This window comes from Crassostrea angulata, chromosome 9 (genome assembly GCF_025612915.1).
Source record: "Crassostrea angulata isolate pt1a10 chromosome 9, ASM2561291v2, whole genome shotgun sequence".
Lineage (NCBI taxonomy): Eukaryota > Metazoa > Mollusca > Bivalvia > Ostreida > Ostreidae > Magallana > Magallana angulata.
Window position 1 is genome coordinate 23853078 of NC_069119.1, and position 72089 is coordinate 23925166.

Here is a 72089-nt window from a genome sequence, read left to right on the forward strand (position 1 = left end):
ACTGTAAGTTTTCTCTAAAATTACACATGCCTATTTCACATCCCACATAATTCCTTATGTAAGATTAAGTTAATGTTTAATTTTATCTTAAAATGATCCTAGATTACGGTAGGATGCCAGATACATTAAAATAAAAATTTTCCACTTTAAAAAGAAATAGTTATTCCATCCCGTTATATTTTAATTTGGTGGCTATTTTTTTTTTTTTAGTTTCCTATTTCCAAACAGTAAAGAGTTTCTTGAGATATAATTGAATGTAAGTGGAATTCAATTGTGCATATAAGAGGGCTTTAATCAATAAACAAACAAATTCGAGTGATTCTTGTTTTGCAAAATGCCAAAGGTCAGTTGTGAAGAAAATAAATTTATCTAATTTCAAGAAGATTGCATGCATGGACCAATAACTGAATACAAAAACTTCATATTACGGTATGTCTACAAAAAAAATTGCAAAATGTACATGTACCGAAGAGGAAGACTTCTAGTTTTAATGCTTATATTTAGACAGAGGTGTAAACTTATCCACTGTAGCGAGTAAGTTTTTAAATTTTGATAAATATTTAAAATGATTATCCAAAATAATTGTTCATTTTTTCAATAAAAGAAAAATTAGCTTTAAAAAGGCTGAATTCTCAACAAATTACCCATTTCATCTACCTTTAAAATTTTAAACAAAACATTTAGCTACAAACTATATTATTCTGTAAAGAAAAACATTCAAAATGTTTGAGGTGTAAAATTTGAATACTTTCCTGTATCTTTATATAAAGTTCTTCATTTCCAGGAGATTATTAAAGTCTAAAAATGGCCATAAACATCCAGCCCCCTCAAATAAACAATAAGTTTGTAATTAAAAAAAGTTGAGTTTAAAGTACTAGACCTTACAAGATGTAAAGCTTGAAAAAAAAAATCTGCATTCAATATCCTTATGACTTATTATACATGCAGCTCTTATTTTTAAAGAAATAAATTTGCATATTCAAGTTTTGAACCCTAAAAAATCCTAATTTTCCCCTAGCTTGTTCTTTGTTTAAGAGAGAAAATTGTTATATTTGCAATCGTCAAACTTAAAAAACTTTTCTCAAATGCACTACTAAGTGGTAAAATTAATGCATTATTTTTTTTTTTAATAGAAAGAGGCATAATGTGTTTATTCACACAACTATTATGAAAAAAATATAAAATTTCTGTCATTATTAAATTCCTCAATTATCATCATTGCCAATCTTTTTTAAAACAGAACCTTGAAGCATATTCTTAAAATGTGAGTTTCATATTTTTTTTTACAAAAAAAAGAGGTTTGTGCATTATAATTTCAGAGCACTTAAAAGAATTCTTATACAAGTGTAAAAAAAATAAATATCTAATTTCAATTGCATGCATGGATTAAAAAAAATCATGCCTTATTTCATTCACTTTGGTTAACTTTGGTCAATTACTAGTACAATAACTGTAGTAAATGCAGCAATACAATTTCATCACTGACTGATTGTACTTTTGCTTAACCACTCATGGATGACAGTAACAACAAAAAAGAAAGACTGCATATAATTACAAATTAACACAATATGTGTCAATTAGAAGTCGTAATATATATTGAGAATTGATCAATCCTAGTCTTGTCTCTGCTTGGCACAGCACTTGATAATAGAGTATCACAGAAGCTTCTGGGTAACCCGGACTACTGTAGTGGTGCCACAGATCCGTCGTTTATTGATAATTGTGCGAAGCCAATCAATGTCTTGTCACAGGGTGCCTCATTTGATCCACAGCCAGAGTTCTACCAACAGAAAAGGGAAACGATGATATTCCATAACTACTTCCAGCTGCCTATTTTTCTAATGAAGTGCCAGGGATAGGGAATTTTGCCTTGTTATAAACCTAATTTGTTATATCCGTTACCTTGACAATATGTTTAAAACTCACAGGGAATGAAAATAACTTCACTGTGAGCATCAATTCATTATAAGTGTGTACGTTATAGCATGTTTTACTGTAATATCAATTTCACTATGATTCTGATTATTTTCAAATATGTCATATAATCCTATAAAAATATCCCAAAAATACTGTATTAAAAACAACTTTTATTCCTTTACATGAGCTAGAAAACTTTGCAAGGTTCAAAAGATCTTAACTTAAAGACTTCTCATCAGGACCTGATTAACAATGTTTCACGTATTATAAAACGAGGCTTAATTGGAAAGTTAGGAATTAGGAATCAACAGTACTCAGATAATACATTCCCTGATACAGTAGGTCATTCATTTTTAACTCAATGATCACACCCTGACTTACTAAAGCAAAGGTTACATTCTTCAGGTCAGGGTTGTCCTGAATTTTCTGTAAATTGGCAGCAACTGAAATTATAAGAAAATAGTATATTATAGTTATCAAGTCACAAACTGATTCTACATAATGCACACACTAAATAACAACTGAAATTATAAGAAAATAGAATATGAAGTTACAGATTGTTTCTACACAATGTACACACAATAATATCCTTCCTGCAAGCAGGATGTAAAAACGAAATCTGAATATACATGGCCACTGAAAGTAAGCCATCAATAGACAATTGATTTACATCAATACACAATACTCTTACTGGGAATTTTCAGACAACTGCTAAACTTTTAACTTTTGACCAAGAAAGTTTGTTCAAGGTCACTGCACAACCCTATTAAAGGCAGTCTTTTGTGAGTCCGCGAAAGATTGGACCAAGTAGAGAGAATTTTTGATAAAGAAAAGAAAACTAAGACCTTCACTTTTGATTCAATGCCACTCTTAAAAATCTTATTTTTTTTTTTTTTGCAAAAGATTTCTGCATGTGACCTACTAACCGACAATCATGTCCTTTCCATTTACGAGACCAGCTTCCACCATTTCTCTGGACACACTATCAGCTGTATCTACACAAAAGATAGTCAAACCCATGTTATCGTACATATGTAATAATGCCCCAAGACAAGATCATATGAATTAAATGTACTTGACCTTAATGTTCAAAAGCCGATAATGAACCATAGAGAAAGGACTATATATGGTTTGAGCCTAAAATGGCCCCCTAAAATGAACATTGTCATTTTACTGTAATTCTTTGTTTTATTTGTACAAATATACATTTGAAGTTTTTTCATAATTTTCATTTTGAGATTTTAGTGCCCACAATTTAAAAATATGACATCATAAAGTTGACCTTTTCCCGCCATTTTCGCATTTTTAGCATAAAATGGCTTGTTTTGAAGCAGTTTTTCTTTAAGGAAACATTGAGCGACTACTTGAACAAACAAAATATTTTCACCGAAGATGTATCTCTCCAATACTTATAAGTAACAAAAAGTTTGTTCTTGTTCAAAGAGTCGCTCTATATTTCCCATTCAAAAAAAGATAAGAAAAATGTCAATTTTTGGTTGATTTTGATTGAATTATAAAAATAGCGTCATTTCTGACATCATATACTGCCAGTGAGTGCATATAAATCAAATAAATAGGTGAAAAACATATTTCATATCAACTCTTTTATTAAATAACACAACAAATTAATGTATGTACCTGAATCATTTTAAAAATAGCAAATTTTCGGGACCAAATTTGACTAATATCATATATAGTTCTTTATAATAATTATACAATTTTTTATACTTTCAAATAGAGCTGGGTGGTTAACATATTAACAATCAGATCTTACATTCCTCTAGTTTTTAGACTTAATTTGTTAAGCTTTAAACATGTTAAACTATTCTTTAGGAAAGGAATAATCCACATATTAAATTTAAGCTTTAAAACTTTGATATTTTGTTTTATCTCTTATATAGAGCTCTACCTCTTAAGGAGATTAACACTGTATACAGGGATATTTTCGCCCCAAGTAATTTTTTCGCCTTTATACACTTGCAATATGTTTTCCCCTGTTTTAAATTCGCCCAGATACAGTTGTGGATATGTAATGGTTAAAATTATACGTGGTATTTGCGCGAATCGCGTACCGTATATTTTACCTGTGTTTATTCTATTTATAGAGTTTCTGTTCAGCGCAAATTCTTTTTTTAGAGATTATGTTTCTTTAAACTTATTAAAAATATCTTTTGAACATTTATCTAGTTGTTTTCGATTCTATTATGATACTCAGCAAAGTGAGACTAATTTGTGAAATTATTTATTTACTTATTATAATATTTGAGATTTAAACTAGTCTAACAAGTTTATACGGAGTCTCACTTCGCTGACGCCCTTGAGAGTGTTCAGGTGTGAAACGGGTGAAACGTGTGAGTGATACTAGTACCTTACATTATTTACGGTAAGAGAGTTATTTTCATGTTTGGAATAACTATTCATTTGTATTATATTCCAAACACAGTAATTTAAATATCATTTATGTGAGAATAATAAAATTGTTTTATATGCAGACTGTTTAGAGAAATGTATAGCGATTTGAGATAACTTCTAATAAGTCTGTAGTATTTTTAGATTTAAGCATAAATATATATGGTGGTTTTTTTTATTATATACAGTCATACCTGTTGCAAGTGAGTGCGCTAGTCTACTAATTGACTGTGTGTGGCACCGCCGCCATATATTGGAGGTTCGTTGATGTCATATTTTGAAGTAAATGCAAATTGTGTATTATTAATTTTTTAGTGTTTCTGTGTGTGTCTATTTGTAATATGAGTTATTTTGTTTATATAGGAGCTCATTGCCAATAAATTAAATATTTAATTGAAATAAAGAACTTGAACAGAATAAGCGATTTTATTCTATTACAAAATGGCGTCGTGGACAGGATTTCAAACATTTTAATTGGCAATGAGTTACGGTTAGGGTCCATACACTGTGAAGACGCTCAACGTTGTGATCTGATGTGGCTGTGGCAATTTTGGCTGAAGACCCTGTTATTGTGTTGACAATACTTCGATGATCATCATAGACTAACGGTCAACTGATATCAAGAACTACGTACAAACACCGTTCTCAACGCAACGATACATTGTCAAGGACCTTGGACATTCCATCCTCATTACAGTGCGCGTGTTCCAATCAACAATCAACGCCCATTGAGGTGATAAGCAACAATTGCACCTATTATTAACTGTAAACTCACTTATAACATTGTTTTTTGTGCATTGATTTGTATTTGAAAATGCCTACTAAAAACGAAATCAAAGAATTATTTGACCGTGAAAGAGAAAGGTCTGACCAGTTAGAAAGTGAGGTATTATTACTACATCGAAGGTTAAAGAAAGCAGAGCATGAATTAAGTTTGAAAGATGAAGAAATGAAACAAAAGAGTGATTCAAATCCAAATAAAACTGTGTTTGTTGCGAGAGAGAAGAAGATTGCAAGGTTGTGTGGGAGACCTGTGAAAGAGAGTGACCCTGATGTAGCAGAATGGCTTGATGATGCTAGGCAACATTTGAAAGTTATCAATGACAATGATGCTAGGATAGATTTTTTAATGGATAACTTAGGTGGTCAAGCTAAAGATGAAATAAGGTTGAGACCAAGACTAGAGAGAGATACAGCAGAGAAAATCTTAGAAATCAAAAAGAATTTGCGCTGAACAGAAACTCTATAAATAGAATAAACACAGGTAAAATATACGGTACGCGATTCGCGCAAATACCACGTATAATTTTAACCATTACATTTAAACAGAGAGAATTTGGGACATTAATGGAATTTGTCAAGTCTTATATTCACCTGCTGACAATGAGAGCAAAAGGGGCAGAAACAAAACGAGGGACAAATATTTCCCTGTAAACAGTATACCCGTAATCTAAAAATGGCCATGGCCATCCAGTCCTGTAAAGTACAGTAAACACAATTCTGTCGGTATTCATGTTCTTACCTTATCCAATTGTAAATTCAAATTTTCTGTTGGTATTCATGTTCTTACCTTGTCCAATTGTAAATTCAAATTTTATATCATTAAGTTCTCTCTTTTCATTCCTGAAATGAAATTTAAGGCTAAATCAAATTGCTTGTTTTCAAAAATGCAAAAAATTACAAAAATATCACTTCCCCTCCACCAACTACAACTAATATAGATATAGAAGATTTTATAATTCTTTGAGTCAGAAGAGATGTAAATCACCTGAGTCTCAGCACTAAATTCAGTGGCACTGCACCTTGTGGGGCCTCAACCTTAAAAAGAAACAGAAATTCAGAAGATAATGTACAGGTAAATCCTAAATAAATCAATGGGCCTACTGCTTATCTTTTCCAGAATCAAATTTATGCTTAAAATTTATCATATTACCGGTAAATTGACTATTTTCAAAAGTAGCATTTACCAAATGCTAAAAGGGCCCATGGCAAAATTAAAGGACTCAATATACAAGACTGTGCAAGATTCTGTGAATTATTTGAAAAGAGCCACTTTAACAAGACTTTGTATATGTATTTTGGTAAGATGTAAGTACTTATTTCTTGCATCAAAACAATAAAAAAAGACGCTGGTTTCGAGAGAAATATGCATAGATTGAGTAGACTTAGCTCAAAAGCCAGACAAATACTGTTGATTTCGAAGAGCCATGATTGAGGGGGCCAACAATGAACTAGACAGGCCTACATCACATTGCTGTTTGACACAACTACCCAAAGTCCAAGCTCTTGTTAAAATGGTTCTGACACAACTACCCAAAGTCCAAGCTCTTGTTAAAATGGTTCTGACACAACTACCCAAAGTCCAAGCTCTTGTTAAAATGGTTCTGACACAACTACCCAAAGTCCAAGCTCTTGTTAAAATGGTTCTGACACAACTACCCAAAGTCCAAGCTCTTGTTAAAATGGTTCTAAGTGGGTGCTCAATTTCAATGGATTTTGCAGGTACCCATCATTCCCAAATTTAAATCTTTAATGTAAATCTAAACTTTGATCTAATTCGTTACTTATAATTACTGAAAGTTATGTCAACACAAACCTGTAAAATACTGTCAATGAATGAGAATATGACCGACTAACTAACCATACGTCAGGGTTTTTTTTTCACATACCACAAAATTTGTTAAAATGGGGTAGATATGTAACCATTTTTAAATGCATGTCATTTTTTGCATTTTAAAAAATTTCTGATGACATAAAAATCCTTAATAATTTCTGCGTATTGTATTTTCTGCAAAGAAAAATTGATCATGGAAAAAAACAAAAAACTTACCTGGTAGATGATTGCGAAAATAACCAAATTTATCCTGCAACTACTCCTTGCATTGACCAAATAAAAGTAACCCAATAAACCAAAGCTATATTCGGTCAATGCCAAAATTTACCACATGCATTTTTCTGAAGCTTAAATACACTGTGACATCATCATATTTGCTTCGTTTACGCAATGGCGTCATGATTTCAATAGCAGATATGGAGCAAAAGTTTTCGAAAAAAGCTTGTATGAGGCCTAAAATATTGTGATTTGCTTGATATTACGTTCCAGGATAAACAAAATACAAGGTTACTGTCTTAAAATATAAGCAATATTTGGGATCGGGTCGAAAACATGAAAAGGGCCCGGCAAGCCTTGCCCTCTGTCACATTTTCTTACCCTCGCCCAAATATAGCTTATATTTCAATACAGTAACCATGTATTTTAAACATATATACACAGTATCATTCCACAGCAAGCAGACAAACACAGATTGACCAAGCTTACCTGTGGGGCGGGGGCCGGGGCCGGGGCTGGGGCCTGTTCAGGAGCAGCAGGAGCAGTTTCTTTTGCAGGGCTGGGTTCTGTTACAGTGGTTTCATTGACCAGTGTCGCAGTGGATGCAGCAGAGGAAGCCTCAGATGCCACCGACTCCACAGACGGCGTCGGGGTGGCGTCCGGTTTCTCTTTCACTGTCGCATTGTTGCCAGTGACCGATGATGATGAAGTAACCGTGTCCTCATTCTGTCAGAAAACATGATTAATTCATCAAAAGAAATTCAGCATACTCAAAATAAAATAAATTTCATCATCTGACCACTAACAGTTATCGGGATCCATTAATCATCTGGTCACTTACTACTATTCACCAAGATCCATTTCATTGTCTAACCACTTACCCCATGTTCATCTGGATCTATTTCATCATTCATCATCTGATCACTTACCCCATGTTCATCTGGATCCATTTCATCATTCATCATCAGTCCACTTACCCCAAGTTCATCAGGATCCATTTCATCATTCATCATCTGATCACTTACCCCATGTTCATCTGGATCTATTTCATCATTCATCATCTGATCACTTACCCCATGTTCATCTGGATCCATTTCATCATTCATCATCAGTCGACTTACCCCATGTTCATCTGGATCCATTTCATCATTCATCATCAGTCCACTTACCCCAAGTTCATCAGGATCCATTTCATCATCTGATCACTTACCCCATGTTCATCAGGATCCATTTCATCATTTGATCACTTACCCCATGTTCATCTGGATCCATTTCATCATTCATCATCTGATCACTTACCTCATGTTCATCTGGATCTATTTCATCATTCATCATCTGATCACTTACCCCATGTTCATCTGGATCCATCTCATCATCTGACCACTCCCATTCTCCTTCCTCATTCTTATGAAGTTTTCCACTAGAGCCCGGGACCCTCTTCACTTTCTGGGGTTTCACAGACACGCCCTCTGATATTAAGGACTTCACCAGGTATTGCTTGTCCTATGAAAAAATCCAAGGAGGAAATTTTGATGACTCACAGGCTTATTATTAATAATGAAATGAAGAGATTACATGTGTATAACACATTCCAAGAGGCTTTTTTCTGGTTCCAAAAGCTAATTTTTTCACTAATCATGAAATTTGATGCAGCTGATAAAGAAATGGTGAAAATTGCCTCCCTTTATTCGAATTCCTGAGGAAGCTTATAGACTGAATATTTGCCAAACATGCTTGCTAAAAAGATCATAGTTTGACAAAGATTGTCAGGTCTGCATTCATGCAAATATCATGAAATGGAATATTTACCAAAATGCATAATAGCCTTTTTATTCCATAATTATATCTGTTCATTAATTTTGAGTTATCTATTTCATTCAAATACATGTACCATAAATGGAATCTTCAAATTAAATCATGGTCATACATATATAACACAACAAAATTAAAGCAATTACTTGTACTCAATGTACTTTGAATATGTGGAATTAAATCAATAATTAACATACTGAATATATTGAGTTTGATTGTTATGAGGAATGGAATACATTCTAAACGAGTAGAACTGTGTACAGTATATTGTATATAGGTATATCTACTTGACAATGCCATTCCTATGAAAATTATAGGTTTAATTTTCTTTCAATCTGTTCTTTTTTCTAAAATATGTTCCTACATATCAAAATCAACTTAAGGTGAATTTTTTTTACCTTTGCTTTCTTGAAGAACTCATGTTTTAAAAGTTGTTTTGCAGTTGGTCTGAAAAGAAAAGAAAAGAAGAAAAACATTATTTAGAACAACATGTATACAAATATTCTTTTTCTTAAAATCCCGGTGCATTAGCAAGAACGAAAACTAAAATCCAGATCAAAAATGTTAAGGTAAATGACATATAGTCTCATAATTGAGAATTACTTGACTACATCAGCATGAAAAAAAAAATTTCCTTACTCTTCAAGACAGAAGGGTCCCTTTACTGGACCTTAATCAAGAAGATTAATTAACAGCCCTGTACTCAGAATTCTTCAATCTGCTGACTGGTACTCACCTCTTGTCTGGTTCCTTTCGCAGACATTCATTGATCATCTTACGGAATATTTTGGAGTACCCCTTGTATTGTTCCTTATCCTCCGCATTGGTGTCCAGATTTGGTGGTTCGTTCTGCAGTGTCAACATCAAGACTTTCATTGGAGGATATTTATGATAAGGGGCGGTACCAGTCGCCAGCTCAATTGCCGTAATTCCGAAACTCCAGATGTCTGCCTTAAAGTCGTAGCCTGTCACCTAACAGGGAAGGAAAATTATCAAATTACAAAAACACTGTTTATCCTGTGTGTCCTACAATATTCACATGGATCAATTTTCATTGATTTTGCAAAATTGAACATTGTTGACAATGTGACCATGCATTTTTATAAAATCTGTTGTTTCATTTTTTACTTGACAAACCGTTACAATTTCATGGATCACCTCAAAAACAAAATCTTAAAGAAATCAATATAATCTAATATATTTCAAAACCATAAAGAAGAAATGTTTAATAACCTGCTCCATGACCTCTGGGGCCATCCAACAGGGTGTCCCAACAAAGGTGTGCCTCACGGTGTCTCTGGTGATGTCCTTGCCGGTCGCTAACCACGCACTCACCCCGAAATCTGCAGACAGAGGGAAAAATTGTCATTTCGAAATTAATATAGCCATTACATTTCAGAAGTATAGTTATCTTCAAGATAAGGGGATCAATGTGAGATAAAAACTAATTACTTTAGGTTAGGGAAAGGGGTTTGTGGGAAGGGGGGGGGGGTGTTAAGAGTCGCGAAGGTTAGACGTTTAGAAAAAGTGCATAATTCACCTGGGATTTTGCATTACTGTATTTGTGATCAAAATTCCATTTTATAATATTGATAAACAAAAGAAATACAAAGAATTCTTGAAGGGACTTGGACACGATTTGTTTTTCCATTTTCAATGTTTATACTGATAAATATAGAAGTTTTTAATGCTATGTCAAAATTTGAAAGTCAAATATCAAGTTATAAACAAGATACAGAGTTCATAGTTCTTTGTTTTGTAAATATTGTCGTTTTTTCATATGTGTTGAATTGGTGTAAGTTTCAATCAAATGCATCTTTCTTTTGTTGATAATAGTATTTATTAAGATATTGAGTTAGTTTAAATTGTTTTTACATGTCATTTTGTCTAAGAAATGGTAATTCTCTACATCACATTTTTTGTAAACAACTATAAGACTCGAGCTATGTTTACATAACAACCAATTCTTACCTCTGTATCTCGCTTGTAACTTGATTTTAACATTCAGTATTTTGGTCTATCATTTAAAATGCTCCAGTAAATCATTTTATACATAAAAAATAAAAATTAAAATTTTTGATCTCATATCGTGTCCAAGTCCCTTTAATAAAAGAAAATGCTACCGGTAATTATACATGTAAGTACTTGACAATTTACATTTAAAAAAACATTTACAATTAAAAGGAGGAGGGTGGTCTTGATAAAATCTTTGTGAATTTAATTTTTGGTCAGACATTGAACTTTGGATTTGCCCTTTAAAGTAATAAATAATCGTTGAGGATTAAACTTTCTGTTCCCTTCATGGTTGGTAACGTTGTAGGCAACAGCAAGTTTAAATTATAGTTTCTTCCACAAAAACAACTTTGTGAAAGGCAATTACAGTGGTTTAACAATTTTTCACTCAATATTCCTACTACATTGTACTAGCTGGTATACTCTTTTGGCTTTGAGCTTTTTCTTTCTCTCAACTCACTGTTTGATTACAATAACTATATGGCTGGAAAAGCTGAAACTTATGTGGAGGCATCCTTATGTAGTGTACCACGGTAGATTCGATTTTGTTCAAATTTGATAACATTGTATGATTATAAAGATGATGCATGAGTAATCACTTATGTTTAATATGTATGTGTTTATACAAACAAGAACAGTACTAGATGTAGCAGCAGAATCAGGGCAATTAATTCCCTCCCCCCATCCCTTTCCACAACTTTACTCATGTACCTTTGATTTCAAATATATTGTTCTATGTGTTATGGAACCTAACCCCCATCCCTGGAAAAATTAAATTACCTAGATCCACCTCATCAATAAAACGGCAAGCGCTGCTATATAACATACACTGATGCTTAATACATTCATTTAATCAGACAGTTAACACATACAATAATACTTCACATCCACCTAAATATATAGTTCACACATACTGATCCTTTACGCATACACTGAATCAAATGGTTCACACACCTGCAATATAGACAGCCCCATCGTCTCCCAACAAAATATTTCCGGCTTTGATGTCTCTGTGTATCTGTCCATTGTTGTGGAAATAGTCCAGACCCTTCAACACTTCTTTCAAAACCGTAGCAATGGACGCCTCATCCATCACTCCATTCTTACATGGTCCGGATTTCATCCGGCTCTTTATGATATCCAACATGGAACCTGGAATAGTACATAAAATAATAAAAAATATACAGTAATGTTGAACATATCAAAATGAGTTGGAAAATTTAAGCTGATAATTATAAATTATAGAATTATATGATGGAAATCGTTCGGCCTGAATTGGGAAAAAATCACACAATTCTTTTAGTGTGTATATATATTTAACTCGGCTTCATTGACCTTTGGATACTGTTTCCTTCTAAGGCCAAACATATTAAAGATAAAATTATCAGGCACCACTGCAATAAGTCAAATGATGCAGCACTGATCAATTTCATTTCTAGTCTGAAGAGGAAATCGCTCAAATTTTCACTAAATCTAAGCGAGTTATTCCCCTTTCAAATCTTGCAGTAAAAATGTCTGTTGAAGTCTAATGGGAGCAAATAAAGATACTTGTAATTTATTTTTTTTGAGGGGGTGGCTTTTTTGAATTTTTCTTCAAAAACTTGGTCTGTTGGAAAAGTATAGCAGAAAAGAAAATACAGTGTCCATATATAGTGCCGTTTTTTTATTACCATCTGGTGATTTTGACCTCATTAATCTTTTCTTAAGATATTTCTTCCTTGTCTCACATGACCTGATGCCAGAATCAGAGAATTTTTTTATTACCTGTGAGTAAATGTTGGTTGGGGAAAAAAAACAGTGAATAATTCATTGAGACGGATCCATTTACCAGATATACTTATGGATATAAAGACCCTGTTCTAGCAGTACCACATGGATGCATTAACTAGAAAACTGACCAGTCAGGAAGGGCCCCGCTATGACAATTAATATAGAGAAGTGAAAAAAACTTTGAATCCATCCTCTTTATATTAACAATGATGAAAAATAAATGCTCGGCATAAGATGTAAAGAACTGCAATATATAGGATCTCATAATTTTCATCCATCAATTAAAGTGTTAAACTGAGGGGTAAAAATATAAGGGTGCAGCTCATGGAATGAGAGTTTAATTTGATTACATTTAAAAAAAAAATTGAAAATTATAAGTAACAACTGTATTTTTAAAATTTCAAGATAATTCCTGAATGTCCAAAAACTCTAAATGGTAACCTTGTATCTGCATAAAACAGGGATAACCTCATGTCTTATAAAAAAAAAAAACTAAATTAAATGTGAATTTAAAAAAGATTTGAACAGGTGTTTTATAAAATGCAAGCCTTCAGTGAATGCAAATACATTGTATCACCCAGGGTTGACCTCAACTTCAAAACAAACATCAGTTGCATACAAAGGTGTTCATTAATCTTCATATGACAGATAGAGATAAGCCTCTAAATTTTCTGCAGCAGGCAAGATAATTAATCCCAGGGGGTTATTGTTCTGCTCTCTCATCCTTTTCTTCTAAATTTACAATAAGATTTTTTTTTCAGAAATGACAGAATGTGGTTATTATCTGATTACCTGTTAAAATTAACAGCATTAAGGCAGAAAAAAATAAAATAAATAATTAAAAAATAAAATAGTGAAAAAGGACATCTTAATATATATCTTGATTTTAGAATTCAATAAAATTATCATAAATCATTGTGTACGGTATTTTAACCAAAATAAAGTATGAATATTATATTTTAAATCCATATTTCAAAGAATGTACACAATACTAAACATCATTCAAAATTGACCTTAACTTCAAAACAAAGTTCCTTTGCAGACACAGGCAGTGCAGTAATTAATCTTAATGTGACAGATAAAGATAAAGCTTAGGATTTTCTTCCTGTGGAAGGTTAATTAATCCCAAAGGACAAATATTGCACAGCCTTCCAAGTATACATTGGTAACATTCTCAGAAGTTATCTCTCTTTGCCCATTCATTCTTATTCATAGTTAAGGAATCTACCCCACCACCCCAGCTCCAAACCAAAAGACATAGAGAACCACACTTAGCATCATAAGATGTATTTCTGTCTACTGAACTACCATACCAAATTTGATCTTGATTGGGCTACCATAAAAAAAGTTATTAGAAAAAAACAGAAAATTTGTGGACGGAAGAGTGACAGACGGACGGACAGAAGGACGGACGGACAGAGTGATTACTATAGGGCACCCGCAAATCCTTGCGGGGCCCTAATAAATTGATGGTACAAAACTAATGCAGATAGAATATGGTACTGACCCTGAGCAAATTAATTGAGCAAATTTATATCCTTAAATATCTTTAAATAAGTTTCTGTTCAAAGTACCAGTAAATGAGGTTTACCATTTTACACTGTGGCTTGGCAATTTGAAGGAAAATTATTGATCTCTGTTTTTCACAACTGAGAGGAACGTTGCTCTTGCCTTTGATTAGCTTAATATCCTTCTTCATGGACAGACTTAAAAATGTTTGTCATTGTTTAAAAAAAACTGCTGTGTGAATCAGTTCAAACAACTTATGAATTACAAATGCGATGAAAAGGACATCTGAAAATATCCTTACACGCACAGCTACATTTACATGTGCAATGAACAGCCTCATAAACTTTGAAGAGCTCACTTTTGATATAACTCTCAATTTTCCTCACTATATTCAATATATGAAAGTGAAGATGATATCAAAAGTGAGCTTGTCTAATTTTTACGGCCCCCAGGGTCAGACACTTACCTCCGCTACAAAGCTTCATGATGACCCAGAGTTCTTCTTTGACGACAAACGATGTGTAGTACCCCACCACATTCTCATGCTTACACTGGCTCATAGCCTGAATCTCTTTCTGAAATTATGAAAAAATTTTCAATTAAAAATCTTCATCTCAACCTCAGCAAAGAGTATAATCATTATGAAATACAAAATATGGTCTGGACTACCATCACTGCAAAAATTCCATTTATTTATCATAAACTTTGTTATTATATAGTCGCAGGTCTGAAGCTCTTGGTCTGAAAAAATATGGATGGACAACTTGGGTGCTTCAGATTTGTATGCGTTAAAAAGTTGAAATTTATGGCGGATTTATAATGCACAAAAACTTGTGCAAACTTTGAAGAATATGTAGTACATGTAATTTCTTTTCATTTATAAGAAAATGAATAACAAGATATCTGTAAGCCAATGCTCACTAGTAATCCCCCCACTCAGACACTCTGATATGAATAATTATACAAAACTAGATACGATCTCGTTACGAGTAACGAGTAGGTCTTCCGTTCAATTTTTAAACGATACGATTAAAATATCAATGGAATTCGAGATAACCACTCCATTTCAGATATTATATACCATCGTCAATATCCTTTAAAATGCTTAACAAAGAGTTTTGCTTTTTCACATACAGCACATTAAAGATTTAAGATTTCATTCCCCTAAAATCCCTAATTACGTCATCAATGGATTTTAAAATGAGTTTTACAAACTGATAATGTTACGATCAACAACTTTGTTTCTATAATGCATTACAAAATTTTTATCGTTTTTAAGGTATGTGTAATAGAGTTTACAAGTGGCTTGGCCCCTAACTTAAGGGGCCAGCCCTTTTTTCTTGAGTTCATTCGAAAGGACTCACGAATACTAACATTTTTTGTTCTAACACTTATCTAGAATTGTTATTCATGTTTTAGATACAAATGCTTAGATATTTTAGGGGCCAGCCTTCTAGATCCCTAATGGGGACAGACATTGGTGTTTTGATTAATGTATTCGATTAGAATCATCAATGCAAACATTTTCTCTTCTACAATGCTTAACAAAATATGTCTCCTTTTTTAAATATATTGCGTCAAAGATTAAGTACTTTGGCCCCTAAAAATTCCTTAATTACGTAATAAATGGTCGTGGCAATGATTTAACATGATAGATATTGTAACGATCAACAACTTTGCTTCTATAATGCATTACAAAATCTATATCGTTTTTAGGTTATCTGTAATAGGGTTTACGAGTGTCTTGGCCCCTTATAAAAGGGGCCAGCCCCTTTTTCTTGATTTCTTTGAAAATGTCTTAAGAATTCTAACATTTTTTGTTCTTACACCCATCTAAAATTGTTGATCATTTTTGAGATACAAATGATTGAATATTTTAGGGGCCAGCCCTCTAGATCCTTATTGGGGACAGAAAATCGTGTTTTGATTGATGGAATCGATTTAAATCATTTATTCAAACATTTTCTTTTCTATGATGTCTAACAAAATATGTATACTTCTTTAGTTATTTTTCGTCAAAGTTTAAGTACGTTGGCCCCTAAAAATCCCTAATTACGTAATAAATGGGCGTGGCAATGATTTTGTCTAATAGATATTGGTACAATGAACAACTTTGCTTCTATAATGCTTTACAAAATCTTTATCGTTTTAAAGTTATCTGTAATAGAGTTTACGAGTGTCTTAGCCCCTAATTTAAGGGGCCAGCCCCATTTTTTTGATATTGTTGGAAAGAACTTTTGATTATCTACTACTTTTATTATATATGTTTTCATAAAATATCAACTCATAAAAAGATACAGATCAAGCGTATGAACATTTTGATTCGAAATTCGTACCCAATTTTCGAGCCTAGGCGAGCTCAAAGAAATGGCGCTACTGGCGTAAAAAAATTGCATTGTGCACAACTTCAAACTATGGTCTACCTATCCTGAAAATTTCATATTCATATCTCTGATAGTCTCTGAGTTTATGTCTGCACAAAGTTGGTCGTAAAAACTTACAAAATCGGCCGTAAATCGGAACCGGAAGTGGCGATTTCAAAATTTCAAAAAACTTCTAGAATTATGACCACTGGCAATCATCTGTGAAAAAATGGTCGAAATCGGCCGAATAGTTTTTGAGAAATCGCGTGCACAAAATTCGTGGAAAAAAATAATAATAACTAGATACGATCTCGTTACGAGTAACGAGTAGGTCTTCCTTGCGATTTCTGTTTTAAATCATACCATGAATAATCGATACAATTCTAGAATTATCCCCCCCTCCCTATTTCAGATAATGTATACAAATCCATTATTACGTAATAAATGGGTGTGGCAATGAGTTTTCCAGATAGATATTGCTACAATTAACAACTTTGCTTTAATAATACATTACGAAATCTTAATCGTTTTTTTGTAATTTGTAATCGACTTTACGAGTTTCTTGCCCCCCCCCCCCCCCCCCAAAAAAAGGGACCAGCCCCTTTTTCTTGATTTCTTTGAAAAGGTCTTAAGAATATTAACACTTTTTGTTCTTACACCCATCTAAAATTGTTGATCATTTTTGAGATACAAATGTATGAATATTTTAGGGGCCAGCCCTCTAGATCCTTAATGGGGACAGAAATTCGTGCTTTGATAAGTGGAATCGATTTAAATCATAAATTCAAACATTTTCTCTTCTATGATGTCTAACAAAATATGTCTACTTCTCTAGTTATATTGAGTCAAAGTTTAAGTACTCTGGCCCCTAAAAATCCCTAATTACGTAATAAATGGGCGTGGCAATAATTTTTTCTAATAGATATGGGTACGATCAACAACTTTGCTTCTATAATGCATTACAAAATCTTTATCGTTTTTAAGTTATTTGTAATAGGGTTAACGAGTGCCTTGGCCCCTAATTTAAGGGGCCAGCCCCTTTTTCTTGATTTGTTTGAAAAGGTCTTGAGAATACAAATATTTTTTGTTCTTACACCCATGTAATATTGTTGATCATTTCTGAGATACAAATGTTTGAATATTTTAGGGGCCAGCCCTCTAGATCCTTAATGGGGACGGAAATTCGTTTTTTGATAAGTGGAATCGATTTAAATCATAAATTCAAACATTTTCTCTTCTATGATGTCTAACAAAATATTTCTACTTTTCTAGTCATTTTTCGTCAAAGTTTAAGTACTTTGGCCCCTAAAAATCCCTAATTACGTAATAAATGGGCGTGGCAATGATTTTTCCTAATAGATATTGGTACGATCAACAACTTTGCTTCTATAATGCATTACAAAATCTTTATCGTTTATAAGTTAATTGTAATAGAGTTTAAGAGTGCCTTGGCCCCTAAAAAAAGGGGCCAGCCCCTTTTTCTTGATTTTATACGAAAGGTCTCAGGAATACTAACATTTTTTGTTCTTACATCCATCTAAAATTGTTGATCACTTTTGAGATACAAATGATTGAATATTTTAGGGGCCAGCCCTCTAGATCCTTAATGGGGACAGAAATGCGTGTTTTGATAAGTGGAATCAATTCAAATCATTTATTCAAACATTTTCTCTTCTATGATGTCTAACAAAATATGTATACTTCTCTAGTTATTTTTCGTTAAAGTTTAAGTACTTTGGCCCCTAAAAATCCCTAATTACGTAATAAATGGGCGTGGCAATGTTTTTTTCCTAATAGATATTGGTACGATCAACAACTTTGCTTCTATAATGCATTACAAAATCTTTATCGTTTTTATGTTATTTGTAATAGAGTTTATGAGTGTCTTGGCCCCTAATTTAAGGGGCCAGCCCCTATTTCTTGATTTTGTTGAAAAGAACTTTTGATTATCTACCTTTTTTGTTAATATGTTTTGACAAAATATCAACTCATAAAAAGATACAGATCAAAACGTATGAAAAATTTGATTCGAAATTCGTACCCAATTTTCGAGCCTAGGCGAGCTCATAGAAATGGCGCCACTGGCGCCATAAAACTACATTGTGCACAACTTCAACCTATGGTCTACCTATCCTGAAAATTTCATATTCCTATCTCTGATAGTGTCTGAGTTTATGTCTGCACAAAATGGGTCGTAAAAACTGACAAAATCGGCCGTAAATCGGAACCGGAAGTGCCGATTTCAAAATTTCAAAAAACTTCTAGAATTATGACCACTGGCTATCATCTGAGAAAAAATGGTCGAAATCGGCCGAATAGTTTTCGAGAAATCGCGTGCACAAAATTCGTGGAAAAAAATAATAATAACTAGATCTCGTTACGAGTAACGAGTAGGTCTTCCGTCCGATTTTGTTTTCATATGATACGATGAAATATCGATATTCTCTGCCAAATCTGCGATCTTGGTGAATCTAGGTTTTTTGTCTCGAGACCGAAAACGGACGAACAAAAGAGGTTTATGAAAATAAATGCTAGGGTTTTTTATACATATGTTTAGTGTACACTACTGTTAATCATAGCAGATGAAACACCAAAGATAATCAGGTAAACTTGTGAAAAAAATGAATTGTTTGAACTCTTCTGGTGAGTACCGGAAGTGACGGTTGACAAAAGAAAACCCGTTAAATATATATTCAATCGATTGTCTATCATTTATAAAAGTTTGTGTCTCAATCACTTACAGTGACTAAAATCTCGCTGGTATCAATTTTGTAAAAAAGGCTAAGTACCAAAGATATTTGAAATCTTGCTTGTTTTGAAGTTATCTGTAACATAGTTTACGAGTGTCTTGGCTCCTCATTTAAGGGGCCAGCCCCTTTTTCTTGAGTTCAATCGAAAGTTCTCACGAATACTAACATTTTTTGTTCTTACACCCATCTAAAATTGTTGTTCATTTTTGAGATACAAATGATTGAATATTTTAGGGGCCAGCCCTATAGATCCTTAATGGGGACAGACTTTGGAGTTTTGATTAGTGGAATTGATTAGAATCATCAATGCAAACATTTTCTTTTCTACATTGCCTAACAAAATATGTCTCCTTCTCTAGATATATTGCATCAAAGTTTAAGTACTTTGGCCCCTTAAACTCCCTAATTACGTCATAAATGGGTGTGAAAATGATTTTACCTGATAAATATTGCTACAATCAACAACTTTGCTTCTATATTGCTTTACAAAATTTTGATCGTTTTTAAGTTATTCGCAATAGAGTTTACGAGTGTCTTGGCCCCTAATTTAAGGGGCCAGCCCCTTTTTCTTGATTTTGTTGGAAAGAACGTTTAATTATCTACTATTTTTGTTATATATGTCTTAACAAAATATCAACTGATAAAAAGATACAGATGAAAACGTATGAAGAATTTGAATGAAAATTCGTACCCAATTTTCGTGCCTAGGCGAGCTCCAAAAAATGGCGCCACTGGCGTAAAACAAAATAATAGTGCACAACTTCAGACTATAGACTACCTATCCTGAAAATTTCATAGTCATATCTCTGATAGTTTCTGAGATCAGCTCTGCACAAAATAGGTCGTAAAAATGTACAAAATGGCCGATAAATCGGTACCGGAAGTGCCGACAGGAAAAATCTCAAAAACGTATGAAGTTTACATCAAGACTCATTTTCTCTGAAAAAATGGTCGAAATCGGTCGAATAGTTTTCGAGAAATCTCGTGCACAAAATTTGTGGAAAAAAATAATAATAATAAGAAATCGTACGAAAACTATAAGGTCTTCCGTTGGAAACGGAAGACCTTAATAATAATAATAATAACTAGACACGATCTCGTTGCGAGCAACGAGGAGGTCTTCCGTCTGATTTTAGAATTTGAGATACATGTTCGATCTTGATTTTGCTATTTAACAGCTAAACATGATTTAGAATAGAAAAACGGGGTCTTCATTCTAAGGGCCAGATACTATTTTGTTTCAGGGATAAGAGCTTTGTTCAAAAAGTGTTTAGAAATTCGTTACCGTTCTTGAGATATCTGAGAAAAAAAATGTTTAGGGGCCAGTCCCTTACCTCCTTATTGGAGCCGCTGAACCAAATTTTGAAGGTTGCATTTTGTAAATTACATCATTTTGAGCATCTTTTCTTCTACCCTGCATTTCAAAATATTTTCCTTTTTGAGATAAAGCTTGTCATAGTTTATGGACTCATCACCCCTAAAAAAATCCTTATTCCATAACACATGAATAAATCATTACATTACTTGGATACAGAACTGTAAGATAAACATATTTGCTTCTATAGCCTTTCATTAAATTTCCCTCAGTAAATAGCTACAGTAATAAAATAAAAGCTCATTTAAATCTCAACACATTTTGTTCAACAACTGATTGGAAATTCGTTACCGTTTTTGAGAGATATGGGAAATAACGTTTAAGGGGCTGATCCCTTAACTCCTTATAGGGGCTGTTTAACGAAATTTTGAAAATTGCATATTATTTAGTACATCATTCTGAGTATCTTTTCTTCTTTATTGCATTTCAAAATATTTTTCCTTTCTGAGATACTGGTGATCAAAATTCTATAATTCTGGCCCCTAACACCCTCTTATTATGTAACACATGATAAAATCATTACATTGCTTGGATACAGAACTGTAAGATAATCATATTTGTTTCTATAACCGTTCACAAAATATCCCTCAGTAAAGGGCTACAAATAAAAGACTTTAGAGCCCTTTGGTCCCCTAATTTTAGGGGCCAGCCCCTTTTTCTTGATATCAAATGAAAGGTCTTGTAAATATAAACTTTTTTTGCTTTACATGTGTTAACAAAATATTTTTCAGAAAAGAGATAAACTAAGAAAACCATGAAAAATTACGACGTTTTTTTAGTCTCAATTTTCGGGACCAGGCGAGCTTTAACGCCTTTTGAGCATGACAAATATAAATGCCAAATTGCACATCTACAATCTCTTGTCTACAATCCCTGAAAGTTTGAATTCAATATCTTTTACCGTTTAGGAGGAGATCCCTGGACAAGCCGACCCTCTGAAAATCGCTAAAACGTCATTTTCTCAAGAACGGAAATGACGTCATCAAAATAAAAAAATGTATATTAAGTTCGTACTAATATCTATTAGATCTGAAAGTTTCACGAAATTCGGTTCAGCCATATCCGAGAAATCGCCTGCACAAATTTTGTAAGAAAAAAAAAAATAATAATAGGGAAAAAGAAACCGAACGAAAACAATAAGGTCTTCCGTTGGAAAACGGAAGACCTTAATAACTAGATACGATCTCGTTACGAGTAACGAGTAGGTCTTCCTTGCGATTTCTGTTTTTAATCATACCATGAATAATCGATATAATTTTAGAATTACCCCCCCCCCCCCCCCCAACACACACACATTTTCAGATAATGTATACAAATCCATTATTACGTAATAAATGGGTGTGGCAATGAGTTTTCCAGATAGATATTGCTACAATTAACAACTTTGCTTTTATAATGCATTACAAAATCTTAATCGTTTTTATGTAATTTGTAATAGACTTTACGAGTCTCTCCCCCCCCCCCCCCCAAAAAAAAGGGGGCCAGCCCCTTTTTCTCGATATCTTTGAAAAGGTCTTAAGAATACTAACATTTTTTGTTCTTACACCCATTCAAAATTGTTGATCATTTTTGAGATACAAATGTTTGAATATTTTAGGGGCCAGCCCTCTAGATCCTTAATGGGGACAGATATTCGTGTTTTGATAATAGGAATCAATTTAAATCATAAATTCAAACACTTTCTCTTCTATGATGTCTAACAAAATATGTCTACTTCTCTAGATATATTGCGTCAAAGTTTAAGTACTTTGGCCCTTAAAAATCTCTAATTACGTAATAAATGGGCGTGGCAATGATTTATTCTAATAGATATTGTTACGATCAACAACTTTGCTTCTATAATGCATTACAAAATCTTTATCGTTTTTAAGTTATTTGTAATAGAGTTAATGACTGCCTTGGCCCCATAATTTAAGGGGCCAGCCCCTTTTTCTTGATTTCTTTGAAAAGGTCTTAAGAATACTAACATTTTTTGTTCTTACACCCATCTAAAATTGTTGATCATTTTTGAGATACAAATGTATGAATATTTTAGGGGCCAGCCCTCTAGATCCTTAATGGGGACAGGAATTCGTGTTTTGATAAGTGGAATCGATTTAAATCATAAATTTAAACATTTTCTTTTCTATCATGTCTAACAAAAAATGTCTACTTCTCATAAAGGGGCGTGGCAATAATTTTTTCTAATAGATGTTGGTACGATCAACAACTTTGCTTCTATATTGCATTACAAAATCTTTATCGTTTTTAAGTTATTTGTAATAGAGTTTAAGAGTGCCTTGGCCCCTTAATAAAGGGGCCAGCTCCTTTTTCTTGATTTTGTTGGAAAGAACTATTGATTCTCTGCCTCTTTTGTTATATATGTCTAAACAAAATATCAACTGATAAAAAGATATAAATTAAAACGTGTGAAAATTTTGAATGAAAATTCGTGCCCAATTTTCGTGCCCAGGCGAGCTCCAAGAAATGGCGCAACAGGCATGAAACAAAAACATGCTGCACAACTTCAAACTATAGTCTGCCTATCCTTAAAATTTGATATTCATATCTCTTATGGTTTCCGAGTTTATAGCTGCACAAAATGAGTCGTTAAAAATTACAAAATGGCCGACAATTCGGTACCGGAAGTGACTACGACAAAATTAAGAAAAATGTATTAAGTTTAGATCACGCCCAACCATCTGTGAAAAAATGGTTGAGATCGGTCGAATAGATTTCGAGAAATCTCGTGCACAAAATTTGGAAAAAAAAAATAATAATAATAATAAGAAACAGTACGAAAACAATAAGGTCTTCCGCTGGAAACGGAAGACCTTAACTAGATACGATCTCGTTACGAGTAACGAGGAGGTCTTCCGTTCAATTTTTCAAACGATACCATTAAAATATCAATGAAATTTCAGAATTTCCACTCACATTTCCGTACAGCACATTAAAGATTTAATGTTTTAATCCCCTAAAAATTCCTAATTACGTCATCAATGGGTGTGGCTATGAGTTTTACAAACTTATATTGTTACGATCAACAACTTTGCTTCTATAATGCATAACAAAATCTTTATTGTTTTTAAGTTATTTGTAATAGAGTTTACGAGTACCTTGGCCCCTTATTTAGGGGTCAGCCCCTTTTTCTTGATTTCTTTGAAAAGGTCTTAAGAATACTAACATTTATTGTTCTTACACCCATCTAAAATTGTTGATCATTTTGAGACACAAATGATTGAATATTTTAGGGGCCAGCCCTCTAGATCCTTAATGGGGACAGACATTCGTGTTTTGATATTTGGAATCGATTTAAATAATTAATTCAAACATTTTCTCTTCTATGATGTCTTACAAAATATTTCTACTTCTCTAGTTATATTGCGTCAAAGTTTAAGTTCTTTGGCCCTTTAAAATCCCTAATTACGTAATAAATGGACGTGGCTATTTTTTTCTAACAGATATTGGTACGATCAACAACTTTGCTTCTATAATGCATTACAAAATCTTAATCGTTTTTAAGGTATTTGTAATAGAGTTTAAGAGTGCCCTGGCCCCTAATTTAAGGGGCCAGTCCCTTTTTCTTGATTTCTTTGAAAAGGTCTTAAGAATACTAACATTTTTTGTGCTTACACCTATTTAACATTGTTTATCATTTTTGAGATACAAATGTTTGAATATTTTAGGGGCCAGCCCTCTAGATCCTTAATGGGAACAGAAATTCGTGTTTTGATAAGCGGAATCGATTTAAATCATTAATTCAAAAATTTTCTATTCTATCATGTCTAACAAAATATTTCTACTTCTCTAGTTATATTGCGTCAAAGTTTAAGTTCTTTGGCCCTTTAAAATCCCTAATTACGTAATAAATGGGTGTGGCAATATTTTTTTCTAATAGATATTGGTACGATCAACAACTTTGCTTCTATAAAGCATTACAAAATCTTTATCGTTTTTAAGTTATTTGTAATAGAGTTTACGAGTGTTTTGGCCCCTAAATAAAGGGGCCAGCCCCTTATTTTTGATTTTGTTGGAAAGAACTTTTGATTCCTTACCTCTTTTGTTATATATGTCTTAACAAAATATCAACTTATAAAAAGATATAAATCAAAACGTGTGAAAATTTTGAATGAAAATTGGTACCCAATTTTCGTGCCCAGGCGAGCTCCAAGAAATGGCGCAACATACATTAAACAACTACATGCTGCACAACTCCAAACTATCGTCTACCTATCCTGAAAATTTCATATTCATATCTCTTATGGTTTCCGAGTTTATAGCTGCACAAAATGGGTCGTCAAAAATTACAAAATGGCCGACAATTCAATACCGGAAGTGACTACGAAAAAATTAAGAAAAATGTATTAAGTTTAGATCACGCCCTAACATCTGTGAAAAAATGGTTGAGATCGGTCGAATAGATTTCGAGAAATCGCGTGCACAAAATTTGGAAAAAAATAATAATAATAAGAAATAATAATAAGAAACAGTACGAAAACAATAAGGTCTTCCGTTGGAAACGGAAGACCTTAATAATAAGAAACAGTACGAAAACAATAAGGTCTTCCGTTGGAAACGGAAGACCTTAATAAGAAACAGTACGAAAACTATAAGGTCTTCCGTTGGAAACGGAAGACCTTAATAAGCAAAGTCAACTTTTAACAGGAAGTTGACGTCAAATTTGTTCAAAAATGATTTCAAGCATCTGCAATTAATGGTTGTTAAGAAATCTTTGACGAAATTTGTTTGAAAATTTAGGATAAAAACAAAGTCATCATTAAACAGGAAGTTGACGTCTGACTTCCTGTTTCGAAAATATACCTAATTCTAAACAAAGAGTGTGGTAAAATTCTAAGCATCTGCATTGAATAGTTAATAAGCAGGGGTATTAAAAATCATGAATTGAACCCGAAAGGAATTTTTTTTTTGGGGGGGGGGGGGGGGAGAGGTTGGGAGGTCAGGTTTGTGACATCTATATAGGTAATTGTTAAATCTACAATTGTCAATATGGTAATGTCATCGTCATGAAGAATGACAGCCAAGGGGTCAGCATTGCCTACGCCAAATGGCTGGGGGCAATAATTAATGGCCGGGGGCAATAATTAATGCTAACATTGGCTGTGTTAAACACTCACGATCTTCATTATATATCACTAATGAAAACATCCTATATGTGACAAGTACATAAACATGATATATATCAAAATAGCATCAGATGTCCTGTAAAGTATAGCATACAGTAATCCACAAAAACAACACAGACAAAAGAAAATGTTTTGGAGACAGCTAAATGCACTGCACAATCATCACACACAGGGACAAATACTTCAAGGAAATGTACATGTACCGGTATATAAAATCTTTCTTAATAAACATCTGGATGTATGAAGGTAGCAATCAGTTCATCATTACTATGAATGCATTTATCACAATATTATAATTAAAATACCTGGGTCAAGAATTATGCGATACTTAAGTGGGTTCTTCATTCACCATGAATTATTCTCACAACAAATGGGCCAGGGGTGTCAGTGTCACAATTTTAGAAAGAGAATGTCAGAAAATTTACTTTTATATGTAAATTTTGCAAGCTCTCTATGTTAATAAGAAAATTAACGAGCTAGGTTTAGATTCATTTATATAGTACACACCAGGTTAAACTGCACAACAAGGTTCTTGAATTAATTAGAGTAATGCATTATGTTCATGCATCAAATCTTTTGAACTAAATGCAAATTGATTTCAGTTTATGTCATCTGGTTTCCTGCTACACTAAACTGAGATATTTCATAAATATTAAACGAACTAAAATGTTCTGGAAAAAAATAATCAATTTTCAAAGTCACAAATTACAATATACCAGTACAAATTCTTGTACATGTAGTTATGAAAAGACAAAATTAATACAATTTAAGTACCAGTTATGAATTAAAAATATTTTATATTGTACCCAGTGAAGCAGTGATTATCTCTTTCAAAAAGGTACCAGTATTTAACCTGGGGTAGATAACCTGTGAAGTGTTTTACCTGTACATGTATATATGCATACACTTGTCAAATCATAGAAGGAAACATTAAACTTCTTTAAAGATTAGGAGATATAAGATTAATTTACATGCATTTAGAAACTGAACATTCTTTGTATTAGTTTTACTTGATGAAAGTATCATATGGCATATTGCCATTGCACATCTGCACTTTGTATGTGAGAAAAATACAAAGATTATAGGAAACATAAGATAAACTAGACTCTTGTTGCAAAAGCAACAAAAAGGTCTTCCGTTTTGATATACATTTATCGATTTAACTGTAAGACATTGCTTCTCTAACAGAGAAAAAAGTGGATATGATAATTATTGTGAATGATATATACGGACGTTACTTACATGTAAAACAACGAGAATGAAAAAGAAATTAATTTCTGAAGTACTTTCTGTGACGACCGGAAGTAACGCCGAACTCAACAAAAATGTTAACCATTTGTACATTCATAAGTTAATCTTTCCTCAAAGTTTGGTTGTTCACGTCTCTGCCAAATCTAAGATCTCTTTGAAACAATATTTTTGTCTCGGGACCGGAAACGAACAAACGGAAGTGATTAATAAATACAAAAGCTGGTATTTCCTATACATTTGCTCAGCGTACATCACTGTTTATCAAGCTAGATGAAACACCCAAGAAAGTCAGTTAAACTTGTTAAAAACATGATTTGTTTGAACCAATCCGGTAAAAACCGGAAGTGACAGTTGACAAAATTAAACCCGTTAAACACATCCCAATCAAATTTCTATCAATCATGAAAGTTTCGTGTCTAATTCGCTTACAGTGACAAAAATCTCGCAGATATCAAATTTGTAAAAAGGAAAGCTACATAGAGACATTTGAGATATCTCACCGGAAGTAAACTTTATTTGCTAATTTAACATTATATAGATGACATATGTAAGATTGTATACTGATATTTTCATTTTATGTAAAATGAATAAAATATGGAAAAAAAAACAAATTTTTGAAGTGCTTCCGGTGACGACCGGAAATTACGCCGATCAAAACAAAATAGTGTATACACATGTACATACATAGGTCTATCATCCCACAAAGTTTGATTGTTCAAGTCGTCACCGTTTTTAAAATCTCTAGGAAACAAAGTTTTTTGTCTCGGGACAGGAAACGGACAAACGGAAGTGTTCAATGAAAATGAAAGTAAGTATTTCCTAACCATTATACAACAGGACCTAATTGGCTATCAACATATCTTCTATTGTCAAACAAAAACAGTTAAACTCTTAAACAACTTGAATTGTTTAAACTCTTCCGGTGTGGACCGGAAGTGACGGTTGACAAAATGAGAGCGGTTAAACACATCTTCTAGCAAATGTCTATCAGCCATGTAAGTTTTGTGTCTTGGTCACTTACAGTTTCTGTGATCTCGCTATAATAATATTTGTTTTAAAAAGAGTACCTGAGATATTTGAGATATCTCACCGGAAGTAATTTGTTTTTGTTTATTAATCATCGGATAGATGACATATGAAAGCGCTTATACCTTTATTTTAATTTTGTGTTAAAGAAATAAAATGCGTAAAAACAAAATTTTTGAAGTGCTTCCGGTGACGACCGGAAGTTACGACGAACAAAACAAAATAGTTTAAACACATCTACAACTATACGTCTATCATCCCTCAAAGTTTGGAGGTTCAAGTCTTTATCGTTTCTGAGATCTCATTGTCCATAGCTTTTAGTCGCGGGATAGGAAACGGACGACAGGAAGTGAATTTTCAAAAAATGAAAAAAACCACTTGGAGATATTATCGTTCTCTATCAGTTCTTAAAATTTCAAGAAAATTCATCCAGCCATCTCTGAGAAATCTGGTTAAACTTTTAAAAAACTTGATTTGTTTGAACTCTTCCTGTGTGGACCGGAAGTGACGGTCGACAAAATAAAAACGGTTAAACACATCTTCTATCAAATGTCTATCATCCCTGTAAGTTTCGTGTCTTGATCACTTACAGTTTCTGAGATCTCGGGGTTCAAACATTTGTTTAAAAAAGGCTACATGAGATATTTGAGATATCTCACCGGAAGTAGAATTTTTATGTTAAGTTAACATCGGAAAGATGCAATATGTAAGCATTTATACTTATATTTCAATTCTCCGAGAAATATATTAAATGCGTAAAAGTATAATTTTTGAAGAGCTTCCGGTGACGACCGGAAGTTACGACGAACAAAACAAAATAGTTTAAACACATCTACAACTATAGGTCTATCATCCCTCAAAGTTTGGAGGTTCAAGTCTTTATCGTTTTTGAGATCTCATTGTCCATAGCTTTTTGTCGCGGGACAGGAAACGGACGACAGGAAGTGAATTTTAAAATAATGAAAAAAACGCCTGGAGATATTATAATTTTCTGTCAGTCCTGAAAATTTCAAGAAAATCCATCCAGCCATCTCTGAGAAATCTTGCGGACAAAAAACGGACAAAAAAAAATAATAATAATAATAATAATAATAATAAGAAACATTACAATCACTATAAGGTCTTCCGTTGGAAACGGAAGACCTTAATTCACATGCATTTAGAAACTGTGCATTTGTGGTAGATGTATTAGAATATCATATTGCACATTGCCATTGCAAATCTGCACTTTGTATATATGAAATTACATGTACTGTGAAAAACTTACTACAATAATGGAAATGTGATATACTACATGTAATACAAGTCTGACACTGCTTGTACCTACGTGTATTGGATATTTCGTGTGATTTACCTCTGAACCTTAGTCATGAAATAAAAATTTTCTTATCCTTGACTAAAAAACTGGGTATAATTGATAACACAGTGAAACCTAGAAACTGTGACAGTCATTTTTTGTGGGGGTTTCAGCTGGCAGATGTTGTGAATTTATAATTCATAGCAACAAAAATTAACATCATATTTAACTATAACATCGCTAGAGAGTGAAGTATCATTTTTCTACATACATGTTTTCACTCATTTTTCTCCAAAAATCCTACATCATCCATAAAAAAATTCTCAATCTAAATTGGCACACAATCTGTATTTTTTAAAAGAACAACATAACACACATTTGTGACCATGGAATATCCCCCTCCTTTCCATTTCCCCCTATAAAAACAATTAGTAAGCATTTGTGACCATGGAATTCTCCTCCCTTCCTCACCCAAAAACCCATTGTATCTTGTTTGTTGTGTAATCTTAAAACATGCTCACCAGCAACTCCTCGACTGTGGTGTTGCATTTTTCCAGGTTGATTCGTTTGACGGCTACTCTCTCATTTCTTGGTTTGCAGACGGCAGCTTGGACCACCGCTGTTGCTCCAGCCCCTGAAAGACAAAATTATTACAGAATTACAGATTAATTTTGTAAATTAAAATAAAAGATTGCCTGCTGCCTGCAGACACACAATCTCTACTGTAATAAAATGTTCGTGAGTGAAAGGAAAAAATTGCTGTATATGAAATTTACATCCATGACGACTATCTTCATTGACTAGCACATGTACTAGTCTATAGAATGGTTCCCAGGGACAAATATTTGTATTATCAAGTCCATATAATGATTAATAATCCTAACCAAATACTGGTAGAATTAATATTGCACTTGTTTGTGAGGCAAGATATTTTTGCAACTGCACTTTCTTTCTGCAACATGTGCAATATATCAAATTTGATCAAATAATAATAACAGAGTATTATTTGAATTTGGAATTATTTTGATTCTTGGAATTTATGGCTTTTAAGAAAATTGCCCTTAGTTACACTTAGACAATTAACATGAATTTATATTGTTTGATGTGTTAGTTTTAGCTAAGTTAGTCAACTTACATGAATTTTCCTTATAAATAGTCTAAGGGCAATTTTCTTAAAAGCCCAAAATTCCAGGAATCAAAATAATTCCAAATTCAAATAATACTCTGATTGACAACATTATAGTGATGTGGATAAAGCATGAAAAATACAGTCCTTGCATACCAGTTTCTTTCTTGTAAATCAGTAAATAAATTTTGAAATTATGTAAATCTAAAAGAAGATTTTATCAGTAGTCAAAATACTGCACTTCTGTTTTGTTGAAGACATAAATTAAAAAATAGGAATGCAAGAGAAAACGCATCCTAAGTCATGGGTACGTTTTCTCCAGGGAATATTTTCTCCTGGGTTATTTCCATCTGAATACCATGATACCTCATACTTTTAAGGAAGTCATGGGATCTAAAATTTTCAGATCCTTAATATTTATAACTAAGACACTTTGTTTCCACTTAACCAAACTCTACTGGCATGCGACCAGTTCTCGCCGAGAACCATTTCTCGCCAGTACATTGTGACGTCATTTTATCAACACATAAAATTATATACGAAAAATGACGTCACAATGTACTGGCGAGAAATGGTACTCGGCGAGAACTGGTCGCACGCCAGTAACGCTAAAAAACAAACTTCATACTGCCGAGAACAATACATTTCCTGTACAATCTGAATTGACTCAGTTTATATACCTGCTTTCTTTCTATTATTGACGAAAAAACTGTAAAAAATATCAACAGATTTCCTTTAGTTTAAACATTTTTATCCTTATTCACGAAGTATTTGACTACTTTTTGCAATTTTTCACGAAACATGCCAAATGGGAGTGAATTTAAAATGAATGATGTGCACGTGTTTTAAGAAGCAACGTGGTATATGTTGTTATATAAATAAAAAATCCAGAAAGAATCTGTTATATTCTTATTCTTTATTGTCAGTGATTTTTTCCCCATATTTTTTAAACAATAGGTGCAAGGTGAATGACCTAGTATCCGAATTAATTTAGTGTGTGATAGAAAAATGTGTCACAAATTGAGGTCAACAATAATTAATAACCACATTAACGACGAATAATTTAGGGCTGTCTTTACAATAAAATGAAATATAGCTTACCAATAACGTCTTTTAGTTCATAGTCTTCTCGGTTGTTCGGCCACGGTGTCTTTTCTTGTTCGGCCATCCCCCTCTCTTCACCAGCCTCAGCCAGACGATCGACCTTGACCGAGTTAATAATTTCAAGAATAACGAACCCGATATGAAATTAGAAAAGCAATGTGTGTAATACGCTGATCGCTTTATCTGGCAATTTAGTCTGAAAAAAAAGAAAAATGAAGAGATTGACCAGGCTTGCTTGTGCAATTTTATGTACAATTTAGGTACAACCCAATTAAAACTGGGTACAGTTTCTTAAAAAAAAAACTTCATATCCCAAACCGGCGTTTTTTAATTGCCGCGTGGGAATTCCCAAAATTTTACAATAAACGGCGTTTTCAAAAAGGAAATGGAAGGCACCGCCGAGAACTCTTCGCAATTGCCGGCGTACACGGCTCTGTCGTGGAGGGAGTTTGTCGCCAATCCTCATTTATTGTACAACTTGTGTCCAGGGTTGTCGAATCGCAGAGAGGACAATGTGGTGGACATGACCGACAGCAATAAGTTGAATAACTGGTAAAACTGATCAGCACGCCGTCCTCTCTCTCTCTCTCTCTCTCTCTCTCTCTCTCTCTCTCTCCCTCTCCCTCTCTCTCTTTCTCTCTCTCGCAATTAAAAAGAGAAAAATAGAATTAGTCGTTGGACCAACACATTGCACAAAATATTTCGTTTTCTTGCCGCTTTATATGCACGCTTACACGCGCTTACAAGCGCAGGGGAATACATGTATTTATCACAGAGGCGGATGCCCACTCCGCTTCCCATCCAAAGGTTTTCGGTCCACTCCGCTTTCCATGGGGAGCGGAGTGGTTCGATCGAAGAGCCGATGCCAATTAAGTTGGCGGCGATGTGTACCTTGTGTATTATAAGATATAGGATATATATTTTCATTGTGAGAAAAATATGTAACGTCAGGTGCCGATGTGGGTTGAGCATTTTGAATTCAGAGAGAGAGAGAGAGAGAGAGAGAGAGAGAGAGAGAGAGAGAAAGAGAGATTCATGTTACAATGTATCGAGTAATTGCTGGCACGACATAGAACCCCTTGCTAATCAATGTTTTCATCCTCGCATGTAAATAATCTTTTGATTATTTCTTGAATTTCTCTTTATTAAAAATAATAAGAAATTAATTGCTTTTAATCTCTCGGTATGGTTGTTTGTTAGCTGTAAATCTAAGGTCATTGTACATATCTTTTTGTATTTTAAAAGAATGGGATGTAAATCTTTTTTCTATGCAACGGTTCGGATAAAGCAATGAAGAGTTGTATTTTGAAACTTTCAAATAAAATTTAATAAGACCCTTAAATCGTAAAATGATGACAATGAAAATTGTGCCTGATTTCTTTCCCTTTTTAAGGGAAAACCTCATTGATGTAAAAAAAAAAAAAACTGCCTTTTTGAGACAAAATAAATTGACATGATCAATTACATTTGAATAAGTGTATGACAATTTCTAGCAGGTCTGTAGCTCTCAGTCTGAAAAAAAAATTCGGATGGACGACTTTAGAACCAGATCGACCATCCAAATTTCTTGAATATTGTCATTTCTTTCTTACACGTACGCAGACTGGTCGAATACTTACCGAGACTAACTGGATCGTAGTTTAAGTTTTAACATGTAAATCAGCATCCGATAATTTTGAAAAAATTTAATTCAATGAAAATGATTAAAAATACCACCCTTGCAAAATTCAAATTTCATTATAAAATTACCAAATATATGCCTCGGACACCCCCCCCCCCCCCCGGCAAACTCAAATAACCGTCGAACCCCCCTCCCAGAAAAAAAAATTCTGGATCCGCGCATTCTCCCCCTCCCCGAAAAACAAAATTATTCATCTGAAACCCCTTAAAAAATTTTCAGGATCTCCGCATATACCTGTATTTTTAAAAAGATTTACATGTACTGAGTATTGGTGCTTGCCGCGTTTGATAAAAAATGCGCGAAAATGTTATGCATGTCTTTTGACCTTCATACAGGGCATATATCCACTGTGTAAATATAGTTGTTGTCCATGTGATTCTGTCTTTATTTTGACAATTATATTGATTAAATAAGTTTCTAAAAATAAACTGCACATGCAAAAGACAACATGCGGAGAATCAAACTACAGACAACTTTTAAAGATCTGTTTGCTTATATCGCATAGTACAATAAGTAGTCATGTTCTTTTCACTAATCGCCTTGGCAAAGATGCACAAATAGGACAATGGTGTTCGAAGAAAACTGAGAGGGTGGAGGAGGTTCCATAAGTTAGAAAATACTATGGTATTATACGAAAAAGACATAACACCAACTGTGATTTAGATCAAATCAAGTGATGCTGCTTTAGAAATAATCAAATTGGTACCAATATGATTACACATTCAATACAATGGACACGATAAATTACATTTCTGCACCGTTAAAGAGTTTACAAGATATAGTTACGCGATCAAAAACAATTAATACAAATTTTATATATTAGTTCCAAACTTCCAACAGATATGAAACTATTATCAAACCATAAACCTAAACTCGAACTAGTTTTTGATCAATAAATTCGCCCTATATAAACTTGTAATTATTTAGTCTAAAGAGAAAAATGATTCCATTTGTTGATACCAAACGGCATATAAGTACATGCATTTAACTTTTTCTTCCACAAATTTTCTCTGAATTTTCTGTAAATATCATCCTTGTACAATTTTCAATACCTATTACAAAATAATCATCAACAGTATATCATTGAGGAATTTATGAAAACGTTGAAGATCAGCCTCTGTTCCTGGCCAGATTCGAAATGTCATCGATATATCTTGCATCAAATGGGTTGTTTGTTACATTGTTTAAAAAGAATACATTCCCAATCCCCCATATACATTTGTATATACTTATATATTTATATGCGTAGTTTCTGCCAATTAGTTTAGATCCAATAGCAGTTCCTTCTGCTTGAATACATGTATATTGTTTTGTTGTTAAAACTGAAATATTTATTTTCAAGGACAGCACCCATCATTTCTAAAATGCTATTTGTGTCAGCTTCTTTTTTTTTCTTTTTCCCCATTCAACTTCCCCGTTTCCCCGTTTTATGCATACATTTATTTATATAGACGTACAACCCAAAATATGTTCATTGTTTACAAATTAATGTTTAAGGTTTACTACCAATCTGTCGAGTTAATAATTGTTTGAAATAAAAAACCGCTAGTGTATATATTTGCGTAATGGTTAACTCGCCCTTCTTTTTCTTAGTATAACCGCATTTCTCGGCACCCGTTCTTAAAAATTTCATCAAAACTAAAATCGTATCAAATTAATCCATTTTATTTAACATAGATCGCCGTTCCAAGGTATCAACATGTGTTGCCTGACGAACTTTTCCTGTCAACCTTGGTTACCTCGTTCTGAAAGTTCTATCCATTTTCTCACCAGAGGTCGTGTTCCGCCATGCAAAGCGTGTCCACCACCTTACTCTCATTTTTGCTATTTGGGGCTTATTTATCAGAAATAAAAGTAGGTTTTCAACTAATTTCTCAATAATCACTTATCAGGTAAAATTCAATTATAATAGCTTACTTACAGACATCATATCACAGGTGTTGAAGAACATGTATCAAGGTATAAGCAGTTACTCTGGTGCAAAGGTTTCGTAGTTTATTGGCAATTTATAATTATAGACATGTTAAATTTGCACCTCACCTGGGGCCATAGGTTGGTACGAGGATCACGATTAATACCATTTACAATCTTTACTAAAAAAACAAACCTTTTTGTAAGTATTGGCACCCCTGGTGCAGCTAGTAGTTCTTAGGAAAAAGATTTTTTAACATTTTTCCTATGGACTTCTATGTTAAATTTGACCCAGTTTAAGTCCGGGGGTCATGCCAGAGTCCTAGCTGTAGGCAGGCAACTCGCCAATGTTACTAAAAATAGCACAACTATCAAAAGTAAACAAAAAACCGAACAGCGTCAAAGTAAAAGCTTCCGCTATACTAAATACTGAGTAATTACACAGAGAGCCATGTTTTGTCAAGTCTAATGGGTATATAATAATTATTGTTTTTGTTTGCGAATAAATTGGCGCTGAAATTTTTTCATTTCTTCTTAAGTACGTGGTTTTCTTTAAACAAGACTATGCATTTTTGGCACATATACAATGCGCATGAATTTTCATGAACTACTTTTCAAAACATTGGTACGAAGGGAAGGGGGTTGATTTTATAACACTTGTTTCAAAACTCAACGCCCCGCTGATTTTTTATTTCTACCTGACAGATAGCTGCTTATAAAATAATTCAGTCGCTTTCTGGCGCATTTCTGACATTGCATGAGAGAGAGAGAGAGAGAGAGAGAAGAGAGAGATGGCCAGTTTTTACTACACAATGTGTATAATGACACAACAAAAGAGCCCGGCTTGCATTACTTCAGTACTTTGATTACAATTTAAAATCTTAACTAAATACATGTATACAAGACTTTTTGTAAATATTGGCATTCCTGGTGCAGTGGTTCTTGATAAAAAGATTTTTAAACATTTTTCCTTTGTATTTTTATATTAACTTTTGACCCCCCCCCCCCTTTCCCCCGGGGACCCCGGGGGTTACACATTTTAAAATTTGGAATCTTCAGAAAGCTTTTGAGTAAATATTGGCATTTCTGGTGAAGTGGTTCTTGAGAGGAAGATTTTTAAAGGCGAAGTCCCTATACTCACTGTTTCGCAATTATCACCCTTTTAAAAAGGGTTTAGCCTTTTGTTAGCTCACCTGAGCTGAAAGTTCAAGTGAGCTTTTCTGATCACATTTTGTATGTCGTCCATTCGTCTGTCCGTCTGTCTGTCCGTAAACTTGTAACATTTTCATCATCTTCTCCAGAACCACTGGGCCAATTTCAACTTAACTTGTCACAAAGTACCCTTAGGCAACGGGGATTCAAAATTGTGAAAATTAAGGATCACACCCTTATTCAAGGGGAGATAATTATGAATTATTGGAAAATTTTAACAAATTTTTAAAAAAATCCTTTTTTCAAGAACCATTTGGCTAGGAAAGCTGAAACTTATATAGAAGCATCCTCAGCTAGTGTAGATTCAAAGTTGTGAAAATCATGACCCCCGGGGGTAGGGTGGGGCCACAATTGGGGGGGGCCAAATTTTTACATAGGAATATATTAGAGTAAATCTTAAAAAATCTTTTACTCAGAAACTTATCAGCAAGGAAAGCTGAAACTTGTGTGGAATCATCCTCAACTAATGTAGAATCGGAGTTGTGAAAATCATGACCCCTGGCGGTAGGGTGGGGCCACAATATATGGGGGGGGGTCGAATTTTCACTTAGGAATATATAGAGTAAATCTTTAAAAATCTTCTTCTCAGAAACTTATCAGCCCGAAAAGCTGAATCTTATGTGGAAACATCCTCATTAAGTGTAGATACAAAGTTGTGAAAATCATGACCCCCGGGGGTAGGATGGGGCCACAATGGGGATTCAACGTTTTTAACGTTAGTCTTACTGTGACGTAGGAAACATTCTTTATACAATATAAAATATTTTTTTTCAGTTAATCAGAAAGCGCGTTACCACCAGAATTAAATTATTCACTGGTGTTACTCTTCAAACATAGATTTTTCATACGAATGTATTAATTTGTTCATTTTCTATCGACAAAGCAAATTATAACTCGGAGTCCTTTTTTGCGGGACATCGTGGTTTATGATGAACCGAAGAGCAAAAGTTAACAAAAAACGCACTGGGTTAGCGCTATACATTATCTTTGACAAGTATAAATATCAGTTAAAACAACCCTTCCGCTAAAAAATTCTGTTTATTATGTAATAATTTCTTAATTATATACACTTTTTAAAATTAGAGTTCAGTATGTTATTTTTATTGATATCTAAGTCTTGCTTTGTTAATTTTTTTGTTTTGTTTTTAAAACTTATTAATATTCAATCAATCATTTTAAATTTAATGACGGTGTGATTTATTATATAAGTTAAATTATTTATTTGATTACACCGATATTCTAGAAATAATTGTCTCCCGCTATTTCCCATTTTGGTGTTTTCCCCACAAATTCAATTACATGAATCCTTTTGTTCATTTGTAAAAGACTTTTTAGCATATTTATACAACAATTGCTTTTCATTTAATATTATACAAATTATCGACCATGCTGGTACGTAGCTAGCTAAATTATAATCGCTATAGTTTTATTTCGTCTGTATAGATTGTAAATGTAGTCCCGAGAAATCGCTCAGTGATAAATTGGGATAATTATAACAGTTTAGCCAGTTTGGTGTCATGTTTTACTTTTGCTCCAAATTTCAACCTAACCTGTGATGTCCTACAGAAAATAGAGTAAACATTGCTTTATCGGTAGAAAATAAATAAATACATTCTTAATAAAAGACAATGTTTAAAGTATATATAGCATCAGTAAAATTGTTTATAATAGGTTTTGTTTAATGTCACATTGGCAAAACATAAACTAATCAAAGTACTGAGAGTACTGAAAGACTGGGTCTTGAAAGTTTGAATTTGTATTTGTCCTTGATTTTCTCGAATATGCTTCCAAAAATTATGAATTTTAATTAGTTGTTTCAATCTACGTTAAACTGGCTTTTTGCAATTGTCTGATACTTTGTCTAAATTTTACTCAATCCCAGCCTTCATAATTGTAGAAAATTGACACAACGGTATTTTATGTAAAATACGACCCCAAGGAAATTTTTTTATAAATTACTACTTACCGGGAAAATCAAAACAACTATATCAAGGTAGGTAATTTGAATCATAAGATTTATTCAATTTTGTGATCCAAGAGAAAATCCACAAGTCGGACGGTATCCGTTATACAAGGTTTATGAAAACCCCGAAAACTCTCAAACTGCTGAATTAATTAACAAAGTTAATATTTGTATACCGATAACAAACAGAGGCACCTGACGTTAGAAATATTTCTTTTTACAATAAGATTCTAAGTACTCTAACAATAAAAAGGTTTGTCACGGTCGCCATTTTGATTTTTTAGACCGACTTATCTGACACGATTTTCTTGCAGCGATTCATGCAAAATTAATAGGTAAAAATAAACTCGTTCGCCACTTACTACTTTTTTGTGTAAACTCGTGCATCACCTACATGAATTACGATAAAACCGTTCCGTTCATTAAAAATCATACTCCGAAAATCAGAGACATAAATAACAGAGATTGGCAACTCCGCCATTAGCGTGTAAATGTTACGGGACCAACCTTACTTTGAGAACTACAAGTGCAACAGCAATCTTGTATAAGTCATTAAATTTGAACCTGATAGTGAACTCGAACCTGTAATTATGTTTAAGCATGTTTTATTTATGAAACATATACAAAAGTTAAACTCTTTATTTAGCTTTTAAATTACTTTTTTAAAACTTATTGACTTTTCACAAAGTAATGGTAATGGTAATGCATTACTTTACCCATGTAATGATAATGTAATGGATTACTTCAAGAAAATTAAGTAATGGTAATGATTATCTAATGCCCTAATTCATGAAGAAATGGTAATGTAATGCATTACTTTACAATGTAATTCACTCCAAGCCTGATTCCAACTAAGCCGGACATTATGAACATTAACATTTAACTTGGTTCTTCAATCGATAAGATTGTATATATTATTTGATGTATTGATCACCCAAAATGTATAATCTATATAGATTTTGCTTACAATGCATTGTTCAAAATTTTAATTCAGTTTAATTCATTAAAGAGCCAATGAACGAGAAGGCAAATTCAGATTTTTTGTTATTTTCTATGTACAAAATTCCTTTAGAGACGAACAGCAGTCATACTGCAGGTAGACTGGAAGCCAATGAAACACATAGTTAATATGTAAGATATCTGTGTATAATCCGTCCTAATTTTAACTTCGGCTTGCGCATGAAGTTCGGTAGTATTCAGGTGAAAGATTGTCAAAATAAAATTCGCAACTTTTCAAAAATGGTACATTGCGTTTGGGAACATTACTAACATTCGATTCAACCTTCAACCTCTTCTATTGATTAATGAGCTCGAACACCAACTGAATTGTCAGCGGCGTTGTGCATTCATGCAGTTACGTAAGTCATTCCACAAATTGCTCACATTTGAACCACAGCAAGAATATTTTGATCAATAAAACTATTTGTTTATTTTCTAAATAGAATTTAGTTTATACACAGAGGACTTAAAAAGATTTAATGCGTGTTTTTATAATATATATTTACTGATATGCATGAAAACTTTCTGCATTATTTTCTTACGCGTAGACTCAATTCATGTGTTCTACGTGTGCCTTCCGGTTTGAGACTTCGGCTGTCAGTAAACTAACAGACGGGGTTACGTGACCCGTCTAAAAACCGAAAATCATCGCCGAATTATTGGGACAACATTTACACACTGAGCGCGATATATTTTTGCGATTGAAAACTAATTAAGTGTTATTACGATGCAGATTTTATACAGCATCCTTATAATAAGTGAACTTACATAACCGTCAAACGATTTCTTCTATTATCGTTTTTATAGTAAACTATCGGCGAAAAAGTTAAACGGGATATATGTCCCGGACTACATTTGCACCTTCCTTGGAAATCTGAGGTGCGGCTGAGTTTTAACAACTTGTAAACTAAAAGGTGATGACTTTATAATGCGTAAAACCTTCCGTTTGATCAAATTTCGTATATTTCTTATTTTAGTTGTCAAAATAAAAAAGTAAAACATTTTTTGTGTCACTGTAGGCTTTGCATTCAATTTCTTAGATTTTTATCTCAATACCAGTTACAATTGAGGTTTCTAAATGGCTATATTCAATCAGATATAATACTGCCGTTATAAATATAGCCCTTTCTGATCCTTATTTTTTTTATCTGAAATTTTAGCCTCTATCCCACATGCCCCTATACATGAAAGAAGTTGGAGCGGAGGATGCATCAATATTGCAGGCAGCCAGCTAGATTACATTACTTTAATGATTTGTTTTGTTTTGTATGAGCTTTAATTTAGAATACTTACTAGCCCACTTTCAAATTACAGGGAGTTTAAAGTGGAGAGTATAGAGGAACTAGAGCGGCTCAGGAATGACCTGTTGACAAAGCCGATCTTGTTTCACGCGGAAATGCTGTATAACAAGTCTGGGATGACAGTCAACAAGCTTTATACAGGTTAGACCATTTATAGTGTAGTTCATTAATCATGTTACAATAAATCATTAAAGTTATAGCACCACATAGTCATGTCTACAAGATGTTTGTCCTTTATTCATTTAAGCGATATTAATTAATGCCAGTGGCTAAAAGTAAATTATAATTAATTTCATCAATTTTAAATTTTACAATATTTAACAAATATTATCATGATTATGACTACGACGGTTGGACAAATGTCCACAAGACTTGGAAAAGTCAGACCATTCACAATGTAGTTCATTAATCAAACTACAATTATAAATTATTATAGTAATTGCAGTACATGTATATAGTCATAATACACAAAATGTTTAAAGATCTCTAAATCTACCTCTTTCTCACAACTGGAGGTTAACATCCATGACAATATTTTGAGTAACAAGTATTCCTTTTCAAGGAATGTTTGGCATGTAATATCTCATTAGCCAGCTCTCTTTATGTAATGCGAATGCATTATGGTACATGCAATAGACACGATAAATATCACATATCCCACAGTTTTGTCGATTTCCGAAATAGAATGGCATGAAGTTTAGACTTTACTCTTAGTAGACGAAATATACTTCGGTTGATATTCTTATGCATGGAAAGAAAACATTATTTTATCATCATGTAAGTGTGTAGATGTTTTACTATCAACGCAAAAACATTAGAATACTATTTATTAGTAATTTACATGTACAGGTAGCTCTCGATAGCTCGAAGTCTATGGGACCGAGGAAAAACTTCGAGATTTCAAGAGTTCGAGTTTTCAAGAGTTCGGAATAATTAAGGATTTGTATCAAAGTGTTATACATCTTGATCAATAATGAGCAGCTTACATACAAATTTATGTGCGCGTTATTCAATTCGTATGCACACATCGTTGCAGCTATGAGACCACATCTTTCAAAAAATAATGATTCAATGCTTAAATATGCATGCTACAGCATACATACAACTTGAAAACATGTTGACTGGCGAGAATCAAAACAGAATTTACGATCCTATTAAAGGGGACGTGCCTCTAAAACCACACGATATATTTATCTGTGTCCATGGAGGTACATTGCAGATATATTTTCCTTGAAATATAATGTATACTTTTTAACTTAAGACAATCAATTTTTTAACCCCTATCCCACTTCTTAAAAAGAATTTACTTTAAATTATTATACTAATTATAGAACTAACAAACCCTCATAAACAAGCATGGGGCAGGTATAGAAATGTATATGAAATTGATATTTTTTTTCTATGAAAATATAACGTTAATGTGTCTCCATTTACACAGGAGTTCTTAGTAAAGACTGGATTTTCTTGTTCTAAAAATAGATCCCATGCCAAGTGAAAAATAGGGTACCCTATTTTGAGGCAAAGTTACGACTTTAATAAGCAATATTCAAACCTTTTCTCGAACAAAATGACATGTAAGACTTCATATTATTGCTTTTATGTTTTTCGACAACAATGTTGGCCAGCTTTGGGCAGAAACAAGTCAATTCAAGAAATGTTTACATTTTTATACTCAAATGTACATGATGACCGCCCATCCCCTTAAATAGGAATTAAGATAGAACCTAAAGAAAGCAAGATATGTTTCATTTATAGTCTTTGTAGGAACCAGTACTGGGAGTGAAAAATCGCTGATATTTAAAATTATCGTGCCATAAAACCAGGTACTGTCGTCATGAATATTGCGGACACAAGAAAGTAAATAAAATACAGTTCATTGAAGTTTTAAAAGCAATAACCATAAGCATTTTTGTTATCCTTGGGGAGGCACTGTACTCGTTCACTTGTGTCACAACTTGTTAAATCACCGAATGTTTTACCAATGATCATACATGTGTTTCTATTAAAGTCTATTTACAACATCTTCGCTAGCCAAGGTTTTTCGGTCCACTTCGCTCCCCATAAACCCTTGGCAGATCTCATTACAAAAACCTGTTAATGCGGTGACGCTATTTAGCGAGCTACTTGAGTTGTGCCCCTTTCATATTTACATTTAAATCGAATGAAACAACGGGTTATATACGAGCTATGGCATAAACACAACTTAAAGCTGACATGAATTCATAAATACGCATTATTTCCCTTTTATCTCCAGCTACCGCCATATTGGTTGTCGATTTCTATTGTTCTGCTCATCGCTACACACCCCCTATATAAGGCCGAAAGCACTATTCATGCTTCACCGCATTCAGGAATTTCGTACACCCGAACACGTTACCTTGGACTAAAAGACATGGAGGAACGCGTTTTGAAGAAAAATATGACAACCACTGCACTGGCAAGATATACGGCGAAATAAGACAGACAGAAATCCAGCTAGGCACAGATACTTCAAAAATTCGCTGCTAATTGTAGACCGTTTTCCTGTGTATAATATAACATCGCACATGCGCAAACCACACACTGTGGCAGATCGAGCAATGTCAATTATCGCATGGATTTTAGAAACGGTGCGTTTTTGTAGGAACGGATAGAAACGATGTTACTGTGTTACTTTCTTCGATTTACTATCATTTAGCTACTGTGTTGGATGTAGTACCGCCGGATTTTTCAAGAAGATGCAGACGCTACGTATTCAGTATGAACAACACAGGTGTTCGATGTGCATGCGAAGTAATGCAACACTGTCTGTGCAAAATAATACGGATACCTCGGAAATCCTTTCAAAGAATAAATATATTTTGTATTCCATTGTTGTTTTCCATTATTTTTATTACAACATTTTACTACAATGTGTAGTTCATGCATTTAGAAGTCCGTGCAACCTGAATGCCTTGATCGGAAAGCAATCGACCGTAACTTTCTCAACCGGTATATATACCCCAGTGGCAGTAGAGGAGCGATCGAAACTAATATGGCGACCAAATGCTTTTATGAATTCATGTCAGCTTTAAGGGGGATGTGCGGCCATCTTGTACATTTGAGGATAAGAATGTAAACATTTCTTGAACTGGCTTGTCTCTGCCCGAAACTAGCCAAAAATGTTGGCAAAAGATATAAAAGCAATAAATATGAAGTCCTACATAACAAGACAACGCCTTTTTACTCAATCTCAGAAGAGCTGTTGAACTGCGCAGCTATAGACTTATTTTGAAGATTTAAAAATCTGAAAAAATATGAAGGGGGTTTATTGGTGTCCTCTCTACAATCACTTGTTCAGCAAAAGTTTGAATTTTGCTCATTTAACTTGTAACTTTGCATCAAAATAGGGTACAGTTTATACTTAGAACTTTTGTGTCTATGGAGACACATTGACGTTGTATTTTCATAGAAAAAAATGAATGTCAATTCAAAAGAATCCGCTATGAATTTGATATACAAATGTACATCTCCATACCTATCCCATGTTTCTTTTAAAGGGAATTTTAGTTCTGTAAGTATAAAATAAAGTATCTACCGAACACGTCATTACTGGTGATGTTAATTTAGTTCAGAGCGACGACCTCAAATCACTTATTATGAAAGGACCAAAATTTAGGGAGCCTAGATCCTTCACATGGCGTCGTAATTTTATATGAATTCAGTTGAAGATTAAGCCAGGCGATGGCCAAAATCTGAAAAAGAAGACATTGATACCTTGTCAAGGTTAAAAGCATCAGATGTATTATAATATTAAAACCTCGAATTAAACGACTGAGAGGTCAAATGAAAACCGTATATCCTTCTATTTTCAATAAAGCAGAAGTGAGAAAAGAACTAGATATATTGCACGATCAGTATGTACTGGTTCCTGCTGCTAAGGCAATTAACAACATTAGCTTTGTTTGTAAGGCATATTATGTTAATTACATTTTCAAAGAACTAGGTTTCGATTCTACTTGGTAATCCTACTTTCACCCATAGCAGCCTTTCCAAGCAGGAAATACTTCAAAATCATTAATCAGTTATGGATATCTTTAATATCCCCAATAAATAAAATGAATTTGATTGATCTTATTTGTACTGAAATCCGAAGCTTCACAAAAGTCCTTACAAACAGAGATGTATAGCAGGTTCCAGTAAATGCTCTACCAAACTTCTCTAATTACTCCCTAGTAAAATTCTTACAGTAGTGAAGGAGAAACTTCAAGGGTACTGTACAACAATATATTCCAGAAGTGGTGTGAAATAGATGTGGATACTAAAAAAATCCTGAAGAATTATTTGAATCTTTGAGTTCACAAAATCTTACCAATATCAATATCATTAAAACGTACGATTTTTCAATGCTTTATACAACCATCCCCCATGACAATTTAAAATATAGGCTTTTTGATATCATCGGCAGTTGTTTCCTCAATAAAAATGGAAGTCGTAAAAATACTTACCTTGTGATTAGAAATCTATAATCTAAATAATTATTTTGTTAAAAACCATGATTCTAATTGCACACACAAGTACTCTGAAGTTGACAGTAAAACGATGCTTGAGTTTCTGATAGACAACACCTATGTAGTTTTTGGAAATCAAGTCTTCCAACAATTTATTGGAATTTCCATGGGTACCAATTGTGCCCCATTGTTAGCAGACCCATTTTTGTATTCTTATGAAGCAGAATTTATTCAAAAACTTGTAAGTGAAAAAAAAGAAATCACTAGCAGTGGCCTTCAACTCAATATTCAAGTATATTGACGGCGTATTATCAAATAACAATTGTTATCTCCATTCTTACGTCGACTCGATATATCCCAGTGAACTTGAAATAAAAGATACCTCAGAGTCTACGTCATCTGTTTCATATTTGGATATTTTACTGGAAATAGACATTGATGGTAACATAACAATAAAATTTTATGATAAACGAGATGACTTCAATTTTTCTACAGTCCGCTTTCCTTACTCATGTAACAATATACCTTTATCACCTGCATATGGTGTTTTTGTCTCTCAGTTAATTCGATACGCAAGGACATGCTGTTTGTATGAACAGTTCTAAGGCGAGGCAAGCTACTAAAAAACAAGTTGATAAAACAGGATTATCAACCAATGTCTCGTTTGAAGTTATCTTTTCGCAAGTTCTATGGTCGATACAACGACCTTGTCAGCAAATACCATCTTCCACTTGGCCGTTTGCTGACTGACGTTATGCATACTAATTGTTAGACAATAATTAATCACCTAATTGTCTCAGGACTTTTCGGGGTTTTTTTCCGATTACAACAAAGAGCACAAGGCGGGTGTGACCGGTCATCAGAGAATGCTCACTCCTCCTAGGCACCTGATCCTACCTCTATCTTTTTGGAGGTCCGTGTTGCTCTGCTTTGAATTTGTATTTCGTTTTATGGATTTTTGAGATGGTTGACGGTTTGTTATTGTCATTTTTCATGTATATTTTTCCTCAAACTCATTACAAATTACTTTCTTTTATATTTTTGATAGAAGTGGGAAAGGGGTCCAAAAAAGTGATTGTCTTATATTAAAAGAGAATACATCATATTTCAATGAAAATATATCTGCAATGTACCTCCATAGACGCAGACAAATATATCTTGTGGTTTTTGAGGCTCAATTTAAGAAAAGGGTACCTTACTTTGAGACAAAGTTACAACATGAATAAGCAAGCTTAGACATTTTTTCAACAAAAGATTGTAAAGAGGACACCAAATAACCCTCTTCCTATTTTTTAGATTTTTAATTCTTCAAAATAAGTTTGTAGCTGCGCAGTTCGAGAGCTGTTCTGAGAGATTAAAAAGGCATTTTCTAGCTGTTCTTTTATGCATACTTTTAAAACAAAATGACATGCAGGACTTCGTATTTATTGCTTTTATATCTTTTGGCAACAATTTTGGCCAGAAACAATCCAGTTCAAGAAGTGTTAACATTTTTATTCTCAAATGTACAATATGGCCGCACATTCGCCTTAAAACATGTTGAATGGCGAGTATCGGAACATAATTAATTAGCGATGCTATTAAATGATATATCGATGATATATGAAAGCATTCATGCCATAAAACCAGGTATCATCGTCGTGAATATTGTGGACACGAGAAATTAAATAAAATACATTTCATTGATTCTTTGAAAGCAATTATAACAATAAGCAGGGACGTACACACTAACGAGATAGACAACTTCTACATTCCCCATGTTTACTTCCCATACTATCACGTTCGCCTTTAAAAGTTTGTAAATCTTTGTTCAATCCCATGCAATAAAATATATCGTTTTTAAGCAATCTGGTTAGACCATCGCTTACTGTACTCAAGCACTTGTGTCTCAACCTGTTAAATGCAGCGAACGTTTTACCAAATATCACACGCACCCCTGCGAATGTTATTGTCATTTAAATTTAAGACCACGTGATATTATTTGACCCTTTTAGTTTCGCAGTAAAAATCATGCCTCGTGTTTATAGTCTATTTCATAGAATCTAGGTACTTGTAGTCAAATATAAAATCTAGAGGTTTATTGATTTTAAACTTTATCTTCATTAATTGGTGGATAAAATGTGTTCTAGAAATAAATGCGACAAAACAAAAAATAGCTTTTGTCTGCTGTTGCAACAATTAACATGCTTGTAGATATCCCCCCTGGGGATTAATTTTCGATCCGCGCCTGACCTAGTAATAGCATCAATAGAGAAACAGACCATATATTTTATGCAGAATGTTCCTTGAAAATGGCTCGATATACAAAGTTTTTATGCAAAACAGACACCCATTTTTTTTCTAAAAATATGGTATTGCACACTACAAGCATCAAACATGGCTATGATTTTATTAAGCAACCCAATGTTTATATTTTCAACCATTCTACACGTGGTTGAACACGAACGATAACTCTGTTCTAAATAGTATCGTTTAATGTAAATAACCATTAGATGGTGAAATAAGACATACATCTTAAAAGGTTTTCATATTTTGACATAAATCCAAGTAGGATATGATATAAAAACGACCAGTACTTGCGTATTTTGAGAATATTATCCGAACACTTATACTTCCGCTCGAAATTTCACAGGAACTGAACAAATCTCGGTGAAGTCTCGTGAACTTTCATTCGAGCACCTCTGGATTTATTACATACTTAGCAACGATAAAGAAAATATTCCGAACACATTCGCAGGGGTGACACGTGTGTTACCTTAACAGCGAATTACAGAATACCGATAGAGTTTTCAATAGCTTGCTCGATCGCTCAATAGGGTATACAATTCGGTGAGCCAGGTATCACATCCGGCCTAAATCTAGGTCTTGTGGTTATTCAAGTGTCGATCGTTATTTTTCATTCACAAAGAGAGTCTCTGGAACACTCTCTCCCATTGTATTCATAGTCTTTTGAAAAGAATGTTCACCTGGCTAGCACTGCATTATATAGTATTTCTGCTTAGAATAATTTGAAAAATATATTTCATAAATGTTATTCAAAAGACATTTATGAATAAACAATATTAAAGGAAAACTTATACTGGTATATGTGTAAACTTAAGCGGAATGATTTTTACTGTACATTTTTGTTCTCGATTCCTGATACAACATAGAGCACAAACAATTTTTTTTAAAATAAGGCTTCTTAATTACTTCAATTAAAGCAATACTGTTGAATAAGATATATAGAAAATATATTCCCAACCAAAAAAAAAGCCCTGAAATGTTCAAATATTTACTATTATCGTTTTACTAACAACGTGCCAGTTTGCTTGTCGGGCCGTGCTAAAATTTTGTACGCTGATTATCATATTACTCATTGATTGGTTGCTCGATTTCATTGAGATTAATACTAATTTGCATATCATTAGCACAGAACCCAGAAACGCACTGACCAATGACATTACATGATTTTTTGGGCAGTGAATATTAACACGTTGACAGTCCAAAGTTTGTTGTTTGTTAAATGTATTAAATATATATGCCTAGAATAAGTCATTTATAGTAGTTCGCCTACACCATTTTACTCGGACCTCCTTGACAGGATCTTCTGTATATGGTACTAACAGTTACATACTGTTTCATCCATTTTCATATCGGTAACAAAACGCTAGAAATGGACAGATGGACAATGTTTTCAAATGAAATAAACGTCCTCCACCGTTTCTACTTGTTAAACGAACGTCGCATTAATCAAATACTCCCCGGTAAATCTATTTATATTGGCAGTCTTGAAGTAAATCAAATATTACGGAAACTATCGGATATTAATGTAACAGTCCTTGCATAAGCATAAATAAGTCAAGACTGTTGAGGGTTCAAACTTGGCTTTATGTATTAAGAGTTTAGAAGACCCATTCTGTGGGAAAGGGTCTTTATCAAAATCTGATTATTGCCATATGCATGAATCAATACAGAGGAAATGTCAGTCTTAAAACAGTATGATGTTTTTGTCAGGTCTGTCAAAGATATACTGTCTGCCCAAATCAAAATAATGACAAAGAGTCACCAAAATCTAAGAACTTTTGGAGGGAAAACCTTGCTAACCAATCCAAACACAGAATAGAAAACTAAAACACAAATAGGATTAAAAGAGATATCTAAATAATATTTGGCCAATACTTAATTATATACCTCAGGCAATTTCACTGACCAGCCAGGCACTATGCTTGACTGCATACTAATTGCTTAAGAAATATCAAAGACTACCCGAGGTAAGTAAAACCTATTTAAATAATAACCTTGACTATGCAACATATAATACACAGCATAATTATATTACTAGAAAACATTATAATAACAATACACTTATCATATATATATCATATATAATGATTCTGCATCATTAACAAGGTTAAAAATGTTAAGAAATAAATTTAACAAAAAATAGGCTTTGGATATTACCGAAGTTAAAAATGTAAAGAAATAAATTTAACAAACAACGGGCTTTGGACTGTCCAGGTGTTGATATTCACTACCAAAACATCATGTACATGTAATGTACATGGTCAGTGTGTTTCTGGGTTCTGTGCAAATTAGCATTCACATCAATGAAATCAAACAACCAATCGGTGTGGAATATAATAATTGGCATACAAAATTTTAGCACGGCCCGACAAGCAAACTGGCACGCTGTTAGTAAAACGATAAAAATTGCGTCTTGTTGTTATATTTAGACCAATTATGATAAAACCTTATTTTTTTATCCATTCCATGTCTCATAAAAACCAAGTAACAGTTATAATTCGAAAAATGTGCAAAATTAACCGACTGAAATCTTCCTTTCCCTGTGCTGCCAGATTTCCGCCGAATCTACTCTTAAGGTCAGACGACACGTTTCTCAATTTTATATAAAATTTTCCAGGAATTTGTTAATGCTTTACTACTACTCTGACAAGCTTTTTTGCAAAAAATTAGACTACCTTACCAGGCATTTCTGCAAAATAATAGAAAATGCAATTTTCTATACAATCTTCTTGAAAATACACTTGAATTGCTGATATAAAAATGAATAAATAATACAGCACAGCAAAATTTACTACATTGGGCGTGGCTTTGAACTCACAACCTCTAGAACCTACGCTCCTGGCGGAGAGCGGTCACGACTCTAACCACTCGGCCATCCATGCATATATTCATATACAAGTAAATTTTAAATTAATTATTGGATAATAAACAACAAGTATAAAAGAGAAGTCCAACTTTCAGTTGATGTTCTGAGATCTTTAATAAATAAAAAATAGTTAGTGTAAATGATTCAAGAAAACCTCATAATATGTCTTTGATCAATCCTGACCTCACACTGGCTTAACGGGACATGGTCACGATTTTGGTCAAATATCATTTTTCTGATTTTGATATTCACAATGCTTCAGAAATGCATTTTTAATAGGCAACCGAAATTTGAGTGTCATTTGTTGAGTTATAAGCGAGTTACAGAGCTTGAAATTCTTCGCTATGTAAACAAAGCTTTTGTTTACATTTTGAGCGTTTCAGTTTGAAACCTAAAACGAATGTTTTAAACGTTAGAAACTGTTTATCTGTGTCTAAAATAAATAAAAAGAAAGACAAATAAGCTGGAAAAAGATTTTTTACAGGTATATTGAACCTATGTAATCAAAAACAGGGCACGAGCCTTGTTTACATGACAAAGAATTGTGAGCCCTGTATCTTGCACATAACTCTACGAATGACTCTCAAATTTTATTTGATCATTACACGTACATTTCTTAAGCATTGTAAATAATAAAAACATAAAAATAGAATTTGACCAAAATCGTGACCATGCCCCTTTAAAGTCGATCTCTCTCTGACCAGTACAAAAAAACTTGGCGGGAATACCCACCAACATTGAAAATCAAAGATCTTAACAACTACTTTCAGGACTTATATGCATATAGATAAAATAAAAACGTAAAAATTAAAACAGTATGCAACAGATTGCGCAATCAATGAATCACTGAATTAATAATTTCATGTTGTAGAATATCAAATAAAATCAAATTGAAATAAACCCATATCAAAGTATTATCCCTATTTGAAATATGGTTTTCAACTCGGAAAATGTAAAAGAAAACTTAAACTGTTGCAATTAAATGAGATAATTTGAAACCATAGAAAAAAGCATCTACATAATAGATACATAGCACAACAAATATTGAAGCTGACATAACATATTTATTATAAGTGCTATTTTCTGCCATCCCTAATTTTACCTAATTACCTGATACTCTATATATAATTCTCACAGTCAAGTGTATTTCTAAGTTGTCAATTCATGACTTTTTAGATGAGTTTGCAGTCCTTGTAAATACCAAGCATCCAGGGATCCGAAAAGTATTGACCAAAAAGTTGCAGAAGATCACACAGCACATGCAAGAGGGCAAAAAGTTCTGTCTGAAGGTAAGAACGTCTGGTCACAAAATAGCCTGGTACACTCATATTAAATCTCCTTACAAGAAACACACGGAAAACAGATACCTCTAAATTAACGTGCTATATCTTAAGAGATTTGAATGTGTATGTGTAGTCAAAATTTTATGTACTTCTTAAAAGTGCAAAGGGAATATTGGTGGAGCCAACTTTTATTCTCGCAGCAGATATTTTATTCGTATTTTTTTGGCGTATTTATTGGAGTTGTTAAATAATTATTAATTAAGCAATTTTCATTATAAATTATTGATAATTTTGATTTAATTTGGCAAACTGAGTTAAATCTTATGCCAGCTGCTACGTTTATTCATTTTTAATATACAAGCAATTGTTAAAATATTCTTGAATACTCACAATTAATATTCTAAAGAGACACATTGGATTTCTATGATAGACTCTCTGTAAGACAACATTATGTAGACAATGCCTTCTGATCATCATACAATTCCTAAAAAAATAAAAAAAATAATTTAATGGTAAATAAAATAACCAAAATATGATTTACATGATTACAAAGAGTTTAAGTGATCAATTATTTTTTTAAAAATACCGACGTCTTTTCTTTAAAAAAGACACGTATAAGTTAATTGTTTTATTTAAAAAAGAGGAGGGACACTATCAACAATCGCTGATTACGTTAAACAAAAAGGCCTAAATAAGTCACTCATAAAAACCTGAACATGTTCATCCGTTATAAAGCTGCTCTATATTTTTTTCATCTTTTGTTGTTGGCATCGTTACCTCTTATCTAACTGAACTTTCAATAAATACATATGCGTGAAATACATTGCTTTTACTCTTCTTTAAACTTGTTTTTAATGAAATCTGCACAGCTTAAGTAATAACTATAGATCTATCCGAGCAAATTTGGATTGACATAACTAGCCTACCAATGTCAAATTGATTCTCAACATTATTTCATATAAAGTGACCTATCAACTTTGTACATGTAGGTCATTCGAATATCCTCATCAGCATCACGCTATATATATATATTTATAATATTTTATATAGTAGGCATCAGGTGTCGATTGCGTTTTCGAGACAGTCAATTCTACAGCAAAACGTACATAGTACAGTCAATATTTGCTTCAACGTGTGACGTAAAAATGTGACGTCGGTACGAGAACGACACAGACTTCAATCTGGAATTCATTTCATAGCATTAAAATAATAATTTACGAGTTGAAATTGTTAGCATGTGTGTATTTTTAATTTTATTGATACATGTTAAGACGACGTTTATTGCTTCAGGTTTTTGTTGTTATATGCATTATTGTCATATCATTTTGGTGTCATGTCGAAAGTATCATAAATTAATTAAATTCAATAACTCACAGCCAGTACTCAAGTAAAATACACAACTTAAACAAACAAATAATCAGGGCTGTTTAAAGAATTGTTTGAAATTTCACGTTAAAGAGTTTTCACTTTAAATTGTGTAAAAATTATGTGAGCTTTCACATGAATTTTACATGAACCTATTTTACCTTAAATTCACGTGAATTTCACGTGAATTTTACTTCACACGAATTTCACGTGAATTTCACCTGAAGCTTAATTCAGCGTTTATTTTTTTTCTTTCAAAATCAGACCATACAGCTCGAGCCTTTTCTGAATGTGGTATCATGTGTCCTATTTATGCGACAGCATATATGACCTGATGCAGCGGTGCCTGAAAAAAAGAGTAATTTATTTGGCCTTGTAATACTGGTTTTTTTTTCACAGCTAAGCTTCAACAAACCAATGTAAAAGTGGTACAGCGGAGCAGTAGATTCGTTTGATACAAGTCTCTACCCGAGCGATGGGTCGAGCGCTTGTTGCATGCTTATTAAGATCTACAACTACACAACCCCAGTTGACTGCTGCATGAGCCCACTGTGTATTGTGGGTTGCTTCCCTTTCTGGCTTCTTTTAGGGGGACCATGCTATTATGTAAGTCAGAACTGTCAACGAGATGTATCAGTAATTGATATTTTTTTTTAAGTTAAAGAGGGCTTGATGGTCGTGGTCATTCTTAGACTATATTTATCTCCATACAGAAGAAAAGATATATAATAATTATAATATGAAGATAAAGGAAAATAGTAAAATTTTGTAGACCACTTAGCCTCCTTTATAAAAACGAGTGTGCTTTATTAAGCAATTTTCACAAAAAAAATTAAGGGTTTTTTTTTTCATTTTTTTTTCAGATTCACAGAACTAGGAAATATATCGACGATTTCCACAATTTTCGGGATCTACCTGTTGTCCCGCTGATAGGAGTGAGTGCGAGGGTTACAGTGCGGAAAAACCTGCCCCCGCCGGAACCATCAAAGTACTACAACCCCCAGGGACCACCAAGCTACCAACCTGGGGGAGGGTCGGGGAACTAAGGCCCCACTCATCCAATCTTACCTGGTAACAATTGTTAGACGACAGTAAAAAAAGACGGCCAAGGGTTTTGAGTAGTGGTGTTTGATACATGTATATTGTACAATAATTAGTCGACTGTAAAACAAAAGAGTCGGGAGTTTTGTGTAGTGCACTGTGGATTACGACACATGTATATACCCAGTAATACAATTAATAGACGTCTGTAAAACAAGATGGTAAGGAGTTTTATACAGTGATGTTTGATACATATATTAAATAATACAACTGTTAGCCGTTTTGTGCAGTTGTGTCCCATTCATTTATATAATAAATTGTTAGATGACTGTTAAACAAGACGGTCAGGCGTTTTGTGTAGTGTGTGAATGATACATGTATATAATACAATTAATAGACGACTTGTTAAACAAGAAGGTATGGCTTTTTATAATGGTATCGATAAAAAGAGGGTTAGATGGTCGTGACCATATTTTGAACTTTTTTCATCTCCTTTCATGATAATTTATAGAGATTTATTATTTAAATCTTAAGGTCACCTGGGTCACTCGGTCTTTCTTAAAAACTACGAGGCCAATTGTTCCCTTTTTGGTTTAAAGTATCTAAATGGTTAGATTAATCTAAATTGAGAAATTCATGGAATTACCACCCTTGGTGCCTCATAGGCGGGGCAAAGAAAAGGCAAAATTTACAAAAATCATTTTTTCTACTCCCATACATGTGGGGAAAAACTAAATGTATAGTTATGATATCCATGAACCCCTCTACCAAAAGTGAGAAAATTCATGATCCCTGGGTCAGGAGTTCAGACCCTAGGGTGGGGCCAATATGGCCATATAGTAAAAATGTATTTAAACTTAGAAAAACCTCTTCTCTTCCCCCATATATATTTGAGAAAAACCTTAATGTATAATTCTAATGTCAACAACGTCCTCTACCTAAATTGTAAAATTATGGTCCCTGGTACTATCACAGACATGTTAAATAAAGTCATGCATTGTTATTCATATTCATATGGTCGTGATGTTAAGTTGTGAAATTCACTGCCTGGGCCATGGGGCTTTTTATTGGAGAGGGATAAATATGACCATACATGTAATTATAGTGAACAAATATTTTTACTTAGGGTAATTGGTGTGTGTCATCCATTTACAATTTAAACTTTATCTTGAAAACTACATAGTAAATTGTCCCTTGGCAATATTGAATTAAATATCTGTTCTATATTTCGAAATATACTTTAATATACTGTACACTGTATAATTTTAGAAATAGGCTGTATGCATTTTGTGTGCATTATAAATGAAACTATGAATATAATGAATGATTGACTGTTTGACCTTAAAAAGGCCTGCATGTGTTTTATTTCCAAAAGTTTTCAATTTTTGCCCTCAAGATATAGAAAATACAAGTCAAGGTTCCTCTGACTTTTGGACACCCCCCCCCCTCCATTTTCCATATTCATAGATGAATGTTTGAATGAATGGATGAATCGTGAAATGATAAAAGCAGGGTAACAGTAAAAAGTGACTTAAATAGATTTAGGTTTAATCTTCAAGATGAAGCTAAAACTCTCTGACTTATATTTCAGTCTAAGGGCTATATACTCAGGTGATTGTCGATGACTGTTGGCCTCTTGTTAAAGTAGATCAGATGGGCAATTTTATGACCATTCAGCCTCCTTCACAAAAATGCAATTAACATGGACTCTCAGTTGGAATCGCAGCCATTTTGAGCATTTACTTTTTTAAATTAACGCTTTAGAATATGAAACTGTGCCATTTCTCAGATTTAACATGTGCAATGCACTGTTACATGTGTTTTACTTTTAGGTATCATTATGATGCTTGTATTTACAATTATCTATCATGATAAGTTGGCCGTATCAAGTCCTCAATGATCTGATAATTGCTTTCATTTTTCATATTCTAAAGAATGTTTCGAAAGAAAACAATAACTGCATAATACGATATTGCATCATCGTTTTTAATCTTTCAAAAATATCATGATTAGGGTCATAAAAGGACTTTTCCCAGAGCTCTCAAAAATAACCGCATCATAAAACGTTGCATCATCGTTTTTAATCTTTCAAAAAATCATGATTTAGGTCATAAAGGGACTGTCTCAAACGCTTCATGATATAAATCTAATCGTATGAGATGAATAGAACATCTAAAATTGTGTGATTTTATACTAGTATTTGCTTTATCCAACTCGTTGAAATGGTTATATTCGCTCGGCAATCCTCGCGAATATATACACCATTTTAACTCGTTGGATAAAGCAAATATAAGACCACACACAATACATATATATATATATATATATATATATATATATATATATATATATATATATATATATATATATATATAGTTTTGATAATATTATGAATACATGTAATACTTGAAGTACTCATATCTCAGATATGGTTATTATGTATACAGCTTAACATTTAATATCTTATTTGTCTGTTTGTATTAGTATTTTATGAATACACTTGTATATGGTTCGTTATTTGGTCTCTGATAAACATAAAAAGTACTGAATTTTCATGATGAATTAATATAGACTAAGTCAATATTGTTGGTTATAATTTTCTGTGCTATCATTTTACTTGGTTGTGATTATAGAACTGTTTCAATGACCGCTGACCAATGACCAATGTGGATATCTGAAATTGTAAAAGTCCCTGTATTTGTATAGATATATATACCGGTACTCACCATGTGCATATTTAAATCTACACTGGCAATTTATTGTGAAAATGGTAATTTGTCTATATTGCAAATATAATATTTTTATTAAATTATGCCAGTACACATGCAACAAGTGCAGTGAAGAATTGTCTTAATTTCTCAGATTTGCATATCAATAAAATTTAATTATTTAATTACACAATGACATTTTTCATACACCTATGCAACAAATCTTAGCTTGCAATTGTCTGGTTTAAGGGGACCTGGACACGATATCTGATGAAAATTTTATTTTTGATTTCTATTTATAAAAAAGTTAACTTATGTATTTTGAATGATTCACAAAAGTTTTGATTTTAGAAGTCATGTTACAAACGAGATACAGAGGACAGAAGTCGTTGTTATGTAAACAAGCTCGAGTCATATTTGTTTACAAATATTGTAAAGAAATTGTCATTTTAAAATAACTTGTGGAAACAAGATAGACTGAATCAATGGGTCATAAATAATTTCATCATAACAAACAGCAACATTAGATTGAAACTTATACCAATACAACAAATATGTAAACATTAACAGGACTCGAGCTTTGTTACAAAACAAAGAATTCTAACCGTTGTAATTCGCTTGTAACTTAATATTTGACTTTCAAATTTTGTCAAAGCATTGAAAATATCTATATTAACAATTCTAGACATAAAAATTGAAAAAATAAATTTTGAAAATTTATTTTGAGTTCAAATCGTGTCCAAGTCACTTTAATCTTGTGCACATCAGGGTTTACAATGCTTTGTCATGTACATGTAACTTAGATATGCCACTGTAATAACTTGTATTGATATTTTATTTTACAACTTTCATGCTTCTAATTAAAATTGATATTAAAAGACTATACCATGTAGTTTTGCAATATTACGTTCTATATAAAGTGCCATATGTATTTAATTTTTTTTTTATATTTTTATATCAATTTGCAAAATACATGGTTTTTAGAAATACCTTAAAAGTTTTAATTATTTCTCATTGAAAAGTTCGAAATAATCTTACATTTACTTGTATCACTGATTTGCTGTAAACAATACACTTGATATTTAAAAAAATGCATGTGCATTTAACCAAGTTTAAGCAATCTTTATGCAAAATGCAATTTATGATGAATATTGTGCTTACTAAAAAGAATAAGTTAACAAAATTCAGTGCAATTTAATATTTTTAAAATTGTAATAAAAATAAATAATACTTCCTTTTTTCAAAATTACAAATTACATGTATGAGTATCTAATTGATATTTTGTGCGTCCATTGCAAGTATATGATTGTATTTTTGGTTTCAAATTTATTTCCAAAATCAGATAAACTATTGTGCATTTATATACTACTATATAAGTTAAAATAGTGCTATTGAATATTCGTATTAACATTCAGATATAATGATTTTGCTTTTTTGGTGCATTTGAGCCACTTTTCTGATCAAGATTTGTCCGTTGTCAGTCGTCGGCGTCGTCGTCATCGGCGTCGTTAAGTTTTCACATTTCCATCTTATTCTACAGAACCACTAGGCCGATTTCAATCAAACTTTGCACAAAGCGCCACTGGGTAAAGGGGATTCAAGTTTGTTCAAATAAAGGGCCACACCTTTTTAAAGGGAAGATAATTTTTTTTTTTTAATTTTGTAAATTTGTGGTATTTTTCAGAAATCTTTTTCTCAAAAACAATTTAGCTGGAACTTATGTGGAAGCAATTTCAGGTATTGTAGATTTAACTTTGATCAAATAATGATGCTTAAAAAGGCATTATATGCATAGACTTATAGACGCGTATATTCTTTTTTCAGTTTTATGAACTTATGTCATGTATGATTCAGCTACCAAGTAAGAATGTAAACTTTATCAAGTTATGATTACATTTAAAAAATGTTTTGTATATAACAAACTTCCGATCCAGGGGGCCCCTGGAACCCCAGCTGAGGAATAGTTATATAGAGGGCCTCTGTGGAGGTTTTGCCTCAAAAGTTTTGAATGTGATGAAATATATATATATATATATATATATATATATATATATATATATATATATATATATATATATATATATATATATATATACAGTACCGTCAACGCGGATCCCGTATTTTCCGCGCACCCCCGCGGTCCAAATTGCAACGCGGTTTAAATACCTGTCTCAGGTAAAAACCGCGTGCCCCCGCGGTTCAATCGCCCATAATGACAACACCCCCGCGGTTTGAACGATCGATTACAGGTGTTAAAAAAGTATCGAAAAGGAACACGAGTTATCTCCCTCGATTAAAAATAACATAAATGTAAGTTAACGAATGCATAAAGATAATCATGATCCTTTTATAGAAAATCACATATTTTGAAGGTAAATTTTTTTTTTAAATATTTGCTGTTTATTTGGTAATACTGGGGTAATATTTGAATTCTAATTATTTAAAGCTGTCATCTGTACAATCCGAGGTGAAATGAGCCATGCCTGCAGGTGGTTGAAAAATCACGCTTTACTAACTTATTGATATATCGATATACGATTAAATTAAATTTTAAAATCTAACAAAAAAAAATGTAAAATTATTAAGACTTATTTACTTAAAATAAATATTTTACTTTATAAATATTCAGGTATGTATATTTTTATTTTCAATATCATTTTATCTTTTTATCCTATCAAACCGTTAAAAATTCATTCAAATTTTAAAAGTGGCTTAATCGCACATATTACGGAAAATTACGTCCTTATAATTGCTGTAACAAGCATCATTGTTTTGATAAAAAATCTATAATTTGTTCGGAAAATTGATTTTAACCAGCTCTGGTTAAACATGCTCACACTTAAATGTCCTCCTAATTAAAACACAAAGGAAAAAGGTACTCATAGTTAAAATTGTATGATTCTTCACATTGCACGGGTTTTATTCAGTTTTAAAGTAAGTGTTGCCCTAAAAAGATATATACACGTATATTCTGTGATTTCCATAAAACAATGGCTAATCGTTCTGGTGTGCATGAAGATAGAAATTTCTTTACAAGAAATGGAATGAGGTTGTTACATCACAAAACAGCATGGGAAGTTGTACATGTTATTAAATGCATACATCTCGAGTTACTTTTAAAAAATTCAAAGGCCAACTATTTTTGTACATATTTCCTTTAGTGTGTATATTAATTATAGGTCGCGATCATTTCCTGTGTATAGTGATTAACAAACCTAGGGTAGAAAACGACATGCTCTAGGGGTTTTCACACCTATTCAAGACAAAAGAAAATCTCCAAATTGCGTACGGCTTCGTCTAACCGTACAACTATCTTACAGAGGAGGCTTCTTGATTGTCGCCGATCTTGATTTTATCTACGATCTTTATGCGAGAGAGAGAGAGAGAGAGAGGTTGTGCTCTTTAGCCCCCCCCCCCCCCCCCCCCACGACGCCACTGCTTTCATTTGAAATATACTAATATAAAAATTTCTTAAGTTTAGTATTCATAAAAGAATAGGGACCGTATACATTGTGATTGAATCCATCATGCAGTTTCAGTCTGAGTCCACGTGCTTCACCTGTCAATCAAATCAGCCCGCGAGCTGCGCCACGTGCTCCTTCCTTGATAAAGGAAAACAGTTTCGTTCTATTAGTTTTCAGGTAAAGGAAAAAAAAGAAGTTTGTCTTACAGTAAAGTATTTAACACTGTTTATGATGTTTAATTTAATGCTTGACATTGTGTTTGTGAAGTTTAGTTCGTATGTACAACGTTATAAAAAAAAATCAAAGAAAATTAAGTCTCTCTCTTTCTTTTCGGGGGAAGAGACGTGTTAAACACCTTTTACAGTTTAAGAAGGCAGTAAAATGAAACAATTATATATTGTTACTGTTAGATAAATTGTTTGATATACGGGTAGAATTCCTGGTTGTCACTTGTTGCAAGGAATATCCACCTGCCTCATACCCGTGAATTCTGTGCGTTCAAGCGAAGAGTGATTTCCTGTCAGTGCGATGGTTTCACACCTTTGTGTAAAACAATTGGGACAAATACAGTTAACTTTGACAGTCATTTAAACGTTGGAAAGGGGGTTGGGGGTACAAAAAACGTTATAATTCGCTACTGATACGACATGTGTAGTAGCTTCATATTCAACACACATAAAATGATATCAATATATTTTTATTTATATTTTAAGGGTAAAGTAAAATTTTCATATTTTGCCGTTGATCGTATGGTATACGTACACCGTTTAGCGTGTGCTTGTCACGGACTAGATTAATTATCTTGAGTATTGACAGTCTCTCTCTCTCTCTCTCTCTCTCTCTCTCTCTCTCTCTCTCTCTCTCTCTCTCTCTCTCTCTCGTTTAGTCTACATTGAAGGTTTTAGGTTTTTTGCGGAGGGGGTGAATCTTAAACACGTTTAACAGTTAAACAGATACCAGTAAAATGAATAACTATTTATTGTTATTACTGTTAGTAAAATTGTTTGAAAAACAGATGAAATTCCTGATCGTTACACGGATTATCCACCTGTCTCATATGCATGTACCAGTGTATTCTGTGCGTTCAAGCGTAGAGTGATTTCCCGTCAATGCGATGGTTTCACACCTTTGTGTTAAACAATTGGGACTAAAGTCAAGTACAATTTACATATATTTTCACAGTCATTAAAACGTTGAAGAGGTGGAGGGGGCGGTTACGAAAAACGGTATTCGCAGCTGATACTACATGTACATTTGTGTTGTAGCTTCATATTGAACTCACATAAAATTATGTCAATATCATTTAGTATTTTACGGGTTGAGTAAAATTGTTGACCGTAGGTAAACGTTCTCCGTGTAGCATGTGCCTGTCACGGACTAGATTAATTGTCTTGAGCATCGAGAGAGTGCCGTAAAACGAGCTAAAAACTGATAAGAATTCAAACATTTTTGTAGTCGGAAATGTTTAAAATCATTAAAAAATCGAAAAATAATATATTATAGTTCTAACCCTCTCCGTCATGTAGATTACATTATAAAAATGATTAAATATTTTTGAAATAATAGGTATATCAACAGTTAAATGAAAATTATTACGGGTGCAGATGATTTTTTAATTAAAATATCTCTGAAATAATTGATAAGGAGTTTTGAAAACGTGCATTAAAAATACGTAATCATTTTAATATGTGAAATGGAAACAATACATCAGACATGGCCAGTATAGAATGACTCTCAGTGTTATGTGGCCGTCTTATTGTCTAATAGCATACAGGTAAAAATCTCCGATCACCTTGTTCAACGGTAGGTCACACCGCCGCGGTTTAAACATGGCTGCAGCGAGGACCGCGATGAATTAACCGCGATGGTGTAACGCGGAAAGGATTAAATAACCGCGGGGGGAGCGCGGTCAAATACGGGATCCGCGTTGACGGTACTGTATATATATATCAGGCTTGGGGCGAATTACATTGTAAAGTAATGCATTACATTACCATTACTTCATGAATTTGGGCATTAGATTACCATTACCATTATTTAATTTTCTTGAAGTAATGCATTACATTACCATTACATGAGTAAAGTAATGCATTACCATTACCATTACTTTGTGAGAAGTCGACAAGAAGTTTTAAAAGTAATTTAAAATCTGATTAAAAAGTTTTTGCAAATGTTTCAAATATAAAACACGCTTAAACATATTTACTGGTTCATATTCACTATCAGGTTCAAACATAATGGCTTATTCAAGATTGCTGTTGAACTTCATGATCAGCAAAAGTTTCAAAGGTTTCATCTTTTTATTGCATCCTGTCGGGTTTGAAAATCTTAGATATAGGTGTTCAGGCAATAATAGAAAAAAATACATGAATCTTGTATTTTCTATCAGTCCAAACTATTGTATTTATATACAACACGGAGAGAGAGAGAGAGAGAGAGAGAGAGAGAGAGAGAGAGAGAGAGAGAGAAAGAGAGAGAGAAATTATTTTCAAATGGGTTATATGCTGGAAGTAATTTTTAAGCTTTCAGAGATCATTGTTGAACAGTGCATTCTCTTTAGTGCATTCTTTTTTTATTTTAAAAGGTATATGTCTGTTCTCTATTCTAATGGAATACAGTCAAGAGAAGGATGGTTATGGACAGTGCATTCATTTTCCCCTTAAAGTTGCATGTCTGTCCTCTATTCTATTGGGATGTGGCGTAGGGAAGGGGATTGGGTGTTTAGCACCTCTTAAAACAATACATTGTTTTGATACTAAGATTATCCTGGGGGCATTGTGTGTTGTTGACACATTCTTCACAGTAAAGAATCCATTGAATGCACAACTAATTGGAGTAAATTTTTCAAATGATATAATATTCTTTATAACACTCTTAAAATGTTATGAAATTGTGTTGTTAAAGCTAGTTATATTGACAATTTAAGAATGGATTGTTAGTTTTTTTTAATTCATACAACTAAAATATCTTTATTTCAAGAATTATTTACTCTATTTTAAAAGAATTTTTAATCAACTACAATTTCAAAAATGTCAATTCAAAGTAGCCAAACATTTAAACTCCTTAAAAATCAGCATAAAAAATCTATAAAATCTCAACACAGGATCTCCAATATTCAAGCATATTTACAATGCGACACGATACCAAAAGGTTCCAAAATCAATTCTGAACCAAATGTTGGACCGGTTTCCAAAAATTTCATGACAATTTCGGATAAAATTCTGCGCTCGGCCCAACGGTCACACCGTTTACATATTTAAAAGAATAAGTTTTTAAATTTCAACATAACTTTTATAAATCATTTTTACTCAAATGTGCTTCATAATATATAACAATCCTATTATATATTTATTTTCTATTCATTTGATTTGAATTTTATAATTTAATTTCGCTCAAAAATTAATTCCACGGGTTCGGTTTTCAAAAGAAAAGCAATAACCTTAATTTTATTATTCGGGAATTAAAAGACTTCACGTCATTGTATAGGATTAACACACAGTTTTCATATATTAACAGTTATATATAAAAACATATCAATCAAAATTCATTAACAACACAAGAAAATTGTCGTTTTAAAATTCATTTTTTTTTTCATATGCATACAAACATTTTAATAATATAATTCAAAGCCATTTTTTATTCATCCACTCACACATTCATGCTCACATTCGGCCAGATTTGGCAGTGGTTGCTTGTTAATAATGGCAAACAATTTATATTAATAATAAACAAAATTTTCAAATGACATATGTGATAGATTTATAGGACGAATTTACGTAATATAGATTTGATCAATAGCTTAAAAATTTCAATTCATAGCTTGACTTATCTTTTTGATATTAAAGTAGACGTTAGTTTAGGTTGCGGCGATATAACATATTATAACGTTTTGAACAATAATATCCTTTCAATTCTAAAATGATACATAATAAAACTTTTAATTCCAATTAAAATTGAAGATTATAATTAGAAAATGTGGGTGCCTCATTTTCTATAATACAGCGCCCATGAGAATGTGAGAAGCGCAATGCATTATGTCCTTTATATAATAAGATTATTTTGTTCAATTTAAGGAAGGAGTCTTTTTCTTGTTTTCGACTTGCTAAACGTAAATTTGATTAGCTGTTCATTAAATCAAGATAAAAGGAAATTAAAATAGTATATTTTTCTTTCCTTTTTACTATCATACAACTTGGCATAGAAAAAGTAATCAATGTTTAGAATCTAACATGGACTATATTTTTGGCGTAATATTGGCGTAGAAAAAAAAATCACATGTTTCGCAATTCAGAATTGCTGCAGATTAATGAGTCTGTTTTAGCATTTTTAAAACAATAACATTAATGTTGGATTTTTTTTTACTAATGTGAACTAACGATATGATACTTGGGTTTCTGAATATGTTTTTAAAATATGATTTGCCTATCAAATTACATTTTTATAAGCTTTTTAAAGCGCCCATTCTATACAATAATTTTTGTGAAAAAATCACTCAAATCGGTTTTTCTCTCTTATTTAATGGTCAATATATTAGCTTTTCTGTCAATTCATAACTTTATATAAAGTCTTCATAATACATGTATATAAAAATCAGAAATATCTTATTATTGTAAGCATAAAAAATAATCAAAATTTCTTCAAACTTTAAAAAAATTGGAGGAAATGCGGGCTAAGCAATATCAATTTTAGTATAAATATTTATTCCAATTTAGAAGTTTATAAGCTGATAGACTTTCTGATATTCTATCATTTCATTGAAAAATAGAATCTTCAAATCTTAATCAAATGTCTACAGAACTACAAAGAACTACACTTATTTTTATTATCCTTTACGTTGAGGAAAAAGGTTGTAACCTTGACCTGACCTTTATGCGAAAACAAAATGGTCAAATTTAATTAAACTGGTAGAATCATTTGGTAATATGATCCGTTTGACTGTGTCAAAATTTTATGAATTTTTTATTATACGGATAATACATGTATGTTTCCTTTAGATTAATAATTAAGATATTACAATATGTAGAATCTTGAAATGTATGAAATATGTCTGAAATATGTGTGTATGTGGATTTATGTGTAAACAAAAATAAAAAAAAAACTAGACACGATCTCGTTGCGAGCAACGAGGAGGTCTTCCGTACGATTATTATAAGGATATGTGACGTCATTGACTTTGATTTTCGACAAGAAAACATGATATGAAAAAAGGAGTGGAGTACTAATGTTTTTTTTTTTTTTTGGTATCTCTTTTTATAAGTTCTCTGACATTGCTTTTTTAAATACTTGCACTCTTCCAATTAAGATAGAAAAGATGAGAAAATCATTATGTTGTTAGGATATATTAACGTATTATACCTAATCTAGCTTTAATAACCTTTAACAAAATGGCTCTGAGTAAAAGGATATAGGTAAAATACTTTAGAGCCCTTTGGTTCCCTAATTTAAGAGGCCAGCCCCTTTTTCTTGATATCATTTGAAAGGTCATCTAATTCTAAACACATTTTGTTCAACAAGTGTTTAGAAATTCGGTATCGTTCTAGAGATATATGAGAAAGAAGGTTTTAGGGGCCGATCCCTTATCCCCTTATAGGGACCGTTTGACGAAATTTTGAAGGTTGCATTTCGTTAAGAACATTATTTTGAACAACTTTTCTTCTATACTGCATTTAAAAAAAAAATCCTTTCTGAGGTCTGGTTGATCAAATTTTGGGACCTTTGGCCCCTAAAAACCTCTAATTTCATAACACATGATAAAATCCTTACATTTCTTGAATACATAACTGTAAGGTAATCATATTTGCTTCTAAAACATTTCACAAAATATCTCTCAGTAAATGGCTACAGATAAAAGACTTTAGAGCCCTTTGGTCTCCTTATTTAAGGGGCCAGCCCCTTTTTCTTGATATCATTTGAAAGGTCATTTTATTCTAAACAATTTTATTCAACAAGTGTTTAGAAATTCGTTAATGTTCTGGAGATATATGAGAAAGAAGGTTTTAGGGGCCGATCCCTTATCCCCTTATAGGGGCCGTTTGACGAAATTTTGAAGGTTGCATTTCGTTAAGAACATTATTTTGAACAACTTTTCTTCTATACTGCATTTCAAAATATTTTTCCTTTCTGAGATATGGGTGATCAAATTTTCGGACTTTTGGCCCCTAAAAACCCCTAATTACATAACACATGATAAAATCCTTACATTACTTAGATACATAAATGTAAGATAAACATATTTGCTTCTATAACATTTCACAAAATATCCCTGAGTAAAAGGATATATGTAAAAGACTTTAGAGCCCTTTGGTTCCCTCATTTAAGGGGCCAGCCCCTTTTTCTTGAAATCATATGAAAGGTTATCTAATTCTATACATATTTTGTTCAACAAGTGTTTAGAAATTCGTTAGCATTCTGGAGATATATGAGAAAGAAGGTTTTAGGGGCCGATCCCTTATTCCCTTATAGGGGCCGTTCGACGAAATTTTGAAGGTTGCATATCGTTAAGAACATCATTTTGAACAACTTTTCTTCTGTATTGCATTACAAAATATTTTTCCTTTCTGAGATATGGGTGATCAAAATTTTATACTTTTGGCCCCTAAAAACCCCTAGTTATGTAATACATGACAAAATCATTACATTGCGTGGATACATAACTGTGAGATAAACATATCTGCTTCTATAACATTTAACAAAATATCTCTCAGTAAAGAGCTACAGATTAAAGACTTTAGAGCCCTTTTGACCCCCTATTTGAGGAGCCAGCCCCTTTTTCTTGATTTCAAAGAAAAGGTCATGTAAATACAAACGTTTTTTACATTACATGTCATAAGAAAATATTTTTCAGAAAAGAGATAAACAAAGAAAACCAGAAAAAATAACGACGTTTTTTTAATCTCAATTTTCGGGTCCAGGCGAGCTTCAGCGCCTTTTGAGTCAGACAAAAATGAATACCTAAAGACACATCTACAATCTTTCGACTACAATCCCTCAATTGAACTCAATATCTTCAATCGTTAAGGAGAAGATCCCAGGACAAGCCGACCCTCTGAAAATCGCTAAAACGTCAATATATCAAAAACGGAAATGACGTCATCAAAATAAAAAATTACGTATAAAGTTTAGATCCGTATCTATCATATCTGAAAGTTTGATGAAAATCGGTTGAGTCATTTTTGAGAAATCGCGTGCACAAAATTTGTTGGAAAAAAAGAAAAATAGCGAAGAAAAAGAAACAGAACGAAAACAATAAGGTCTTCCGTTGGAAACGGAAGACCTTAATTAAAAAAGAAAAAAAAAATCTTATTATAAGAAGTATGTTTGATACCTTGAAGACGCCTTAAGGCTTCCTTAAAATTAATATGTTTGTTTTCAGTTATTGTTCTTCATTGGGGTTCTTGTCTGAAATGACAATTATATTTATGTCACAGGTTGTGAAAAGTCAAGTCTCAACCGTGACTCGAACCCAGGGCCTCTGGCGTACGTACCGTGCCAGCGCTCTAACCACTGAGCTATTGAGACCCGATATATTAATTGACAGTCACTCACCTGTGAACCCGGTGACATTTATATTAAAGTTTCGCGTTGTATCGCAAAAGTAACACGTTTATCCGCGAAAGTTTAACGTTTATTATTATATATTATAATATATAACTTATATCGCGAAAGTAAAGCGTTTATTCACGAAAATAACGCGTTTTTTCGCGAAAGTTTCGCGTTTATTCGCGAAAGTTTCGCGTTTATTCGCGAAAGTTTCGTGTTTATTCCCGAAAGAAAAGCGTTTATTCGGAAAGTCACGCGTTTATTCGCGAAAGTTTCGCGTTTAATATATTCGTAATTTGTACGAAAATGAGCTTAATTGGCTTTCGTACTATTATACCAAATAGGCATAAATAAAAAGATTTCTTCAATATAATTATCATCAAAAGATTTTATAACATAGAACATTGATTTCAATGCATCTTTCCAAAAATCATTACTTTTGGGGAAAAAAATCGCCAAAATTAAAATTCATATTTATTGATTCTTTATCATATAATTGAAATTATTTTTAAAATAAAACATTCAATAGTACAATTCAATTTCTATTTGTTTCCATTTGGGTCGTTTGTTTCTATTTGGGTTCATTTGTTTCATTTGGGTCGTTTGACGTTCCATTTGGGTCCATTTGGGAAAATCGACTCACACGAGTAAAGCGATCGACCTTGACCTAGTTAATGATTTCACGAGTAACGAACCCGATAGGAAATTAGACTGACAATCTGTATACACATAACCTTACTAATGCAGACTGGCAATAGTCTGAAAAAATATATATAAAACGTTACAACTGAGATATAAGTACAAACACGATATATTTAATTCTTGATAAAAAAAAACCACATCCCAACCCGGATGTTTTTAACTGCGGTGGGAATTCCCCAAATTTCACAATAAACGACATTTTGAAAATTTCGAGAGCAAAAGGAAATGGAAGCAACCACCGAGAACTCCTCGCAATTGCCGGCGTACACGGCTCTGAAATGGGGGGAGTTTGTCGCAAATCCTCATTTATTGTACAACTTGTGTCCAGGGTCCTCGAATCGCAGAGAGGACAATGTGATAAACATGGCAGGAATATGGACTAACCCCAATAACAGGTAAAAAATAAACATGCCGTCGACACGCTCTCTCTCTCTCTCCTCTCTCTCTCTCTCTCTCTCTCTCTCTCGCTTTATAAAGCTTTGTAACTCAAACATTTGTAGTCTTCCTACCCATGTCCAAGTTTTTAAACATGAGAAAGTACTACAGCTTATATATTTATAACGTTATATAGTCTATATTTTTAGTTCATCAGATGAGCTTTCTTATCAAAATTTGTCCGTTGTCAGTTGTTCAATGTTGCTGTCGTAAACTTTTCACCTTTCATACATTTCATCTTCTCCATGCGCGCAGTACCACTGGACCAGTTTGAACCACACTTAAAGGGACCTGGACACGATTTCAAATGAAAATTTTATTTTTTATTTCTATGTATAAAATAGTTTACTTTTGTATTTTGAATGATTTGCCAAAATTTGAATGTTAGAAGTCGCGTTACAAGCGAGATACAGAGGAAAGAAGTTGCTGTTATGTAAACAAAGCTCGAGTCTTATAAGTTTGTTTACAAATACTGTAAAGTAAAGAAATTGCCATTTCTCTATCAAAATAACTTGTGGAAACAGGATAGACTGATTCAGTGGGTTCATAAATAATTTCATTACAACAAACAGCAACATTAGATTAAAACTTATACCAATACAACAAATATGTGCACTCGAGCTTTGTTTACAAAACAAAGAATTCTGCCCTCTGTAACTCGCTTGTAACTCGATACTTGACTTTTAAATTTTGTCAAAGCATTGAAAACATCTCTATCAACAATTCTAGACATAAAATTTGAAAAAATAAATTTTGAAAATTTTGAGCTCAGATCGTGTCCAAGTCCCTTTAAAGCTTAAAGCTTTCATCTTAGTCTGAAATATCTCACGTTTTCCTGGTTATAGAGATTTCTGACTGCTTTCATTTCTGTTCAAATGAAGACCCAGGTCCCCTTTAAAGGGGGAATGATTTAGAATTAATGAAAATTTGTTGGTATTTTTCAAAATTTTTCTCAAAAACCAATTGGCCGGAAAATTAAATAAGCTGTAGCTTGTGTGCATGAAAGCATCTTCAAGTAGTGTAGATTTAAGTATGATCAAATCATGATCTCCGGAGGCAGCGTCATAAGCCCCAAAGGGGGTCAAATTTTTACCGAAGAATATTAAGAGAAAAAATCTTCTAAAAACCAAATTTATATAGCTCACAAGCTTGATCATGCAGGTAGTGTAGATTTTAGATTGTTCAAAATATGATCCTCATGGTGTAGGGTCACAATGGGGGTCAAAGTTTAACATAGGAATATGAGGGTCAGAGGAGGGGTTCAAATTTGTACTTAAGAATACATGTATATCACTGTACATAGAGAAAAATCTTCTCAAAATTTAACCAACTGGCCAGAAAACCTGTATCTTGTTACAAAGCATCCTTAGGTAGCTAGGGTAGATTCAAGTTTGATCAGATCATCATTCCTCAGGTAGTAGAATCAGGCCACAATGAGGTGGATATATAAACTTAAGATTATTCTTAAAATATTATTTTATATGGTATTACCTGGCACGTATACACTGTTAAGTGCAAACATCTTAACATTTTGTTGATTCTCAATTGTTAGACTAACAGTGGCTTTCAGGGGCTCAAAGTTTGATGTAGTTTTATCGATATATAAACAATTGCTTAATAATTTAGATTTTCTTCAGAACTGCAATGCTTAGACTATGAAATTCAATTACCCTGTTACAAAAGGGGCTCAATGCTATGCATAAGAATAGAAATTTTTTAAAAATCTCTTACTACAATTGCTGAGGTATTTTGTATGACTCCAGTCACTCCATAAATCTGATTTTATCATGGGTGTCTTGCTCAGGTGAGTAATATGGGCCTCTTTTTGTGCTTTAGTACAATCATGTTTCGTATTAGGCCATTTGAAGCCCATTTTGATACTAATGATAACTCTTCAAGAGCATGTATTTTAATTGATAACTTTAGTTTTTGCAGATTTTGCACAAATTTCATTTACTTAATTAAGCTTTGCTTGTAATTTCCTAAATTAAATCATTATCTAAATACCAATTACTACAGAGGTTCCAAAATGGCTAGTACATTCATTCAGTTTTAATGCAGCAGTAAAATGTAGCCCTCTCTAATCTTTTTTTTTTTAGCTGTAACTATTAGTCTCTTTCCCATGTCCCTATACATAATTAATAAAAATTGGGGGGGGGGGAGGGGGGGGAAGCTGTACATAAATATAATTGCATGCAGCTAGGCTTCTTTACTTTTGATTAATGATTTATTTTCTCCTTGACTAGCTAAGATAAAATATTTTAAGTATACTGACTAGCCTACTTAAATCTTTTAAATTACAGGGAGTTTAAAGTGGAGAGTATAGAGGAACTAGAGCGGCTCAGGAATGACCTGTTGACAAAGCCGATCTTGTTTCACGTGAAACTGCAGCATCATAAGACTGAGCATTACGTAGTAATGAAAGTCCACAAGACTTGGAAAGGTCAGGCCTGTTAATTTACAGTGGTTCACAGTTCAATAATAAAGCTATAATAAGCATGATAATGTTATATAGCACTATACATTTAGTCATGATAATATACATGTACAACATATACAAGATGTGGAATTGTTTGGTTCGTCCTTTGTTCATGGGTGGTATGGGACACCTGTTGATTAGATATGGCTTAAAGTATATTTTATAACTAAATCAATTTTATTGGTTTAAAATTCAGTCAGTAAAATAAAGAATAAGGTAATTCTCCAAATATTTCATTTAAAATTTCGTTCACTTCGAAAACAGGGCCGATTTTGCTGTTTACCGTACCTTGTCAATCTTTGCTCTAATCGAAAAAACAGTTAATATATAGTAACGTACATATAAGCGTAACAAATATTGAGTCCGTCATAATAATTTTTATACTAAGATAATGATAGTCTCTCATAAATTATTGTCAGTGATTAAATTATCATTGGCACTTGAGATCTAATTCACTCGTGCAGTCAAGTGTAATATCCAAGTTGTCTTATAATATATACATGTACCAGTATATATATTGATGGCTTTTTAGATGAGTTCGCAGTCCTTGTAAACACCAGGCACCCAGGGATCCGAGAAGTACTGACCCACAAGTTGTTGGAGATCACTCAGCACATGCAAGAGGGCAAAAAGTTCTGTCTGAAGGTAAGAATATGTCTGGTCACCTGATCATCATTGTCAATCCATCCACATGTCAATTTGAAAAG

General features: G+C 33.0%; 2 protein-coding genes and 1 pseudogene across 2 annotated transcripts in view; 2 read left to right on the forward strand and 1 right to left on the reverse strand.

Annotated features, from left to right (window-relative positions):
• Window positions 1-205: 205 nt before the first annotated feature.
• On the reverse strand, window positions 206-31821 carry LOC128163064 (serine/threonine-protein kinase OSR1-like). The gene is made up of 14 exons (XM_052826527.1): window positions 31676-31821; window positions 29970-30082; window positions 14727-14835; window positions 11936-12133; window positions 10202-10311; window positions 9705-9940; window positions 9367-9415; window positions 8504-8659; window positions 7646-7882; window positions 6095-6144; window positions 5897-5949; window positions 2844-2912; window positions 2299-2360; window positions 206-1780 (listed from the first exon to the last, which is right to left on the reverse strand). Exons 1-14 carry the CDS (start codon window positions 31740-31742, stop codon window positions 1682-1684), a joined length of 1608 nt encoding a protein of 535 aa, XP_052682487.1. The 5' UTR covers window positions 31743-31821; the 3' UTR covers window positions 206-1681.
• A 91-nt stretch (window positions 31822-31912) lies between these two features.
• LOC128163065 (uncharacterized) lies at window positions 31913-56318 on the forward strand (annotated as a pseudogene).
• Window positions 56319-68594: 12276 nt separating this feature from the next.
• The window catches only part of LOC128163409 (uncharacterized), a 7316-nt gene continuing 3821 nt past the window's right edge, over window positions 68595-72089 (forward strand). The window contains exons 1-3 of the mRNA XM_052827016.1: window positions 68595-68863; window positions 71207-71346; window positions 71915-72027. Of these exons, the coding sequence (XP_052682976.1) occupies window positions 68694-68863; window positions 71207-71346; window positions 71915-72027 (423 nt within the window). The 5' untranslated portion in view covers window positions 68595-68693. The remainder of the gene's footprint in view (window positions 68864-71206; window positions 71347-71914; window positions 72028-72089) is intronic.

What these genes read in the sequence shown, in the direction of transcription:
- LOC128163064 (XM_052826527.1), bottom strand. Translation starts at nt 31,742, where the DNA reads ATGGCCGAACAAGAAAAGACACCGTGGCCGAACAACCGAGAAGACTAT. An exon ending in CATGAAGCTTTGTAGCGGAG is followed by an intron (nt 12,134 to 14,726) that starts GTAAGTGTCTGA and finishes GTACTATTCCAG; the next exon opens with GTTCCATGTTGGATATCATA. An exon ending in TGAATTTACAATTGGACAAG is followed by an intron (nt 2,913 to 5,896) that starts GTAAGAACATGA and finishes TCTTTTGTGTAG; the next exon opens with ATACAGCTGATAGTGTGTCC.